Source organism: Cupressus sempervirens, chromosome 2 (genome assembly GCF_028749045.1).
Source record: "Cupressus sempervirens isolate cs-2001-9-10 chromosome 2, ASM2874904v1, whole genome shotgun sequence".
NCBI classification, from domain to species: domain Eukaryota; kingdom Viridiplantae; phylum Streptophyta; class Pinopsida; order Cupressales; family Cupressaceae; genus Cupressus; species Cupressus sempervirens.
This window is the reverse complement of record NC_143119.1, coordinates 654,541,254-654,613,342: the sequence shown is the minus strand read 5'-3', so window position 1 is coordinate 654,613,342 and position 72,089 is coordinate 654,541,254. Positions and strand designations below refer to the sequence as shown.

The window sequence follows — 72,089 nt, the reverse complement described above, 5'->3', positions numbered from 1 at the left end:
GCAAATTTTCTTCCCATCTACAGGTTCTATTGTGCGGAGAAAAGATGTTCCTATCCTTTATCAAATAAATGAGTTTATTGCAAAAATGGGTGTAAACCTTGACAACATTATTAATAATTACTTTGAAGATTTCAAGGAAAGGATGAAAAATAGGTTCAAAATTCCTCCTAATCTTGTTGAGGATTATAAAGATGATGTGTGCTTTGTGGATGATTGTGATAAAGTGTACATTTAGGCAGTCAGGCCCTGAGTTGCATGGGTAAAACCTCTCCCATATGAGGTAAATATTGATGAAACTAGGGATATTATTGAAGCCTTCATAAATGAACCTATAGATCCCAAGAAACCAAATTTTGGTACATATGATGAGCGAAAAGCAAGAATTGAGCTTGAAATCAAGCTACCCTAGGCAATTAGGAAAGGAAAGAGGAAGATAACTAAGCTGAAAACTACCACTGGTCCTCTAATGCTTACCAATGGTAAAGGAGAGGATGAAGAAGAAGAAGAATAAGAAGAAGAAGAAGAAGAAGAAGAAGAAGAAGAAGAAGTTGAGAAGGAGGCAGAGCTAGCAAAGAAGAAGGCCAAGATAATCATTACCAAGTCACCAATAGCCCCCACAACTATTTTCACTAGCATATGAAAAGGAAAAGGAAAAGGAAAAGGAAATGGTGAATTTGTGCTTAGCAAGCCCCCATTTACCTTCTAAGAATGATTGAAATAGATGGAAGGAGTAGGTATCACAAACATCAAGGCTCTCAAGTTTGAGACAAGGATTGATGCTGAAAAGATGAAAATTGAGGAATTGGAACTCACCAAAATGGGAAAATGGAAGTATTCCCCAGATCAGATTGCTCCTCAATTCTCAAAAGAAATGTTACTAAGATTGTAACCAAGGTGGGAATTTTCTCTATAGAAAGAAAAAGATATTTATGAATAATCTTTGAGGAGGTTACTGCCAAATCTTACAAATGTAGAAGTCAAGGTAGCCATGAAAGAAAATGAAGGTAAAATGATGATTAGATTCCACAAATGTTTGATTTTAATCAAAGATATTGATAATGTTGTTAGAGATAAAACAAACATGTGGAAGAACATCTATCATCTACATAAACTTAATGATGATCTAGTGGAAATCAAGGATGATGATGAAGAGGATAACGCACCATGTGTTACTTTTGATGTTCAAGATTATCAGGCATTAAGGGTTGATGATTAAAAGAAGGAGGAAGAAGTTGAAAAGGAAGACAAGGAAGAAGATGAAGAAGATGATCCTATGAAAATAACAGTAGAAGTCATTGCTTCCCTTCCTCATTCTCCACCTAAAATTGCTACATCATTAGGGTTGGAGATAGCTTTAGAAAGTATAATTGCCACCAGCTCAGATATATCATCTTCACTTGCTACTTCACAGGTCCAAGTATCTACAATGGAACTATCAGCCACTTCATCTACCAAGTTGTAGCCCTCTTCATCAGCTCCTGAGCAATCTACTTCAGTAGTACGCATAGTTGCCAATTCTCCAATTGTGTGAATTTCTTCAGCACCATGTATGGTAAGTTTTCTAGTATGTTCTATAGTTTTGTCAACTTCAGCTTTAACTGCACCAATTTTTGTTCCAACCAGTTCTTCAGTTGTAAGTATTTCAATGTCTATGCCACCTATTGGTACTTCATTTTTTAATAGTACATCATTTTTGGACACAATTAGTACTTCTTTTAGTTTTCCTTCAACTGGACTTATGCAAGTCTTTTCTGCAAGTCCAACTATTTCTATTATTGTTTCTATTTTTAAGTCCAAGGATGTAAGCTCAAAAGTAAAACCAAAGACTCCTCTAAAACTTATGCTTACTACAAAAGCTATTGATGAAGACATTGACTTGGACAAAGAAATTGTAATTCCTAAGTTGGATTTGGACAATGCCACAGTTGATGAAATGAGAATGCCACAATTAAGAGATGAGATAGATAGAGAGTTCACCATAATTGAAAATGCCAAAAATATAATAACTAAGGCTATAGGTGTTGATTTTGACTCATATCAACACATTTAGTTGCACTTGGAAGAAGCTATAAATAAGTTCAATGAGGATACCTATGGCCAAGAAAAGCTCATAGAGAAGGTAGAGAATAAGTTTGATAATAACATGCTCGAGCACATTTCCATAAACGAGGTAGAGCTATCTACAATTTTGAGCAATCTTGAACAAGCCTTCACCAATCTAACATCACTTCTTGGCAAGCTTTGTGATGTTACCGAGTATACTAAGGAGATAAATGATAAATTAAATAAGACTGATATGAAGGCAAGTGCTCAAATGCTACATCTTGACCCTAGTTCAAGCTCATCACATCACATGAAGGTGAAATTTTTTGTCAAAAATGTAGGTAGAATTACTAAGAGAGGAAGCCAAGATCAGATCCACACTGATTGATATACAAAATATGATCCTTCTAGTTATGGAATCAATGTAGAAACACATTTTATATTCAAAAAAATTGGTTTAGAATAACAATTTTTCCATAGCAGATCATATGATGGAACTTTCTGCAAAAGTTTTAGTGGCACTCTCCACCTACAAAATTTTCCAAGATAATTGGGATAAGGCATTGGCTCTTATTCTCAAGGTACACTCTAAATTTCTCTCACATTTTGTTACCTCTATTTGAATATATTGCATATACTCTTTGGCATTATTATCAGAAAGGGGGACTAAGAGATAGTAGGAGACATGGGAGTAAGAAATGATAAGAGACTTGTGGAGAAAATAAGGGAGAAAATAGATTGATATATGTACAATAATAAGCTATGTATGTACTATACAATATGTATGGGGGAGATATGTGAGATATGTAAGATATGTATATACAACAGCTTTACAAAGATCAATTTTGAAAAATCCAAAATCAGTATGTCAGTGTACATAAGGCTCATAAGTGTTTTTGTCACTAATGCCAAAGGGGGAGACTATTGGCATTATTTTGTATTTTTTTTTAGTGATAACACTTATTCAATTTTGAAAGGCTACCAAGCTCATCACTTAGTCTATAGTTTATATCGAGCATTCAATGGTTACCTTGTAAGTTCATCATCACTTAAGAAGTTCATACTGAGCATTCCTAAAGCTATCAAGTGAGTGTGCAGTTCAACAGTGTTTATCGAGCTTCATAGTGTCTACTGAGTTATCAATTTGTGTGATGTAAAGCAAGTTTCTACCAAATGATGGATGTGTAGTGTTTATCGAGTGATAGCAAGGTAATCAAAGGATTCAGTATCTACTGAGTGACACTATATCTACCAAGTCTCAAATGGTTACCGAGTTCCAAGCTATGATGTATGATTAGTATGGACCGAGCTTTCACTTCTACCAAGTGCATGATGATGTTGAGTAATGTAATGGACGTTGAGTATCAGAAGGTCACCAAGTCAGCATGAAGAGCCCGAGTTTTCTACCGATTGGCTGACTCAGTAATGTTTTGTTTACTTGTGATTTAGGTGACCTTTTAACAGTAATTGTTGGAATGGTATACATGTAATGTATTGTATCATTTGCAATATATGGATGAGAATATCAAGGAATGATATGTAATGTTTTGAGAAGAGTGAATGTGAATCAGTAGCAAAGAAGAGTTTATAGCAAGGTCATTAAGGAGCAACAAAGATATATCAGTCACAAAAGGTGATCTGTACTTCAAAGATCTAATCAGCAATCAAGTTGTAAGTTAGATATACTATTTCATCCTGATAGGTGAATCGATTTTCTGAATCCTTTAACAGGTTAGACTTAACAGTCTTTGTATAAATCTCTTAACAGAGTGCATACTTCATTCTATGTTTGTAAAACCTCTAACAAGGTGGATCTAGCAGTCCAAATTGCTCTTAATGGGGTAGATCATCAAAAGTGGTCAATGTAAGCCCTAACATGCCAACTTTATAGTGCAATAGTGAAGTTTTTTTGGGTATCATCCCCACCCCAGTTTTACTTTCTGTTTTGAAGGATTTTGGGTCACCAAAATACTATGTTCATGTGTTATGAATGTTTATATTTTCTCATGTATGTAGTAGATTAGATGAATGAATAAATGGTAAATGATTTATATGGTTAAGTATTGAATTGATTTAAACTTTTTGAGGTTACTGATTCATCCCTCCCCTCTTAGTAACCTAGCTAGTCTTGATTATTTCCAACAATTGGTATCAAAGCAAAGTGGTTCTTAGGATAAAGCTTGACAACTTGAGCAAAGATCAAGGACAATAGAGATATTGAGACTTGATAAAGCTATTGATAATGAGCAGCTAGATCTGGAAATGGCCATAGCTCATCTCAAGGAAGCAAAAGAACATCATTCCCAATCCCTGGAAAGAAAGAAGGAACTTGCAAGACAAATGAATGACCACCAGTATGTTGAAGAAAAGATTGATGAATTTTTCCCTTCAAGCAATTTAGATGAATCAAATGAAGCAATCAAAGAACTCCTAGAAAAGAATGGTTCTTTGCAAGAAGAGGTAAGAACAATGAAAAGAGAACAAGAAGTTCAGTCAGTAAGAATGTGTGTTATTTTGGAACAAAGGAATAAGGCTAGTGAAGACTTGGAGGCAAGGAACAATGCAAATCAAAGTCAATCCCTTCAAGAAGAAAGTCTTATCAATCAGCTCTCCAATGCAAATGAGGAAATCATGAATCTGAGATCTAAAAATGAAAGTTTAAGGAATGATCTAATCACTGAAAGACAAATCAATGAAAGATTGAACGCTGATCTAATCTCTCAAAAGAAAATCAATGAAAGGAATCAAACAAGGTGCCCAAAGGAATCAAAGACCTACTTGCAATCACTATGGTAAGTTAGATCATACATCAAACAAATTTTGGAGCAATGGAAAGGCAAAATTCAATAATTTTTTTTACAATTGCAGTAAATATGGTCATAAAGATAATGAATGCAAGGAGAAACCAAAATTTGAAGGTAAATGTCACAAATGCAAGAAACAAGGACACAAGGCATCTCAATGTAGATCTAAAACATTTAATCCAACTAAGAAAATAGTCAAGGCAATTTTTGGATGGGACTACAATACTTGGTGTAGATGTCACTATTGTGGAGAATACAGACACATTGGCATAGACTATACAAGGCATCACTTGAGAAAGAGAGATTCAACAGTAAGATGCTATACGTGCACTGGAATTGGTCATATAGCTAAAAACTACATGAATATAGGAAGAATTGAAGATGTCAAGAAACCTAAAATGGATAACATCAGGAAGCAGATGAGACAGTAGTGGATTCCCAAATCTACCTAGCAGAACAGTTCAAATGATGGCCATGTCACTCAAAAAGTGGGTGACTCCACCATTTCCAATTAGACTCATGAAGGAGGAACTAGAACTATATTTTCAAGCTATATCTCAAGTAGTTCCAAATGGACAAAAGCAGAAGATCCAAATCAGTATTTCACATACAAAGGAATCACATGAAATCAGGTTTTACCGAGTGAGGTCGGGAGTAATGAAAGTTTGTTTGATCACCAAATCATAAGTTTCTACTCAGCTAGTGAGTGGATGATAGTCTGTCATGCACTATGTCATTATGGTACCTAGCATTAATGGTGAATTTTCATCATAAAGGGAAAAATTTGACTTCATTTTTCACCACAATTTTAGAATTTCCAGTTAACAATTTGTTCAAAAAAAATCTTTCACTCACCATGTAATGATGGCATCTAGAAGCACTAGCATTAGCAAGGAAAAAAGAGGTTTAGAAATGTTGGTTAAGGGTGTGGAGTGGAAAGCACCAAACTTCAAGCTAGTTCCAGCAGCTACTAAAGCACTCAACCCTAATGGTGCACAATCTCAAATTCCACAAAAGGTACTATTAATTAAGAACATTCTTACTCATTTTAAGTGCTCTATTTAGGAAATTGGAACCCTAGAATTGGATAGTGCTTTAGGTGAGATGTGTGTTCATGGTTCATTAAAACTCGAGCATAAGCACCTAGAAGCAAAAGGGTTAACTCATATCACACACCTGCCAAGAAGTTTTCAAATTAAGTGGATTAGATACATTCTTAGTCGTGTGCACAATGGTCAATTATGGTTAGAGTAGCCTGTGTTAATAACCAAGAAGATGATTCATAAGAGTACTGGTCTCCCCATGCTGAACAAAGCAAAATCTACCAAAACCCCAAGTTGGGATGAACTCCAGAGGAAAACCCTTGCTGAGTGGGATGGTAGAGGTTTTAAAATTAGCATTGTTTCTAATGTGGAATTGAGATTTGGTATTTATTTAATTTCCCAAAAGATTTGTAGCTCTAGTCGATTGAACAATGTTCCATGTGAGGCAGCGGACTTAGCATTTAAGGTTGTAAAGAAAAACATGCAATTTGACTTGTCAGAGTTAAGTTGCTAAACTAATTGAACAAGAATATGGACAGTATTAGGACTTCAAAGAACAACCCTTGCAAATTTGGTTCTTTGTTGACATGTCTTTTCTTTTATGTGCAAAAGTTTTTCCCATCTAAAGGTTATGTTGTGTGGAGAAAAGATGTTCCTATCTTGTAACAGATAAATGAGTTCATTGCATAAATGGGTGTAAACTTTAATTGCATTATGGATAATTACTTTGAATATTTCAAGGAAAGGATGAACAACAGGTTCAGGATTCCTCCTAAACTTGTTGAACATTATAAAGATGATGTGTGCTTCATGATTGACTGTGATAAAGTGTACATTCAGGCAATCAAGTGCTGATTTGCATGGGTAAAACCTCTCCCATATGAGGTAAATATTGATGAAACCAAGGATAATACTGAAGCCTTCATAAATGAACCTATAGATCCCAAGCAACAAATTTTTGGTACATATGATGAGGCCAAAGCTAGAATTGAGCTTAAAATAAAGCTACCCCAAGTAATTAGCAAAGGAAAGAGGAAGATAGCTAAGATGAAAAATTTCCACTAGTCCTCTAATGTGAGGGCAAAGGAGAGGATGAAGAAGAAGAAGAAGGAGAAGAAGGAGAAGAACAAGAAGTTGAGAAGGAGGTAGAGCCAACAAAGAAAAAGGCTAGGGTAGACATTACCAAGCCACCAATGGCCTCCACAACTATTTTCACTAGGAGATCAAAAGGAAAAGGAAAAGGTGAAGTTGTGCTTAGCAAGCCCCCACTTACCTTCCAAGGAATATTGAAACAAATGGAAGAAATAGTAGGTATAACAAACTTCAAGGCTCTCAAGTTTGAGACAAAGGCCTAATGCTGAAAAGATGAAAATTGAGGAATTGGTGCTCACCAAAATGGGAAAATGGAAGTATTCCCTAGATCAAATTCCTCCTAAAATCTCAAAAGAATTGTTAGTAAGATTGCAACCAAGGTAGGAATTTTTTGTACAGATAGCAAAAGATATTTATGAACAATCTCTGAGGAGGTTACTGCCAAATCTTATAGATGCAAAAGTCAAGGAAGCCATGAAAGACAATGAAGGTAAAATAATGATTAGATTCCACAAATTTTTGATTTTAATCAAAGATATTGAGCATGTTGTTAGAGATGAAAAAAACATGTGGAAGAACATCGATCATCTACATAAGCCTAGTGATGATCCAGTGGAAATGAAGGATGATGATGGTGACAGTGATGATGATGAAGAGGATAACACAACATGGGTTACTTTTGATGTTCAAGTTTATCAGACATTAATGGTTGATGATGAAAAGAAGGAGGAAGAAGTGAAAGAGGAAGACAAGGAAGAAGATGAAGAAGATGATCCTATGAAAATAGCAATAGAAGTCATTACTTCCCTTCCTCATTCTCCACCTAAAACTGCTACATCATCGGGGTTGGAGATAGCTTTAGCAAGTATGATTGCCATCACCTCAAATATATCATCTGAAATTGCTAGCTCATAGCTCCAAGTATCTACAATGGAAGTGTCAGCCACCTTGTCTAATGAGATACAACCCTCTTCATCACCTCCTAAGCAATGTACTTCAGCAGCATGCATAGCTACCAGTTCTCTAATTGTATTGGTCAGTTAGCTTTTAGAGAAAAAGGCAAGGCAGAGATAATTAAGAAATGAGAGAGATAGAGAGTTCACCATAATTGAAAATGCCAAAAATATAATAACTGAGGCTATAGTTGTTGATGTTGACTCATCTAAACACATTTTGTTGTAATTGGAAGAAGTTTTAAATAAGTTCAATTAGGATACCTTTGGCCAAGAAAAGCTCATAGAGAAGGCAAAGAAGAAGTTTGATAATTAGGTGCTTGAGCACATTGCTCAGCACATTGCTATAAACCAGGTAGAGCTATCTACAATTTTGAGCAATTTTTAACAATCCTTCACCAATGTAACATCACTTTTTGGCAACCTTTATGATATTACCAAGGATATTAAGGAGATAAAGGATAAACTAAGTAAGATTGATATGAAGGAAGGTGCTCAAAGCCTACAGCTTGACCCTAGTTCAAGCTCATCACATCACATGAAGGTGAAATGTTTGTCAGAAATGCAAGCAGAATTACTATGAGTGGAAGCCAGGATCAGGTCCATATTGATTGATATATAAAATATGATCCTTCTAGTTATGGAATCAATGTAGAAACACATTGCATATTCAAAAACATTGGTTCAGGATAACAATTTTTCCATAGCAGATCATATGATTGAACTTTCTTCAGAAGTTCAAGTGGCACTCTCCACCTGCAAAATTTTGCAAGATAATTGGGATAAGACATTGGCTCTTATTCTCAAGCTACACTCCAAATTTCTCTCACATTTTGATGTCTGTATTTGAATATATTGCATATACTCTTTAGCATTGTTGTCAAAAAGGGGGAGTAAGAGATAGTAGGAGACATGGGAGTAAGAAATGATAAGAGACTTGTGGAGAAAATAAGGGAGAACATAGGTTGATATATGTACAGTGATAAGCTATGTATATACTATGCCATATGTGTGTGGGAGATATGTGAGATATGTATATAAAATAGCTTTACAAAGATAAATCTTTAAAAATCCAAAATCAGTATGTGAGTGTACATAAGGCTCATAAGTGTTTTTGTCACTAATGCCAAAGGGGGAGATTGTTGGCATTATGTTGAATTTGTCATTAGTGATAACACTTATTCAATTTGGAATGGCTATCAAGATCATCACTCAGTCTATAGTTTATACCGATCATTCAATGGTTACCTTGTAAGTTCATCACTTAAGCAATTCATACCGAGCATTCTTGAAGCTACCAAGTGAGTGTGCAGTTCAGCAATGTTTATCGAGATTACAGTGTTCATAAAATAGGTATTGGTTACCAAGCTTCATAGTGTCTACCAAGTTATCAATTTGTGTGATGTAAAGCCAGTTTCTACTAAGTGATGGATGCGTAGTGTTTACTGAGTGACAACAAGTTAATCAAAGGATTCAGTATCTACCAAGTGACACTATATCTACTAAGCCTCCAATGGTTACCGAGTTCCAAGCTACATTTTGTCATTAGTATGGACTAGGAGGCATCAAGAACGATGGATTAGCAAGGTATTGCTTTATCTATGTTAGATTCTGATCACAATCTTGGCTTCAATTATATTTGACACCTTTATGCAGAGTCTTGGTAAAAGGTTATGACCTGTCTGCTAGTTGTGAGATAAATTTGTGAATGGATTGAAGTAATCCTTGTAAGACCCTTATTAAACTAATATTTCAAGGCAAAGGCATGTCCATCATTTCTTGAGCTTTCTCTCGATCAACCTCTATTCCTTTTGTCGACATGATATATCCAAGTAATTTACTAGATGTTACACCAAACACACATTTTTTAGGATTAAGTCTTAGACTAAATTTGTCCATGTGATCTAGGATAGGTCCCAAATCTTGAAGGTGAGTGTTCTGTTTTGTGCTCTTAAACAGAGTATCATTGACATAGTCTTCCATTATTTTATGCATCATGTCATGAAAAATTGTAGTAACTACCCTCTAATACGTAGTACCATCATTTTTCAAGCAAAATAGTATCACATTCCAAAAGATAGTTCCCCACACAGAAGTGAAAGCAGTCTTTTCCTAATCTTTTGTTGTAGTTTTGATTTAATTATAACTAGAAAATATGTCCATGAGTGAGTACATCTCATATGATGTTGTCATGTCCACTATCATATCAATTTTAGGGAGTGGAAAATCATCCTTTGGACATGCTAAGTTTACATCTCAAAAATCTATATAGACTCTAATAGATTTGTCATGCTTGGAGACTAGAAAGATGTTTAATATCCATTCAATGTGATCAATAGCACAGATGAAACCAACTTTCAAAAGCTTCTCCAGTTCAGCTTTGACAAGCAATGCAACATGAGGATGCATTTTACTAAGAATCTATTTTACTAATTTAAATCTTGGTGCAATAGACAAGTGATGCATACTGAGATGAGGATCTAATCCTGCCATGTTTGAGTATGTCCATCTAAATTTTATCTTTTTCTCTTGGAAGAAAGCAATGAATTCCTCTTTTCTTCTAGAGATAGTGATTGTGCAAGATGTATCATGTGAGGTTGTTCCGCTATTCCCAAGTTGATCAACTATGTTGGTTCTATTAACACTGATGATCTTTCCTAAAAAAGACTAGGAAGTGCATCAAACATCTCATCCACGGGCACCTTAGAGAGGTTTTCGCACTTGGATATATCTTTTATTTTTACTTTTTTAGGTTTTGTTACTACCATAATGGTTTTCACAATCAGACCTTTTATTTCTTTTCTTATTGATTGTATAACTGAGATATTTGATGTTAGCTTTAGTCATGTTAATTCTTTTTTTGTTGGTGAAGGACGTTCTTGGTTCGATAACGTTTAAGTAGCAAGCAAGAGCATAGTCATTCTAGAATGTGAGAACTTCATAGATGCATTGGAATTCCAATCTATGAGCTTAGGATTGGTGAGTGAAAGAGATGTGGTGGTTCAATTACATTCACAATATAATCATTAAATGCTTGGATGAGAAATTTGAGACCTAGAGTGGCTTCATTCACAAGCATGTTCGAATGCCTTTGAGCACTAACATCATTAATCAAAGACTTAAGGACACTAGTTGGATAGGACTCACCCAACCTAATCCTAGATGATTCACCTACTTCAAGGATGTTTTCATAGACATGAATTGGATCTCTATCTTTATTTGTAGTTAATTCTGAGAGAGAGTCAAATTCATACTCTTGAGAATCCATACTAAATGGACATAGACTATAGAATTCCACAATAGTGATAAGAACAAATTCTCCTTCATCATCTAGATTTTTACAAAGGTACTCAATTTGTAAAGCATGACTAGACTCTCCCTATTCTTGTTGGGTATGATGTGAACTAGTAGTATCCTCAAAATAATCATTATCGCTATCCATGGCATTGACACATGGTACAAATTCATCTAGTTCTACATTGTCTTCATGTTCATCAGACTCAGCTTGTGATTCATTTTTAGATGAACTCTCAAGTTCTAGTATGAATTTGTTACTACCTAGATGGAAGGGAATCTTCTTAAAGCCTAGAAAAGATGTGTCTCAATTCCTTCTAGCTATGTCTTTGATAGGATCAATTAGAAAAAAATTATTGCATCCAATAGGTCTAGTCCCTTTGTAGCCAGAGTGTTTCATGAGTCTGATACCGTAACCATACTTCTTAGGAGTAATTTCACAAGACTATTCAATGAGGTCAAATGGAGTTTCCTCTTTGTAGATCCATGTAGCAATAACTCTATTTTTAGCTTCCTACTCGAGATGAATAGTAGCTTCAAAAAAAGTACCATCATACTTAGTTTCAAGTGTCAACACAAAAGGTCTCTTCACTTTAGAGGGTCTCCCATAATGACAAGGAGACTCGAGAAGAGATGTCAAAGATAGAACTGGTTTTATGTGATATTCACTCATTCCAATTTCTTTCATCTTCAGTGACTATTCAATTTGCTTCAGCTTGTTATTATGATGGTCTATAGATTCCTTGTTAGTAGGTACAAAATTTTCAGAAGTTTTTAGCATGTTACAATTATAGCTAGTAGTTGCAGGTATTATGACTTTAGAGCAATGAAATGAGAATTTTATGCATTGATGATAAGTAGATGGCACAACTAACATCTCATGTATCCATGATCTTCCTAGAAGAATATTGTAAGCTAAGGGAATGTCAAGGACCTAACAAGTGACATCCCTTTCTATAGGACCAACACAGAGAGGAAATAACACAAGATCTAAAGATTTATGCTCAACTGCATCATATGCTTTGATAGTTATCTTACAATGGGAATCACTAGATTCTTTAGAATAGTTCAATTGCCTAAGAAAAGTACTAGAAACAATGTTTAAACCAACTCCATTATCAATAAACACATCACAGACACATTTCTAGTGTAGCACGACCTCAATGTGTAGAGGTTGATTGTGTGGGTGACTCTGGAAATTGTCATCCTCCTCAGGGAAGGACATATAGTAAGGTGAGGTTAGATGACCTATCATAGATTGGAATCTCTCAAGATTAAGATCTTAAGGTACATTTTCCTTAGTGAGGGATTTGTCGAGAATATGCCTATGAGCATGTGATATTTTGAGCAGCTCAAAGATTGTGATTTGACCATCAGTTCATTATAATTGATCAAGGATACTATAGCTAGTAGCCAAAAAAGTTGTCGCAAGTGTTGTTCCTTTGCTAGAAGGACCAGCAAGAGGTTTGTCTTTATGTTGTTTGAGATTGAGAGCAGAAGGTGCAAGGTCTTTGAGTACCAAACTGGCATGAGAATGTGTAATAGTGTTGGCACAAGATTGCAATGGTTTGTTGTCAAATGTATTGTAAGAAGGGCCCCTTAAGACAAATGGTGTCTTAGTTTTAATTTTTTCTTGTTTTCTCTTGATGGTGATAACACTATATTAATCAACATCCATGGGTTAAACCATGTGGACTATCTCATCATCATCATTAGAGTATGTATAGTTGATCTTGTTATGAGATTTTTGTTTTGAGGTTTCTCCTTTTCATTAGACTAGAATGGCTCTTTGAAAGCCTTGTGATTTGTGTTCTTGTTATGTCTATCAAAAACAATATCACCATCATCAATTAAGTCTTGGACCTTATGATGCAAGTTGATGCAATTGATTGTTTTGTGACCTTTGTTCTGGTGATATTTGTAAAATGCAATTTTGTTCCACCATGGTGGTCATGGTTTTGGATCATAAGGATGAGAGTTATCTAATGGAGAAATGAGTTTTTTTGTAGCAAGGTCTTATAGACTACATCCAAAGGTTCACCAAGAGGTATATATTCTCATTTTGGGCTTAAGATCCAAGAGGTGGTCTTTGGTTTCTTTCTAGACATCTTATTGTTAGAAGGAGGTTTCTCAACATTCTTGGAGGCTTTGAGATTGTCTATAAGATTGAAGGTTGCCTTAGTAGGTTTAGGAGTAATGTTGTCAACAACTCCATCATGCACTACCTCTTAATTTTTGTTCACATGCTTGGTTTTGTCCTTGTTAGAGGTGGATCCTTGTTTTTTGTCCTTTTGAAGGGTTAGTTCACCCTTTTTTACCATGAATTCATCTAGATGGATAGCTTGTGTGACCATGTCTTTGAAGGTACATGGACCTTGATGTTGAACTCTGTACCCAAAATCAGGTAGGAGGTTATAAGTGAAGATAACAAGCTTTTCTACTTCAAGAATATTTCATGAATATTTGGTGTAAAGTTGTCTCCATCTCTGAAGGAATGTGAGGAATGGTTCCCCAACATTCTATCTAAGGTTACACAAGTCTTGAATGTTAATCAGGTGTTGGATGTTGTGAGAGTACTATTCAAAAAATAGGTTAGCAATATCATTGGACATTTTGATACTAGTTTGAAAGTGTGAGAACCACTCCATTGCCTGATCACCTAGACTTGTTGGGAATAGACACATGAGATATGTCTGATTATGCATAAATTTCATAGACAAGGCCCCAAATTCCCACAAATGATCTTGGGGATTGGTAGTTCCAAAGTATTTATCGTACTTAGGTAATTCAAATCCTCTTGGAAAAGCAAGCATGGCTATACTCGCGTCAAATGGGAATGGGCAAAGAGTGTCTAAGGTGTATGTTTTTGTATGTTTTACTTTATCACGCATCATTTGGGCTAGTTGGTCTTGCATAATCTTCAACTATTTTTGCAATTTGGATGATTTAGTTTCTTCTTTAGGTGTAATGATAGTTTCAACATTAAAGTGATGAGGTAGCTTAGCTCCCTCTTGGGAAAGTTTGAGAAATTATTTCTCTCTCTTCATTAAGCAGGATTTCCATAACTTTCTAGAAGTTGTTGTCCTTATGCACTTTTTGATGTGTTTAGGGAGTGTTTCTACCTCTTCCTCATTCTCATTAGAAAGAAGAAGTTCCTTATGTTTTTCATTTCTATTTTGATCTTGGTCTCTACTATGTTGTCCCTATTTAGGTCCTTGATTAGCCATTCTAGGAATATGAATGGTTTTAGTATGTTTTGATTGGAAAGGTCCTCTAAATAAGAATTTTGTTGTGTTGTTAGGAGATGTATAACATTTTCTAGTTTTGGGATCCTCTTGATACAAGGGGTTCCTAGTTTGTTGTAAGTTAATAGAGAACATTCTCTAAACATGAGGTGATCTAATAGGTGAAGGAGATAGTGAAGAATCCTCACTAGAGGAAATAGACATACCATGTATGAATTGGAAAGTGACCCCTAGCATGATTACAACCCCTAGCTCTACCTCATCTAAGTCTAAGGAGATAAAACACATTTCTACTTCTTGTTTCTATAGCCATAGACAAGGACAAGAAGTAAAAACCTAGACAAGGACCACACTAGAATGCAGTCTTAAAGAAACAAGATAAGAGTGTTGTATACTAAGGTATGAGTCATCTGAGTAATGGCTAGAATAGCCAAACATTATGACTATAATGACATAGAGTATGATAAGCACTAAAGAACAAGAAAAAGATAACCAAGAGAGAAGACTAGGTTTAGTATAGATCACAAGTTATTAGCTAAGCAAGATGCCACTATTTGGAACTTTTTGCAAACAGAAAAGTGGTAAAATATCGGAGGCAATAGACTAGATTTAAAGGGTAGATAGCTCTGACAGAATATTTTAATAGTTTTGAGACAAGATTTTGCACAAATATTCTCAAAGAGCCACGTAGAAAGGTGCAATAAAGCAAGAGAAGACTCAGAACAACAATCTCAGACCAAGTTTCTCATGCAAGGACTTATATAGGGTCACACAAGGATGTGCTAGAGTGACAAGAATATAGGATTCTGACAAAAATGACACAATTTTAATGATTTTTCATGGAGATTTGCGTAGGACCACGCAAAAACTTGGACAGGGTTGTGCAAAGAAGTGATGGCCAAAAAGGTACTTGCATGCAAAATTTTGCCAAATTGGGCATGAAAACAAAGACTACACTAATAACTGAGATTGAATTTTGAAGAGATTTAAAAGGTTTAGATAGTTCTGGATAGATTGTTGGTTGTTTTGATATATTTTAGATGGATAGCAAGATGGTTTTCAAAATAGCATTTTGGTTTTGAACAAGATAGTTATTTTTCAGAAAGACATAGGAAGCCAACAGTAGTTGCAAACAATCCAACTGAGAAAAGAACAACTTTGAGGTATGGGGGAGTTTTGAATTCCAATTTGTTTTGATAGGCTTAGACAATTTTAAGACTCAATAAAAAACATGCTTTTATCCCTAAAATGAAAAATGGTAGAGGAAGCAAAATCTTTGTCCCACAACTTATGTGCACACATTCACCTCGCACAGCTATGTCACCCCACTAAAGGGTGCCCATATTTTTGGTGTATTCTAATGAATCAATAACATATATGCTGAATGAACAGCCTCATGGAAAAGGTCAAGCACATATACCACCTTCCAACACCCAAGTACATGCCCATTCTAAGTTCTACAGGAGAGATTCTTCCCCCTCCCTGCACAAAATTTATGTCCCCTTTTGGAGGTGAAATGGGTAGCAACTAACTAAGAAGTTTTCACTTGGCTTCCATTCATATTCATCCCTTGTGGCTTCACAAGAAAAGTTAAGACTAGCAACCCACATCAACATCTTAAAGTGTATACACTTGACTAGCAAGACTAGGGCCAACACTGGCCAGTGCAACAAACAAAGCCTCCATTTGATATGCTATATCAAGAATCAAGAGGAAGAAATTAACATGGCTTTGGAGTCTTTCTCTCTACAAAGCTTATTTATTATAGTGAGCTGGAATCTTTGGCAAAAGGAATGTGCTCACTTGGATTATTCCCAGAGATTGGATTGCTCTGGTAGACCCTCTACGGGTTGACTTAGACTAGTGGTTCAGATCTAAGGGTCCAAGTTTCTAATTTCCCTCAAGGGGAAAGAGCATAGTCCTCTACCCCATCACCTTGCCAAAACACACAAGACATGTTAATCACCAAGTTAGCTTAATCAATCTACACTTGCCCTTTCTCAATATTTTGATTCCGTAAAAGTAAATCATCATCCCTTCATAGAATTGGACTCGTACTAGAGAACAACTAACTTGCTTTCCTCCCTTGGATGTCATCTTTTAGAGGCTTCTAGGTTTCTAATTTACCCTTATTCATGACTTCCAAGTGGTAAAGAGCATACTCCACTATTCTCGTCTCTTGCACCCTATGAAGTTCACAAGCCCTAATTATACTATGTGTGGAAAGCAAAAAGAAGACGTGACATTTAAAGTGGGTTTGAAAATGGTCTTCAACATGTGTTTCTTTGGCAATCACCCTACAATCACATAGTCAATATGTGTTTCAAGTTGTTTTGATAAAGGTATCTTTGTCAAGCATCCTGCAAACCACTATTATGCTGCAAAAAACTAGAAATCCGAAAGAAAATGCTTTAGATTAGTTGAACATAATAATAAACTAAATTTTGGAAAATTTTAATTTCCATGTTGTTGCAAAATTTTTCCCTAAATCCTACATAGGCCCATGTGAGAAAATGTTTTGCATCACGTGAGAAACTATGCAATTATGCACTTTTTTGCGCAAGAAAGTGCAATGAAAGGGGCAAAATCTTCAACATTTCTCATGCGGAAATCTAGAAATCTATAGGGACAAATGCGACATAGCCATTAAAAGAATTGAAAGTAGAGTACATGACACTAGAAAAATTACAATGGGCACCAAAAGTGTATATTTGAATTGTGGGTTAGATCAGACGAGCAACTTGCAGATATCTTCACCAAGGCTTTAGCATAGGAATAGTTTGAGATTTTAAGAGAAGCATTGGGAATTATAAATATTAATGATGTAGATTGTGGTAGAAATTAGGGGGGAGTGCTAGAAGATTCTAGACATGTTTTGTAATCTCTACCACAGAAATATAAAATTATAAATTATTGCTAGTATGTTTTAGAATGCTAGGTTACCATTAATATCTAGAGGATACTAGCAATAATTTATAATTTTATATTTTTGTGGTACAAATTACCACACATCTCTAGAATCCTCCAACAACCCTAGCCTTGATTGTCCATACACTTATATAAGGATGCAATTCAGCAATAGGAATGATTTTTGAAATAACTTTATTTTTTTAACATTTAGCTAATCATATGAATTGTTGGTAGGATCAATGCCTACAGCATCATCACATTAAAAAAAAAAATCATAATATAAACAAAATAATAATCAATGTAGCAACATTAAGAAACTTAAAATAAAATAAGATTTATTACAAAATAATTTTTTTAGTGATAGAAAATCATATTTGGAAAACATAGAAAAAAATTCTATAGATTAAAAATTATTTTTTAAAAAAATAAATAAAAATATTATTCACAAATAATTTTAAACAAAGTAATGATAAATTATATCATCAATATTTTTACTAAAATTAACTATATAAGTACAAAAAACAATTATTTTATTTTAAAAAGTTATTGTTTCATATTATAAATTAAAAGATACAAAAACATTTTATATAAGAATTATTTAAATAAAAATCCAAAGCAAATCTAAACTTTTCATATTTAAATAATGTAAATGATAAGTATAGCTATATTAAATCAACAAAATAAATCTAAAATATAAACTAAATCTAATATTTCTAAAAATAACTAGTTAATTTTGTAAAAAAGCAAATTATATATCTAAATGAAATTTTAAACTTCACTAAATATATAACTTTACATACAATTTATTTATTTAATAATTTATTTATTTTTATTATTGATATATTTTTTAAATTAGACAAATAAAAATATATATTTACCATGACTAAATCCATAAACAAAACAAGATTTTGAATTAAAATTTGTAAATGTAATATAATCAATATATAAAAATAGATTAAATTAACAAACAAAAATAAAATTTCAAATTAAAAATTAAAAATATAATACAATCAATATAAAAATTGATTTAAAAATAAATAAATCTATAAACACTAATATTGAGTTGAAAAGTTATAATAAAATCTATTCCTAAAATAGATTTAATTAAAGAAAAAGTGTTTAATATTTTGTTCACTTGATTTAATTAAACATAAAATATCATATACTGTTCAAGCCTTAAAATATTATTTATAACTAACAACTTTAAACTGATATGATAATGTGAAAAAAATGGCAAGTACACAAGTAGATAGAAAAAACAAGTGCCACGTAGTGGCTTGTATTTGCCTTAAATTATAATAGTTTATAGAGATATAATGACAAAGATTAAATATTTAATACTTATTAATTACTTGTCATGATAATATTTAACATTATTTAATTAATATATGATTAGTAGAAAGATATTTATGATCAGAAATAGTTTCTAATTTAATATGTAAATGTAATGTTTTTGATATATATATGTAATGTTAAATATTATATTTTCTTTAAAAAGTAAATTACTAAAAATTCATGTGTAGATATTTTTATTTTTATTCATTGGATATCTTCTTATTTCATTAATCATATCTTTCATATTCCATATTCTTATTATACCGAGAGGCATAACCTACAGTGGCAGAATGGGGGATCTAAAGTGGTGTGACTGTGTTAATGTTATATTTTTAATATTAAAATTTGAAAGCTGTCTAAGTAAAATTAATACATGAATATAACTTCTATATCCTGTAAAATTAAAAACTTTCATTTAATTTTAGTTTAATTCGTGACTTGAATTCTTCTTCCCTCAATGGTTTGGCTCAAAAAGCTGTTTTCTCTAATTATATTCACTTCATCACTATTGTAAGAAAAATTATCGATTTCACTTAGGCCATTTAGATTCAATAGCTTCATCATGAGTTCATTGAAGAATAAATATTTCTTTGTAAAGGGAAAAACCCAAAATCTTGATACTCATGTGTGTCTCCACAGTAACATTTAGTTTATTTCAGAGCTGATTTTTTGTATTTAGTATTTTTCATGCCAACAAAATCAGTTTTACATTGTTTCTTTTGCCAAAGTTATCTTTTGTGAATATGAAAGTTGATTAATGAAGAAACTTCACTTCAACTCTTTCAATCATGTACAGTAGTTTTTAGTCTCTCTCTATCTAGGGTGGATCCTTTCCCACTATAAGTTGGTGGAAACAAGACATGTTGACTCATAATCTGGGAAACTTTATTCCTTATAGAAGGTTTCTATATGTCATTGATAAACATTATTTTTCAGTTTTCCAAATAATTTTACCTTTCTCTTTGCTATACATCTATTTTAGATTTCTATCCAATCTTTTGACACCAGAATTGACAATATAACCTTGTAATATTAACTTTTAAACAAAATGTCAACTCAACTTTGAGATACCAACTCTTTCTACATCTTTTATTAACTGCTCTAATAAATTCCTACATCACTAATATAGGTCAAGCATTAAACAAAATGTTATTTAATGCAATTTTTATTTATCACTCAATGATACAACTCTATATACTCTCTCCACTCATATCTACAAGATTACTAAATCAGCAATAATTTCCTATTAGCTTCAAGTTTTGTTGAACAAAACACAATAGTTTGGGGACAACTTTAAATAAATAATATGAAGCATAATGTGGTTCATATCTGTAAATTATCAAATGTAGTTCAATGATTGTCAATATTAGTGGCCCATTGAGATCTACAATCCCTTTTTTCACTTTGTGGTAGGTACGACTCGACTAAAACTATTGTGCCAATGGTGACTACCACAGTTATTGAACCCTAGATCCACTTTTGTCCTTTCTTTTGTGTGCACCAGTGTCTATGTGCAATCTCTGCAAAACTGAAACTTTATTATTATTACAAAGCATATGCTTCAAATCCATGAGTAGAGAAACGATAGCTGTAATAGTCAAGTTTTCTCTTTGCCTTTTTTTAATTTTGGGATCACAATTGGACCTTTGTAGTTTCAATAATCTTCTCAAATGTTCCTATCATGGCACAGGTGCCTTGATGGATAGCTAAGAGTAGACTATGATGGACTAAAATGTGCTAAGATATAGTAGTTGCTCTTGCTAAGATGTGTATAATTACAAGCTAAAGAGTACGTTTCAAGTACTCTTTTAGGAATGATTAGGGTTTAATTAGTTTAGGGTTATGGGTGAGTAAGGTTAAATTATATCCCTAAGTATAATTATAGCTTATTTAAGTTGGGCTTTAGATCTTAGTTGAATTATTGTTAACATTAGTATTTTAGAATAAAATTAGAGTATAGTTTAGGGTTTTGTGTATATTAAATTTATTTATATCTTTCAAACAATGATAGACTTAGATTAAGATTTATATTAATCTCCATTTAGATTGTCTATAATTTTTATAAAAAGATAGGTTTTTTCAATAATTTAATATAAGAAAGTCATATTTATTTATGAGATATATTAATCTTTACTTCTCTAATTTATGCAGCAAAAGTAGAAATGAGTTCTAAGACATATCACAAAATGTTGGTAACATTTGCAAATATTGAAAATCCAAATGAAGTAGCATCAAAGGCATATAAGAGACTACTAGCTGAAACCCTAATTGAAAGAGACATTGGTGCACAAGAAATGTGTCATATGTTATTAAATTTTCCATTAGTAGAAAGTAGCAGAGTATTTGTTATATTAAATGTTTCAAGAGAGGTGTTCAAGCCAGTGATAAAGAATGAAGAAAATGATGATGAAGATCACCTAAAAAATTTTCATTCAAGGATATATGGATAGACCATATGCAATGGAAAGTGTCACACTGATAGATGCAGCTAGATCTTGGACTTATAACTCTAGAAGAAAATGAGATAATAAATGTCAAGGAAGGACAATGGTAGCTATTGTGAAAGTGTTTCCAAGATTTACAAATATTCCTTAACAAAACTCACAAAAATGGGTTTATCTTTATTGGTCAAAGTTATTATTGTACAAACCATTTTGTAATATACAAAGAGATATTGGAATAAATGATACTACAATTGTATCCAATTGGGAGTCCCTTTATTATAATCCATGGCATGTGGATAGGTAGACTATTGAAAATGAATCTAAAAACAATGTTGAAACTCATGATGATTCTAAAGATGAAAATGAAATACCAAATAATCAAAATATAATTGAACATGAGTGAGATAATATCAAGGCTACATCATGGACAAATGATGGATCTAATAGAAATAGATATGCATGGAAGAAGAGATATCGACAGACAGAATCTATGGAGTGCAAAATATCGATGAGAAGAATACACAAATAATGCAATAAATTTTATCAATGCTATGAAAAAAAATGATTTACTTATACCTAAAGATATGATTATGAGTATATCACATGAAAATTTAGGTGCTAAGAAAAAGAAAGAACTTGATATTATTATGACATAGTATCATCAAGGTGAACATGTCATGCCATTATGTATGATAATTCAAGGAACAAATCAAATAGGGAAATTATATCTAATTCAAGCAATTCGTCAAGCTCTTTATGATGCATCAATACCACAATGTTCTCCCCTATTATTATTACCACCAACAAGAATTGCAGCTTTTAACATTGGTGCATCAACAATTCATTCAACTCTAAGAATTCCTCTTATAGATTTTTCTGAGTTATAGGGCACAAGGCTCACAACATTACAAGAAGAAATTCAACATATTAGGTACATATTTATTGATTAAATGAGTTCTATTGGTCAAAAGTTGTTACAAAATAAAGATTCAATATTATGTCAAGCTTTTCCAAAAAAATTGAACATGAATTTTGGAGGAAGATTGATTATTTTAGTAGGAGATTTGGGACAACTAGCTCCTATTTGTGACAAACCACCTTATGATAGTAATGTTCATGCAAAGTTATTATGGGAAGAGTTCAAGATTTATGTTACTTTGGATAAAGTGTTCAAACAAAAAGGTGAAAGTGAAGACCAAAAAAGATTTCTCCAATTACTCATTAATATACGAGATGCAACTCCAACTATAGATGATTGGAAATTACTAATGATAAGGACAGATGTTTCATTGCCCCAAAATGTTAAGGAGGAATTTGATAATAATATTCATCTCTTTTCAACAAATGATAATGTTCATAACCATAATAGAAAGAAATTGCATTCATTGAAAAAACCAGTTGCCCGTAGCATTGCATCAAAAGAAGGAAGTACTAATCTAGGGGGAGGTGAAAATGATGAACTAGATATTGAATTATTACTTGCTAAGGATCGAAGGGTCATGTTAACATCTAATTTATGGATTGAAGAAGAACTTGTCGATGGAGATTTGGGATACATTCGAAATATCATATACAAACCTAGAAATGCCCCACCAGATCCACCAACATATGTTATGGTTGAATTTGAAAATTATGCTAGAATGCCATTTGAAGATGTAGCTCCAAATTTAATTACCATTTCTCCAATACAAAGAGGCCACACATGCCAATTGCCTTTACATTTGGCTTGGAAATTAACTATCCATAAATAATAGGGATTAACACTTTCTAAGGCAACAGTTGACATTAAACCAAGAGAAAGGATAGGACTAATATTTTTTGCTATATCATGAGTTAAGTCTTTGGATGGACTTCAAATATCACCACCATTTTCTTATGATTTTTATGACAAGATGAAGACGGGGAAGCAAGTTGTGAAAGGGAAAGCACAAGAGGAATGACTAAAATCTCTAGAAAGAGATTAATTGTATGCATTGTATATACTATATTTCAATATCCATAAAACATAATTGATATGATAAGAATCATGCTTTAAAAAGAATAATTATAATTAATAATTTAATAAATTTCAGTTCTAGATGTTCCATTGCAGATGCTACTAGCTTAGATATCTTTATACATCTATCTAAAACACACCAAGAGATATCAAGCTCGAGGGACCTATTTCAATAAAAATATTATTGAAAATAGATAGGTTCCTCAAGCTCGATATCTCGTGGTGTGTTTTAGATAGATATATAAAGATATCTAAGCTAGTATATAAATATCGAGTAGTGCTCCTTGATACAATAGTATTAACATAGAGAAAGTATTTAAAAATGTTAGTTTTGTATAATATAGAAATTATATTAGACATTGTTGTGGACAACCTATGTAGTTTATAATATTCAATTGAGGAGATTGCATGTTCTATAATTATAGTTTGTTTTATATACTATTTTATAGTCATGAAGTTTATATTTATTTAGTTTACAATTTTTAGTTTGATTAGCTTTATTTTATTAATATTTTTATGTTAATGCTATGATATTTTCTTATAACTTTGATTTAATTAATGCAACATATTAGTAATATTAGGTTTTATTGATTTTTTTTTTTTTAAATGTTCTTAGTTAAATTTTGTAACTCACTATAAATTTTATTATCTTATGTCATTATGTCCATATATTCTTGCCCTAATCTAGTTAGATAATATCAAACACTAAATATAAGTTGTTTATTTGATTATTTTTATACCTTTTTTGGATAATATCCCAATCAACAAAAAAATAAAGAAGGCCAATTTTTTTTTCTCAAATTATTTGTAACTGTTATGAATTAAAACTGCATTTATACATAGTTAAATCATATGATTTGAGCTAGGCACTAATAATATAGTTGTGATGCAAGTTGATGCAATTGATGGTTTTGTGACCTTTGTTCTCATGATATTTACAAATTGTAGTTTTGTTCCACCATGGTGGTCATGGTTTTGGATCATAAGGATGAGAGTTATCCAATGGAGAAATGAGGTTTTTTTGTAGCAAGGTCTTACAAACCACATCCAAAGGTTCACCAAGAGTTGTATATTCTCATTTTGGGCATGATATCCAAGAGGTGTTCTTCGATTTTTTTCCAAACATCTTATTGTCAGAAGGAGGTTTCTCAACATTCTTGGAGGCTTTGAGATTGTTTGTAAGATTGAAGGTTGCCTTAGCAAGTTTAGGAGTAATATTGTCAACAACTCCATCATGCACTACCTCTCAGTTTTTGTTCACATGCTTGGGTTTGTCCTTGTTAGAGGTGGATCCTTGTTTTTTTTCCTTTTGAATGGTTAGTTCATCCTTTCTTACCATGAATTCCTCTATATGGATAGCTTGTGTGACCATGTCTTCGAAGGTCCATGGACCTTGAAGTTGAAATCTATATACAAAATCAAGTAGGACGTTATCAATCAAGATATCAAGTGTTTTTCGCTTCAAGAATATTTGGTGTAAATTTGTCTTCATATCTAAAGGAGGCATGCCTATACTCTTGTCAAATGGGAATGAACAAAGAGTGTGTAAGGTGTATATGACGCTAGAAAAATTACAGTGGGCACCAAAAGTGTATATGTGAATTGTGGGCCAGATCAGACGAGCAACTTGCAAAAATTTTCACCGAAGCTTTAGCATAGGAACAGTTTGAGATTTTAAGAGAAGCATTGGGAATTATAAATATTAATGATGTAGATTGTGGTAGAAATCAGGGGGGAGTGCTAGAAGATTCTAGACATGTGTGGTAATCTCTACCACATAAGTATAAAATTATAAATTATTGCTAATATGTTTTAGAATGTTAGGTTACCAATAATATGTAGAGGATACTAGCAATAATTTATAATTTTATATTTTTGTGGTATAAATTACCACACATCTCTAGAATCTTCCAACAACCCTAGGCTTGATTGTCCATACACTTCTATAAGGATGCAATTCTACAATAGGAATGATTTTTGAAACACCTTTATTTTTTGCAACATTTAGCAAATCATATGAATTATTTGTAGAATCAATGCCTAAAGCATCATAACATAAACAAAATAATCATAATATAAACAAAATAATAATCAATGTAGCAACATTAAGGAGCACAAAATAAAATAAGATTTATAACAAAATAATTTTTTTAGTGATAGAAAATAATATTTGGAAAACATAGAAAAAAGTTCTTAGATTAAAAATTATTTTTTATTAAAATAAATAAAAATATTATTCACAAATAATTTTAAAACAAAGTAATAATAAATTATATCATCAATATTTTTACTAAAATTAACTATATAAGTAAAAAAATTAAGTATTTTATTTTAAAAAACAAATATTAGACAAATAAAAATATATATTTACCATGACTAAATCCATAAACTAAACAAGATTTTGATTTAAATTTTTTAAGTGTAATATAGTCAATATATAAAAATAGAATAAATTAACAAACAAAAATAAGATTTCAAATTAAGAGTTAAAAATATAATACAATCAATATAAAAATTGATTTAAAAATAAATAAATCTATAAACACTAATATTGAGTTGAAAAGTTATAATAAAATCTATTCCTGCAATAGATTTAATTAAAGAAAAAGTGTTTACTATTTTGTTCACTTCATTTAATTAAACATAGAATATCATATACTATTCAAGCCTTAAAATATTATTTAGAACAAACAACCTTAAATTGATATGATAATGTGAAAAAAATTGCAAGTATACAAGTTCATAGAAAAAACAAGTGCCACATAGTGGCTTGTATTTGCCTTAAGTTATAATAGTTTATAGAGATATAATGACAAAGATTAAATATTTAATACTTATTAATTACTTGTCATGATAATATTTAACATAATTTAATTAATATATGATTAGTAGAAAGATATTTATGATAAAAAATAGTTTCTAATTTAATATGTAAATGTAATGTTTTTGATATATAAATATAATGTTAAATATTATATTTTCTTTAAAAAGTAAATTACTAAAAATTCATGTGTAGCTATTTTTTATTTTTATTCATTGGATATCTTCTTATTTCGTTAATCATATCTTTCATATTTCATATTCTTATTGTACTGAGAGGCATAACCTACAGTGGTAGAATGGGGGATCTAAAGTGGTGTGACTGTGTTAATGTTATATTTTTAATGTTAAAAATTGAAAGCTGACTAAGTAAAATTAATACATAAATATACCTTCTATATCTTGTACAATTACCAACTTTCATTCAATTTTACTTTAATTTGTGAGTTGAATTCTTCTTCCTTCAAAGGCTTGGCTCAAAAAGTTGCTTCTTGTGATTATATTCACTTCATCACTATTGTAAGAAAAATTATCGATTTTACTTAGGCCATTTAGATTCCATAGCTTCATCATGAGTTCATTGAAGAATAAATATTTCTTTGTAAAGGGAACAACCCAAAATCTTGATGCTCATGTGTGTCTCCACTGTAATATTTTGTTGTATTTCAGAGCTAATTTTTTATTTGTAGTATTTTTCATGCCAACAAGATCGGGTTTACATTGTTTCTTTTGCCAAAGTTATCTTTTGTGAATATGAAGGTTGATTAATGAAGAAACTTCACTTCAACTTTTTTAGTCATGTACAATAGTTTTTAGTCTCTCTCTATCTAGGGTGGATCCTTTCCCACTTTGAGTAGGTGGAAACAAGACATGTTGACTCATAATCTGGAAAACTTTATTACTTATAGAAGGTTTCTATATGAATATGCTAGACACTATTTTTCAGTTTTCCAAATAATTTTACTTTTCTCTTTGCTATACATCTATTTTAGATTTCTGCCCAATCTTTTGACACCATAATTGACAATATAACCTTGTAATCTTAACTTTTCAACAAAATTTCAACTCAACTTTGAGATACTAACTCTTTATACATCTTTTACTAAATGCTCTAATAAATACCTAAATCATTAATATAGGTCAAGAATTAAACAAAAATGTTATTTAATGCAATTCTTATTTATCACTCAATGATACAACTCTATATACTCTCTCCGCTCAAATCTAAAAGATTACTGAATCACTAATAACTTCCTGTTAGCATCAAGTTTTGTTGAACAAAAAAAAATAGTTTGGGGACAATTTTAAATAAATAATATGAAGCAAAATGTGGTTCAGATCTCTAAATTATCAAATGTAGTTCCATGATTGTCAGTATTGGTGGCCCATTGAGATCTATAATCCCCGTTTTCAATTTGTGATAGGTACGACTAGAGTAAAACTATTGTGCCAATGGTGACTACCATAGTTATTGAACCCCAGATCCACTTCTATCTTTTCTTTTGTGTGCACCAGTGTCTACATGCAATCTCTACAAAACTAAAACATTATTATTATTACAAAGCATATGTTTCAAATCCATGAGTAGAGAAATGATACCTGTAATAGTCAAGTTTTCTCTTTGCCTTTTTTAAATTTTGGGATCACAATTGGACCTTTGTAGTTTCAAAAATCTTCTCAGATGTTCCTATCATGGCATAGGTGCCTTGATGGATAGCTAAGAGTAGACTGTGATGGAATAAAATGTGCTAAGATAGAGTAGTTGCTCTTGCTAAGATGTGTATAATTAAAGGCTAAAGAGTACGTTTCAAGTACTCTTTCAGGAATGATTAGGGTTTAATTAGTTTAGGATTATGGGTGAGAAAGCTTAAATTTACTACCCCAAGTATAATTATAGCTTATTTAAGTTAAGCATTATTTTTTAGTTGAATTAGTGTTAATGTTAGTATTTTAGAATAAAATTAGAGTATAGTTTAGGGTTTTGTGTATTAAAATTATTTATGTCTTTCAAACAATGATAGATTTAGATTAAGATTTATATTAATCTCCATTTCAGTTGTCTATAATTATAATACAAAGATAGGTTTTGTCCATAATTTAATATGAGAAAATTATATTTATTTATGAAATATATTAATCTTTACTGCCATAATTTTTAATAATATATGGCTCAATATATTTTATGCTTTATTTGTTTGTGAAATATTACTAATTTAAGCAATATTACTTTTAATGTTATCACATTTAGCTTTTCTAGAATGCCTCATCCAAAAAAAATTTTTAAGAATGAAGAGAAACGAAGATAGTATCAAAGAGAATATGCTCGGAATTATATGAGACGACAATGCAAACAAATGAATAATGCTCAAAGAGAGGAAGCTAAAAGTATTAGAAATGATAAGGACAAAATACAACACAAAGAATATGCATGAAATTATATGAGACAATGATGTGAAAAAATGCCTAATGCAAAAAGAGAAGAAGAAAGGAATCATCAAAACCAACTTTATAGAGAAAGACATATCAAGTGTAGGGCAACTATGACACTTGAAGAGATTGAAGAAGAAATGAGACAACATGTAGATAAGTTGAGAGCACATCATATAAAAACATCTCAAGATAACAAAAATATAGTGAGAAGACGAACAAAAAGGTCTATGAGCCTAGACGAGTTGAATGAAAGAGAAATAAAACAAATACAACAATGTAAATGTGACTCAAATCAAGGACAAGCTCAATCTCATGAAAATGGTAGGTTTAGTTCTGATGGGATGAGTTCTATGACAATAGATTGTGTTCTGCAAACACAGACTGATTGAGTAGAGGATCTTATGAATGTTGATTTGGCTAATTATAATTTACAACATGAGTTCACATCACAAATAAGAAGACAAAGACAATTGAAAATAACACAAAAAAGAATGGACAGGGGGACAACCAATACTATTCAAAATAATGGGATTGACTTGAGGAAATTAAAAATAATATTTTGAAATGGACTAGATAAACTTGCTATGCCCAGTATGTGCTACATTTTTCAAGAAAGTTATCTTTCGGTTAACGTTGCACGGGTTACTAAAGGCCCTATTTGTCATTGATGTCAACAAGAAATTTATGAACATTGATTTTCAGCATCAAATATCATAGATCCCGATCTACAACCATTACAACTTTCTAATCTAACATAAATAGAAGAAATATTGATAGCACGTATCAACCCCATTCTTCAAGTTACACACAGAACTGGAGGTCAATTTAAATATAAAGGGCATACCATAATTTTTCCACAAGAAATAAGAGAAATATCAAAAATCTTACCATGTCACATAAAATATTTACCTATTATCATTGTTCATAAGAAGGATCAACGTGGAACAAGTTATAATTTTACAGTCAATATAGAGACGGTTTACAGAGCACTTCAATTTAAAATAAATCATGATAAGTTCTATAGAGATGTTCAAATTGATGAAAAGGCACTTAGTGAGCTTACATCCAATTTAGATGATAACATCTTTGATAAGATAAACTCAGTTTATATGGAATTTGATTTGGATGCAAATGAATATGTATTAGTGGGTCCAATAATGGAGATGGATCAAGGAAATATTATTAATCATACTACATCAATGGCCTCTAAACTACCAAATGCATGAAGAGAAATGGAACTAATTCATGTATGGATAAATAACCCAAATGTAGGTCCTAGATCACTAATTGATTGGCTAGGAATTGGAACATCTCTAGTGAATGAGTATGTCATAGAAGGATTACTTGATATGGCTTTTCCAACACTATTTTTGGATGAACAATTTGATTGGATCAAACCAAGATTGAGAAGAGTTTATCTTCATGAATTTGTTAAGAATTTACTTCTATATACAGATCATCTCTTTGCACGATGCCCACGATTTAGGTATTATATGATGGATATGATCATGTGACATCGTGCACAAAAATCGTCTATAGTATTTGCCAAAAAGAGCTTGCAAGATTTTCCAATCACAATCAATGAGTTACAAGAGTATATACAAAATGTCCCTCACTCACATCTAGTGGATCGCTTCATGCATTTTGGTACAACTCTAAGCGGTACAAGGTCTTATTGGGCGAAATGTCAAGCTGAATTAAGTGATCTCTTGCATCAAATTAGAACACCAACAATTTTCTTTACTTTGAGTGCAACAGACATGTATTGGCCCGACTTACAAGCATTAATGCTTGGATCAAAATCATCTAATCCATAAGAAGCATAAAAATGACAAGAACAAAATATTATTGACTAGCCACATATTGTTGCATATTATAGGCATCTAAGATATACAATGTTTTAAAAGGAAGTACTAAAAGATTTTTGGTCAAGATATGAATAACAACATAGGATATCACCACATGTGCATGTATTCATATGGTTAGAGGGATCGCCTAACATAGACAGCCTTAATTGGAGAAATTATGATGAAATCAAGATAGTTAAAAAATATTTTAATTCTGTTATATATGCATGGAATCCAAGGGGAGATCCACGTAAACAAAACATATAGGTATGGTACCAATTCTTCTATAGTTATTCAACAGAAATTATACTTATTTATTTATTTTACTTAATAAAATATGTTATATCTTAAATAATAGGTCCTACAAAATTTTACACAACATCCATGTCTTTGAAATACACAACAACTAAACCAAGTAGACTTCGAACATGATTATGAAGAGTTTCTCAATTGTGTTCAACACCATAGAATATGCAAAGAGGGTGCTTGCCTTCATTAAAAAAAGAGGGAAAATGGTTTGTAGGTGAGACAATTATATAGATTCATACGTTTTTTTTACTAAGAAATGAAAAAATAGTGTACAAGCTAATAGTTTTCTTTATTTTTTAGGTACAATGCACCATGGCCATTACATCTGGATGGATCAAGATTATTTGAAGATCCAACAACAAGAGATGAAATATATGAACCAGCAAGAAATGATGATCTAGTAAACACACATAATCATACCATACTTAAATTATGGAGAGAAAATATAGATTGGCAACTTGTTCTCTCAAGACATGTTGTAATGAATTATATTGCAAAGTATGTAGCAAAAGAAAAAAAGAGTTTTGAGACATATCATCAAATGTTAATAAGAATTGCAAATATTGAAAATCCAAATGAAGTAGCATCAAAGGCATATAAGAGACTACTAGATGAAACCCTAATTGAAAGAGACATTGGTGCACAAGAAATGAGTCATATGTTATTAAAGTTTCCATTAGTAGGAACTAGCAGAGTATTTGTTATATTAAATGTTTCAAGAGAGGTGTTCAAACCAGTGATAAAGAATGAAGAAAATGATGATGAAGCTCACCTAAAACATTTCATTGAAGGATATATGGATAGACCATATGCAATGGAAAGTTTCACACTAATAGACACAACTAGATCTTGGACTTATAACTCTAGAAGAAAATGAGATAATAAATGGCAAGGAAGGACAATGGTAGCTATTGTGAAAGTCTTTCCAAGATTTACAAATATTCCTTCACAAAACTCACAAAAATGGGTTGATTGTTGTTAGTCAAAGTTATTATTGTACAAACCATTTTTTAATATACAAAGAGATATTGGAATAAATGATACTAAAATTGTATCCAATTGAGAGTCCCTTAATTATAATCCATGGCATGTGGATAGGTAGACTATTGAAAATGAATCTAAAAACAATGTTGAAGCTCATGATGATTCTGAAGATGAAAATGAATTACCAAATAATCAAAATATAATTGAACATGAGTGAGAGATAATATCAAGACTACATCATGGAAAAATGATGGATCTAATAGAAATAGATATGCTGGGAAGAAGAGATATCAACAGACAAAATCTATGGAGTTCAAAATATCGATGAGAAGAATACACAATTAATGCAATACATTTTATCAATGCTATGAAACAAAATTATTTACTTATACCTAAAGATATGATGATGAGTATATCATATGAAACTTTAGGTGCTAAGCAAAAGAAAGAACTTGATATTATTATGACATAGTATAATCAAGGTGAACATGTCATGCCATTATGTATGATAATTCAAGGAACAACTCAAAGAGGGAAATCATATCTAATTCAAGCAATCCGTCAAGCTCTTTATGATGCATCAACACCACAATGTTCTCCCCTATTATTATTAGCACCAACTAGAATTGAAGCTTTTAACATTGGTGCACCAACAATTCATTCGACTCTAAGAATTGCTCTTATAGATTTTTCTGACTTATAGGGCACAAGGCTCACAACATTACAAGAATAAATTCAACATATTAGGTACATATTAATTGATGAAATGAGTTCTATTGGTCAAAATTTGTTACAAAATATAGATTCGAGATTATGTCAAGCTTTTCCAAAAAATTCAAACATGAATTTTGGAGGAAGATTGATTGTTTTAGCAGGAGATTTGGGACAACTACCTCCTATTAGTGACAAAAAACCTTATGATAGTAATGTTCATAAAAAGTTATCATGGGAAGAGTTCAAGATTATTGTTACTTTGGATAAAGTGTTCAAACGAAAAGGTGAAAGTGAAGACCAACAAAGGTTTCTCCAATTACTCACTAATATACGAGATGCAACTCCAACTATAGATGATTGGAAATTACTAATGACAAGGACATATGTTTCATTGCCCCAAAATGTTAAGGAGGAATTTGATAATAATATTCATCTATTTTCAACAAATGATAATGTTCATAACCATAATAGAAAGAAATTGCATTCAGTGAAAAAACTAGTTGCCCGCAACATTGCATCAAAAGAAGGAAGTACTAATCTAGGGGGAGGTGAAAATGATGAACTAGATATTGAATTATTACTTCCTAAGGATGGAAGGGTCATGTTAACATCTAATTTATGGATTGAAGAAGGACTTGTCAATGGAGCTTTGGGATACATTCGAAATATCATATACAAACCTAAAAATGCCCCACCAGATCCACTAACATATGTTATGGTTGAATTTGAAAATTACTCTGGAATGCCATTTGAAGATGTAGCTCCAAAAGTAATTACTATTTCTCCAATACAAAGAGGCCACACATGTCAATTGCCTTTACATTTGGCTTGGGAATTAACTATCCATAAATAATAGGGATTAACACTTTCTAAGGCAACAGTTGACATTAGACCAAGAGAAAGGATAGGACTAATATTTTTTTCTATATCACAAGTTAAGTCTTTGGATGGACTTCAAATTTGACCACCATTTTCTTATGATTGTTATGAAAAGATGAAGAGAGGGAAGCAAGTTGTGAAAAGGAAAGCACAAGAGGAATGACTAAAATCTCTAGAAAGAGATTAATTGTATGCATTGTATATACTATGTTTCAATATCCATAAAATATAATTTATATAATAAGCATCATGCTTTAAAAAGAATAATTATAATTAATAATTCAATAGATTTCAGTTTTACATGTTGCATTGCAGATGCTACTAGCTTAGGTATCTTTATACATCTATCTAAAACATACCAAGAGATATCAAGCTTGAGGCACCTATTTCAATAAAAATATTATTGAAAATAGATAGGTGCCTCAAGCTCGATATCTCTCGGTGTGTTTTAGATAGACATATAAAGATATCTAAGCTAGTATATCGATATCGAGTAGTGCTCCATGATACAATAGTATTAACATGGAGCAAGTATTTAAAAATGTTAGTTTTGTATAATATAGAAATTATATTAGACATTTTTGTGGACAACCTATGTAGTTTATAATATTCAATTGAGGAGATTGCATGTTCTATAATTATAGTTTGTTTTATATATTATTTTATAGTCATGAAGTTTATATTTATTTAGTTTACAATTTTTAGTTTGATTAGCTTTATTTTATTAATATTTTTATGTTAATGCTATGAAATTTTCTTATCACTTTGATTTAATTAATGCAACATATTAGTAATATTAGGATTTATTGATTATTGTTTTTTTTTAAAATGTTCTTCGTTAAATTTTGTAACTCACTATAAATTTTATTATCTTATGTCATTATGTCCATATATTTTTTTCCTAATGTAGTTAGAAAATATATTTTTGGTAAAAGAAAAGAAAAGAAATTATTAGAAAATTTTGATTTGTTAAAAATTTAAACTTACCATAATTTTATCATCTTACATATCATTGTTGAGATTGATAGAACAACCATTTTGAAAAATTATGAGATATTTTGATATGCTTTGTATTTTATATGTAGTCATCTTCAAAAATCGGGTAACGCTTCCTTGTAATCCACTCCTATAACACCAAAACTGTATGAGCCAATCAAGTTAGAGTAAAATGATTTAAATGATTTAAGAAATTATAAATCTCACATGTAAACATTAGAAAGATCAAAACATAAAATAAAAAATAAAAATTCTTACATCTAATTAGTTAGAATTGAAAAAATTAATCATTAGATACGAAAAACTAGTTGCAATATTATATTGCCTATAACAAATACAATAAGATAAAATATACAGTTACCACAACTTTCAAATATGGTTTTAATATTATTTGTAACTAAAATCTATGAGAAATTTTTCTGTAAAACATCTTTAAAATATTTTTCATTTATTTATTTTTATTGAAGATAAAATAGAAAATAGTTCATTATTTTATTATTTTATTTGTTAATAGAAAATCTTATTCTATTTTAACACAATTTAAAATAATAAAATATTCTCCTAGCTATCCAAATATATGACTCTTGACATAGCAACAAAGAAAGTGATACACTAATTCTTTGATCTTTTTTTAAAAGTATTTTGTTAAAAATTTAAAATATTAAACTATGAATAAGCTATAAACTTGAAATAAGAAACAAACAAAATTGCTGGAGTTTTCTGGTGGAGATGCTCTTTAGTGTTCTGTATGGCACTTCCCATGACAAGCAATTCAATGGTTGCTAGTAGATTTCAACCAGCTAGCAAGAACATTGAGAAAATATCAAACACTTAGTCAAAAGAAAAATACTATTAACCAGAATGTATTAAGAGTTGACAATAGAAATGAAGACACAATGTGTGAAGATATGAATGATGAAGAGTTTTTGACTCAGACACACACTTTAAGCATATACATGATATATTTATACAAAGCATGGAGATAGCCTATAGAAATAATATATCTCTTTATTCGTTGCAATAGCAAATTTCAATCATTTTGAGCTCTTATTACAAATTGTATTGGTATAATATATTTGTTAATCTACCAACACTAAATATAAGTTGTTTATTTGATTTATTTTAAACCTTTCTTGGATAATATCTCAATCAACAAAAAATTGAGGAAGGCCAAATTTGTTTTCTCAAATTATTTGTAACTGTTATGAATTAAAACTACATTTATACACAGTTAAAAAATATGATTTGAGCTAGGCACTAAGAATATAGTTGTGATTTGTACATGACGAACCTAGCATCTAACAAATGTTATGCGAATATGAACTCTATACTGCAAAGTTAATTTTTTTGCACTGGTGGAATGGAATAATCATGTCCATTTCATATTCAGAAGCCTTAAATGCAAACAAAAATCAAATCTAAATTATCTAAAAGAAGGATACCTTCTAATTTGATGATGGCCATAGAAAATATGTGACCTTCTTTCCTTTCTATCTTATATAAAATATGTAATGAATGAAAATGCTATTGATAGGGAAAAGGTAAAAATATAATATAAATAATTATATCTTTCTTAAAATACGTTGTTATTAGACTAAAATCTACTACAATTATTTGATGATTATCTAGGGCCAAAATCTCTAATCTTAATACTATTCATTTTATAAATGTTTAGTTATCTATAGTAAAAAATAATATTAATGTATTAATATATAGATATACTAAAATACAATTAAGTAGTTATAATAGTATCGTTGCATTTATGTGAAACTTACATTTTTTATATTAAAGTTTTATCTAAAATATATATCAAATATTAATCAATTAGTAATAAAATTATATTTAATATTTTTAATTTTTTAAATTATTATTCTAATTAACTAAAACTATTATAATCTACGGAAAATAGAAGCCACTACGTGGCACTTCTTATTAATTTTCACTTCATTTGTTGCAGCAGATGATGAGTGTGAAGAAGTTTCCTCTTGAATATGTGGGGACAGAGGTGAATAAATGGAGTAACACTTGGTAACTATGGTGCTCCATTTTATTATGTTGTAATAAAATGTATAAAACATTTCTAAGTGTATCGATTTATTTTTCAAAACGTTACAAACATTTCTCAAATGACACTCATTTTAAAATTTTGAAACAACAATCTATTTTTTACATAAGTGACAAATGTTTAAATTGTTGAAACAACTGTCATTTTTTACATAAGTGAAAAATGTTTAAATTGAAGACAATTGTAGACACTATAGAAAGCCTCTCAACTTAAAAATGTTTTTAATGTTGATTCTTTTTTATGAATCTAAACTAAGAAATTTAAGAATCAATAAAATCTAACTTTCTCAATGAACTTATTTAGATTGTGCATCTTACTAATTCTTTATTCATATATAATATTTTACAATACCATCTTGTTGAGAAAGTTTCCCAAGTCAGTCAGAACTTAAAGAGTTCTACAACAGCTTGAACAAAGGGCAATTTAATAATATTATAACGTTTAAATCTAGCAGCTTGAGATAAAATCTTATACTCATGTTCAGATCTTTCCTTCCCACCATGAGTGTGAGCCATCATGAACAGATCAAAAGCCAACCCCAAACATCCATTCTCTTCCACAACTGCATCCACAATTATCACCTTCCCCTTCTCCGAAATCGCCTGGTAACAATTCTTCAACAATCTCACAAACTCCTCATCACTCCAATCATGTAAAACCCACTGCATTTCACCATAAACCAAAGAAACCATAATTAATCAATTAAATTCATTATATTAGCTATAGATAATCTTTTCACACACATTATTTTACCTTGAGAAGAATCACATCAGCAGAAGGCACACTCTCAAACATGTCACCAGCAACATGTTCAACCCCTACAACAATTTCATGATTGATCACTTATATGGAAACTAAAATGTCTGTAGATTGTTGAAAATTTAAAAAGTTTGGATTTTTCATACCAGGAATGTCTTTTGGAGCGGAAGCAATGACATGCGGCAAATTGAAATTAATGGCATGAATGTGAGGAAATTTGTGAACAATCATGGAACCCGTCGATCCAATGCCTCCCCTGACGTCCACCAGAGATTTGACACCCTCAAATCTGTCATAATTTGCAAAGAAGACATTCATTATCAGTGGGGAGTTGCTGGCCATGGCGTCGTTGATGATGGCACTGAAATCAGGGTTTGAATTGGCAAAATCCCAAATATGAGATCCGTGAGCCCTCTCGAATGGACATCCACCATGGACAGTGCAGTCGTACAAATGATGCCACGCTTCCAGGAAATCGCGGTTCGTCTCCATCATCAGAAGCGCCGCAGAATATTTTGATTTTGATTTTCCTTAATTTCCCCCTTTCTCTTTTACCAATAATTTTGAGATTCCCGTCGATCCGTATTTGTATGCATTTTCCACATCTTGTCCGCTCTTGGAGAGGATTGGAGTTTGGGAGAAGACTACATGAGAGGAGAGGAATCTGAGAATTCTGGCAAGGTAGTCGGAGTTAATGGGAGATTTTCCAGTGGAGGAAGAAATGAGGGAGGCAATTTGGGGAACGGAGAAAGGCTCGTCGGAATTGGAAAGAATGGCCGGAATTTTTTCTCCCTAATTTTGAAGTTAATGGAGACTTGCAAAAATATATGATGAATAATGAGTCTCCATAGAGACCCAGTAAGAACCTTATTTCCACTCTTAAAGATATCCTCATCTCTATGAATCTAAAGTTTCCATACTAGTAAAGAAGAGAAAATGTCCCAGATAGTATTAAAACCTTTGGATACATGAGGTATGTGGCTAGTAATAACATGAAATAGGAGATACAATGTCCAATTTTAATGTCGAGAAGCATCCAAAACCCCTTGATAAAGGGATAGTCAAAAAGGATGTGATCAATTGACTAAGGAAGGTAGCAGACAATACATGAATGTGGATTACTAGTAGGCATGATGATTAGGATTTTATGCAGTAAGGCTTACTAAATAAAGGAGATGATCTTCGGTTCAATGGGTCTATGCTCGAGAGCGTGTGGGCATTTAATCAAATAGGTTGGTCAAGGTCAATACTCCATTTATAGTTAAGATGGTCAAAGATAGAATCTGAATAAAAAAGGAGGTTGTATATGTATTTGGCTATGATTTCCAAAATGGGGGACCTATTAGGCCATCTTATATTAGAGAGTCTATTTGTGATTTCCCCATAGCTAAAGGGTTGTTTGGCTTGTAACCAGGCTTCTCTTAAGATAGAATAGGTTCTCTTATGTGAGTGTGGTAGGGGATAGTTTCTTGCCAGTTCCTCCAATTGAAAAAATATCTCATCTATAATGAGGTTGCCAAATTTTGAAATACCAATTTTGCACCAATATTTGGCCAAACAACCTTGCAATAGGGCTAGAGGTTTGTTATTTCTCTCCAAGCTCCACCATGGTGATTTTTCACCACATAGCTTGTTTGACTTGTCAATAAACTTTGCTCCTCCTATCTAGTGTTTGACCCACTCCCATCCTTTCCATATAGTCTTGAATACATTTGACCCTAATTTTCCATTTACCACATAGGAGGATCCCAAGTTGAAGGACCCCTCTAGAAATATTATTCCTTATTAGGAATTTCAAAGGTTCCTCTCCTTGTAATGCCTTAGCTACCCACTTGATTGCTAGTGCACATCCTTGCCATCTAAAATCCTTCAACCGTAACCCTCCAATTTATTTCCTTTTGATACACCAGACCCATTTTACTGCATGTTTTTTTTACTAAACTCTTCCATGTGACCACAAAAAATTCATAATCACTTTCTAAATGTGGTTGATGTGTGCTTGATTGAACAACTAGGATGAGGAGTAGTGAATAGTGTATGCAGTTGGGACCATCTGACAAACTTGTATTCTATTAGCTAAGGATAGGTAATTTATGTTCCACTTCTTCTTTTCAATTTTGCATTTTACCCAGTTCCACATGTTATTGATATTAGGGGATACTAAGAATGGTATGCCAAGATATTTAACAGTGTGGTTTGGCCCTCTCCATGAGAACCCAAAATTTGTCATACCAGTCTTGTGGGGTATCTTGCCATCCTAGCATTATTGATTTACTGATGGAAATTTGACTACTTGAAGCTTTAAAAAATATATCGAACTTCTTTACAATATTTTCAACATTATTTTATGAAAGATCAATTAGGAAAGCAATATCATCAACAAATTGCACATTTTAGATTTTCTCCAGGTTTCAGAGTAAGACACCCTTAACTCTAGGTGATAGAGACCCATCTATAAGGATGTAGTGAAGGTAGTCTATAGCTAGAAAAAAGAAGGAAGATGGAAGAGGACATCCTTGTTGTACATACCTCAATATGTGGAATTCATTGGATCTTGAACCATTAACCTCAACCAAAGTTGTAGCATCTCTCATGAGTATGAAGACTATTCTTATAAATAATTCTAGGAACCCAAGGCATTCCATCATCATTTTGATAAATTTCCACTCTATTCTATCATAGCCTATATCGTAGTCAATTAGGAACATTACTAGGTTTTGTTTTGATAATTTGGCCCAGTACATGGCTTCCTAGTAGGTGATTAGGTTTTCCCGTATGTATCTCCCTTTCACATACCCTATTTGAGTATGATAGATAATCTTGGGTATGTTGGAAACTTATAATTGGATCAATTTTTATTTTGGCATTGATGTCAAACATATGGATGAGACATATTACTACCTAATCTAAACATGGTATCTATTTGATCGATGAAGAGGATTTGAGAGTTATTCATAACTATAGCACCTAGAGGAAAGGTTGAGGTTATGAAAAGGAAGTTACAATGGACAAATGATTAGATAGACTTTGACAAAGTAAAGTAATTATTTATGTCAAGAAGGCTAAGCCTAGCTGAACAAAAAAGTAAAATACTAAGGGGTGCTAAGTAATGCTAGTGTCAACTGAGCCACAATTAGTGCCGATCAAATCTAGTGTTGTCTGAGCATTAGTATCAACCGAGAAAGTTAGTTGATACTGAGCCAAAAAGCTTAAACAATGCTCGAGTATTTCATTATTGACTTAGTAACAAAATTAAGTGATTGTCGAGTGATAGTAAAAGATCAAATCCAAAGAAATTGTAAGATCAAGCCAACATAGTTGATTTCTTAGGAGATATAAAATGTGTTGATGATAAGATTATTGAGTTGGATCATTAAATTCAAGGTGATGATTAGGTATCGACCTAACAGAAGAACTCTAGAGAAGTTTCTAGAGGATGATCAAGAATATGTTCATATACATTAAATCAAGAGATCACTAATTTCTTCATCAAAATTGATACCCACAGAAGATAATTGACTAGTAATAGTATTATACTCATTTAAATGATTTGCAATAGATCCACCTTATGGAATTTTCATATTAAATAAATGCTTCATGAGAAATATCTTGTTATTAATGAATTTGGTTATAGGCTTTGGGATTTTAAAAATTATAAAATTCTAAGAAGAAGGGATGTCATATTCAATGAGAAATTGTTATACAAAGATCTGTTGTAGCAACATGAGACGAAAGAAGATGATTTTGTACTATTGGATGATATTCGAAGCAAACACCAAGGCATACACTAGGAGATCAATGCTACAACATATTCCCATGGACCTGAAAGAAGTGGGTGATTACACTAAGAAGGTCGACAAGATGATGCCACTGAAAAAATTCAAGAATTATTTTGTTAAAATTGTAAATGGTGTTCATAAGATGGTGGGTAAGGATGGGATCGATATGGTTTATGGGCAGAATTCATAATTGCAAGAGATGTACAAGATGCTTACCATAGTGGGGAATATGATTATGTCAATAATATTCTAGAATTAAAGCAAAAGAATATTGCCAAGGCTCGGAGTGGGGAATTAAAGGATTTCACCTTCCTTAACTATTCACTACTGATGCATCTAACTCTATACAAGAATATAGGGTACATAAGTTATGATTTCATCGATCAAACTTCTAATATAAATGGAAGTCTACCAATGCATTTATGAACATGGTTATGGGATAGAACATATCATTTTTATAATTTTGTATCATTTTTCCATAATTTTAGTGTTACAATTATGAAAATGTTAGATCTAGGATATTTTAGGGCTCCTGATATATTGAAGGGCCTTTTGAGACCAGCCCTACTTCCTGAGGGAAAGAGACTTGACCATAATTGGAGAGATATTTTCCTATTTCCCACATTTTCTATCATGAGAGTTTATGGTTTTCCCCGGCCACACCATATATTGCCTAAATTTATCCCTCTTAGGCTAAGAATAATTTAATTTATATGGCAACTATTCTTGGTCAACAGGGAGTATTTAGGTCCCAAGGTGCATAGAGGAACCTTTTGTTGGCATTAAGTTGTATTTGTCATTAGTGATAACACTTATTCGATTCTGAATGGCTACCAAGTGCATCACTCAGTCTATAGTTTATACAAAGCATTCATTGGTTACCTTGTAAGTTCATCACTAAAGCGGTCCATACCAAGCATTCTTGAAGCTACTGAGTGAGTGTGTAGTTTAGCAGTGTTTACCGAGCATATAGTGTTCATTGAACAAGTAGTGGTTAGCGAGCTTCATAGTGTCTACCGAGTTATCATTTTGTGTCATGTAAAGCTAGTTTCTACTGAGTGATAGCAAGGTAATCAAAGCATTTAGTATCTACCAAGTGACACTATATCTACCGAGTCTCCAGTGGTTACCGAGTTCCAAGCTATGGTTTGTGATTAGTATGGATCGAGCTTCTACTTCTATCGAGGGCATGATGATGCTAAGTAATGCAGTGGACGTCGAGTATCCGAAGGTCACCAAGTCAGCTTGAAGAACCCATGTTTTCTACTGATTGGCTGACTCATAATGTTTTGTTTACTTGTGTTTTAGCTGACCTTGTAATTGTAATTGTTGGAATGGTATATATGTAATGTATTGTATCATTTGCAATATATGGATGAGAATATAAAGGAATGATATGTAATATTTTGATAATATTGAATGTGAATTAGCAGTAGAGCAGAGTTTATAGCAAGGTCATTAAGGAGCAACAAATATATATAAGTCACAAAAGGTGATATGTACTTCAAAGATCTAATCAGCTATCAAGTTTTAAGTTAGATCTATTGTTTCATCCTGATAGGTGAATTAGTTTTCTAAATCCTTTAACAACTCATAGACTTAACAATCTTTGTATAAATCTCTTAATAGAGTACATACTTCATTGAATGTTTGTAAAACCTCTAACAAGGCTGATCTAGTAGTCCAAATTGCTCTTAATGGGGGGAATCATCAAAAGTGGTCAATGTAAGCCCTAACAGGCCAACTTTATAGTGCAGTAGTGAAGTTTTGTGGGTATCATCCCCACCCTAGTTTTACTTTCTATTTGGAAGGTTTCTAGGTCACCAAAATACTGTGTTCATGTGTTATGAATGTTTATGTTTTCTCATGCATGCAGTAGATTAGATGAATGAATGAATGGTGGATGATTTATATGGTTAAGTGCTGAATTGATATAAAGATTTTGAGGTTGTTGATTCACCCCTCCCCTCTTAGTAACCTAGCTAGTCTTGATTATTTCCAACAATTGTTATCAGAGCAAAGTGGTTCTCAGGATAAACCTTGAAAACTTGAGCAAAGATCAAGGATAATGGAGATATTTAGACTTGATAAAGCTATTGACAATGAGAAGCTAGATCTAGAAATGGCCATAGCTCAACTCAAGGAAGCAAAAGAGCATCTTTCCCAATCCCTAAAAAGAAGGAAGGAACTTGCAAGATAATTGAATGACCACCAATATGTTGAAGAAAAGATTAAAGACTTTTTCCTTTCAAGTAGTTCAGATGAAGCAAATGAAGCAATCAAATAACTCCTAGTAAAGAATGGCTCTTTGCAAGAAGAGGTAAGAAAATTGAAAAGAGAACAAGAAGTTCAATCAATAAGAATGTGTGAAATTTTGGAACAAAGGAATAAAGCCAGTGATGACTTGGAGTCAAGGAAAAATGAAAATCAAAGTCAATCCCTTCAGCAAGAAAGTCTTATCAATCAACTCTCCAATGCAAATGAGGAAATCATTAATTTGAGATTTGAAAATGAAAGTCTAAGGAATGATTTGATCACTGAAAGACAAATCAATGAAAGATTGAAAGCTGATCTAATCTCAGAAAAGAAACTCAATGAAAGGATGATGAAATCTCAAGCAAACATGGATCAATTGAGTTAGCAAAGTGAGCAGAACCTTCATAGGCAAAAAGGTAAAGCAGGACTTGGTTACAAAGAAGAAGGTGAATCCTTCAAACAAGGTGCCCAAAGGAATCAAAGACCTACTTGCAATCACTATGGTAAGTTAGGTCATACATCAAACAAATGTTTGAGCAATGGAAAGGAAAAATTCAACAGAAAATGTTACAATTGCAATAAACATGGTCATAAAGCTAATGAATGCAAGGAGAAACCAAAATTTGAAGTTAAATGTCACAAATGCAAGAAACAAGGTCACAAGGCATCTGAATGTAGATCCAAATCATTCAATCTAGCTGAACAAATAATCAAGGAAATATTTGTATGGGACTACAATACTTGGTGTAGATGTCACTATTGTGGATAATATGGACATATTGGCATAGACTATATAGGGCATCACTTGAGAAAGGGAAATTCAATAGTAAGAAACTATACGTGTAGTAAAATTGGTCATATAGTTAAAAACTACATGAATATAGGAAGAATTGAAGATGAGAAGAAAGCTAAAGATGATAACATTAGGAAGTAGATGAGACAACAGTGGATTCCCAAATCTACCGTGCAGAACAATTCAAATGATAGCCATGTCACTCAAAATGTGGGTGACTCCACCATTTCCAATTAGACTCATGAAGGAGGAACTGGAACTATATTTTCAAGCTATATCTCGAGCAGTTCTAGATGGAAGAAAGCAGAAGATCCAAATTAGTATTTCAGATATAAAGGTATCACATGAGATCAGGTTTTACCGAGAAAGGTCAGGAGTAATGAAAGTTTGTTTGATCACTGAATCACAAGTTTCAACCGAGCTAGTGAGTGGATGACAGTCTATCATGCACTATGTCATTATTGTACCTAGCATTAATGGTGAATTTTCATCATAAAGGGTAGAATTTGACTTCATTTTTCATGGCAATTTCAGAATTCACAGAGCTAAGAGATTTCCAGGTGCATCTAGGTGATTTCGAGCGAATTTCCAGTGAAGAATTTGTTCAAAAAATTTATTTCACTTACTGAGAAATGATGGCATCTGAAAGCACTAGCAGTAGCAAGGAAAAAAGAGGTTCAAAAATGTTGGTTAAGGGTGTGGAGTGGAAACCCTCAAAATTAAAGCTAGTTCTAGCAGTTGCAGAAGCACTCGACCCTAATGGTGCACAATCTCAAATTTCACCAAAAGTACTATTAATTAACAAAATTTGTACTCATTTTAAGTGTTCTATTTAGGACATTAGAACCCTAGAAAAGGATAGTGCTTTAGGGGAGATGTGTGTTGATGGTTCATTAAAACACGAGCATAAGCACCTAGAAACACAAGGGTTAACTCATAGCACACACCTGCAAAAAAGTTTTTAAATTAAGTGGATTAGATACATTCTTAGTCATGTGAACAATGGTCAATTATGGTTAGAGCAGCCCGTGTTAATAATGAGGAAGATGATTCATAAGATTACTAGTCTCCTGATGCTAAACAAAGAAACATCTACAAAAAACCTAGGTCGGGATGAACTGCAGAAGAAAACCCTAGCCGAGTTGGGACCGTAAAGGTTTGAAAATTAGCATTATTTTTGATGTGGAATTGAGATTTGGTATTCATGTAATTGCCCACAAGATTTACAGCTCTAGTCATTTGAGCAGCATGCCATGTGAGGCAGTGGACTTAGCATTTAAGGTTGTAAAGAAAAACATGGAACTTGACTTGTCGGAGTTACTGCTAAAACAATTGAACAAGAATATGGATAGTATTAGGACTTCAAAGAACAACCCTTCCAAATTTGGTTCTTTGTTGACATGTGTTTTCTTTTATGTGCAAATTTTCTTCCCATCTACAGGTTCTATTGTGCGGAGAAAAGATGTTCCTATCCTTTATCAAATAAATGAGTTTATTGCAAAAATGGGTGTAAACCTTGACAACATTATTAATAATTACTTTGAAGATTTCAAGGAAAGGATGAAAAATAGGTTCAAAATTCCTCCTAATCTTGTTGAGGATTATAAAGATGATGTGTTCTTTGTGGATGATTGTGATAAAGTGTACATTTAGGCAGTCAGGCCCTGAGTTGCATGGGTAAAACATCTCCCATATGAGGTAAATATTGATGAAACTAGGGATATTATTGAAGCCTTCATAAATGAACCTATAGACCCCAAGAAACCAAATTTTGGTACATATGATGAGCGAAAAGCAAGAATTGAGCTTGAAATCAAGCTACCCTAGGCAATTAGGAAAGGAAAGAGGAAGATAACTAAGCTGAAAACTACCACTGGTCCTCTAATGCTTACCAAGGGTAAAGGAGAGGATGAAGAAGAAGAAGAATAAGAAGAAGAAGAAGAAGAAGAAGAAGAAGAAGAAGAAGTTGAGAAGGAGGCAGAGCTAGCAAAGAAGAAGGCCAAGATAATCATTACCAAGTCACCAATAGCCCCCACAACTATTTTCACTAGCATATGAAAAGGAAAAGGAAAAGGAAAAGGAAATGGTGAATTTGTGCTTAGCAAGCCCCCATTTACCTTCTAAGAATGATTGAAATAGATGGAAGGAGTAGGTATCACAAACATCAAGGCTCTCAAGTTTGAGACAAGGATTGATGCTGAAAAGATGAAAATTGAGGAATTGGAACTCACCAAAATGGGAAAATGGAAGTATTCCCCAGATCAGATTGCTCCTCAATTCTCAAAAGAAATGTTACTAAGATTGCAACCAAGGTGGGAATGTTCTCTATAGAAAGAAAAAGATATTTATGAATAATCTTTGAGGAGGTTACTGCCAAATCTTACAAATGTAGAAGTCAAGGTAGTCATGAAAGAAAATGAAGGTAAAATGATGATTAGATTCCACAAATGTTTGATTTTAATCAAAGATATTGATAATGTTGTTAGAGATAAAACAAACATGTGGAAGAACATCTATCATCTACATAAACTTAATGATGATCCAGTGGAAATCAAGGATGATGATGAACAGGATAACGCACCATGTGTTACTTTTGATGTTCAAGATTATCAGGCATTAAGGGTTGATGATTAAAAGAAGGAGGAAGAAGTTGAAAAGGAAGACAAGGAAGAAGATGAAGAAGATGATCCTATGAAAATAACAGTAGAAGTAAAGGAAAAGGAAAAGGAAATGGTGAATTTGTGCTTAGCAAGCCCCCATTTACCTTCTAAGAATGATTGAAATAGATGGAAGGAGTAGGTATCACAAACATCAAGGATCTCAAGTTTGAGACAAGGATTGATGCTGAAAAGATGAAAATTGAGGAATTGGAACTCACCAAAATGGGAAAATGGAAGTATTCCCCAGATCAGATTGCTCCTCAATTCTCAAAAGAAATGTTAGTAAGATTGCAACCAAGGTGGGAATTTTCTCTATAGAAAGAAAAAGATATTTATGAATAATCTTTGAGGAGGTTACTGCCAAATCTTACAAATGTAGAAGTCAAGGTAGCCATGAAAGAAAATGAAGGTAAAATGATGATTAGATTCCACAAATGTTTGATTTTAATCAAAGATATTGATAATGTTGTTAGAGATAAAACAAACATGTGGAAGAACATCTATCATCTACATAAACTTAATGATGATCCAGTGGAAATCAAGGATGATGATGAAGAGGATAACGCACCATGTGTTACTTTTGATGTTAAAGATTATCAGGCATTAAGGGTTGATGATTAAAAGAAGGAGGAAGAAGTTGAAAAGGAAGACAAGGAAGAAGATGAAGAAGATGATCCTATGAAAATAACAGTTGAAGTCATTGATTCCCTTCCTCATTCTCCACCTAAAATTGCTACATCATTAGGGTTGGAGATAGCTTTAGCAAGTATAATTGCCACCAGCTCAGATATATCATCTTCACTTGCTACTTCACAGGTCCAAGTATCTATAATGGAAGTATCAGCCACTTCATCTACCAAGTTGTAGCCCTCTTCATCAGCTCCTGAGCAATCTACTTCAGTAGTACGCATAGTTGCCAATTCTCCAATTGTGTGAATTTCTTCAGCACCATGTATGGTAAGTTTTCTAGTATGTTCTATAGTTTTGTCAACTTCAGCTTTAACTGCACCAATTTTTGTTCCAACCAGTTCTTCAGTTGTAAGTATTTCAATGTCTATGCCACCTATTGGTACTTCATTTTTTAATAGTACATCATTTTTGGACACAATTAGTACTTCTTTTAGTTTTCCTTCAACTGGACTTATGCAAGTCTTTTCTGCAAGTCCAACTATTTCTATTATTGTTTCTATTTTTAAGTCCAAGGATGTAAGCTCAAAAGTAAAACCAAAGACTCCTCTAAAACTTATGCTTACTACAAAAGCTATTGATGAAGACATTGACTTGGACAAAGAAATTGTAATTCCTAAGTTGGATTTGGACAATGCCACAGTTGATGAAATGAGAATGCCACAATTAAGAGATGAGATAGATAGAGAGTTCACCATAATTGAAAATGCCAAAAATATAATAACTAAGGCTATAGGTGTTGATTTTGACTCATATCAACACATTTAGTTGCACTTGGAAGAAGCTATAAATAAGTTCAATGAGGATACCTATGGCCAAGAAAAGCTCATAGAAAAGGTAGAGAATAAGTTTGATAATAACATGCTCGAGCACATTTCCATAAACGAGGTAGAGCTATCTACAATTTTGAGCAATCTTGAACAAGCCTTCACCAATCTAACATCACTTCTTGGCAAGCTTTGTGATGTTACCGAGTATACTAAGGAGATAAATGATAAATTAAATAAGACTAATATGAAGGCAAGTGCTCAAATGCTACATCTTGACCCTAGTTCAAGCTCATCACATCACATGAAGGTGAAATTTTTTGTCAAAAATGTAGGTAGAATTACTAAGAGAGGAAGCCAAGATCAGATCCACACTGATTGATATACAAAATATGATCCTTCTAGTTATGGAATCAATGTAGAAACACATTTTATATTCAAAAAAATTGGTTTAGAATAACAATTTTTCCATAGCAGATCATATGATGGAACTTTCTGCAAAAGTTTTAGTGGCACTCTCCACCTACAAAATTTTCCAAGATAATTGGGATAAGGCATTGGCTCTTATTCTCAAGGTACACTCTAAATTTCTCTCACATTTTGTTACCTCTATTTGAATATATTGCATATACTCTTTGGTATTATTATCAGAAAGGGGGAGTAAGAGATAGTAGGAGACATGGGAGTAAGAAATGATAAGAGACTTGTGGAGAAAATAAGGGAGAAAATAGATTGATATATGTACAATAATAAGCTATGTATGTACTATACAATATGTATGGGGGAGATATGTGAGATATGTAAGATATGTATATACAACAGCTTTACAAAGATCAATTTTGAAAAATCCAAAATCAGTATGTCAGTGTACATAAGGCTCATAAGTGTTTTTGTCACTAATGCCAAAGGGGGAGACTATTGGCATTATTTTGTATTTTTTTTTAGTGATAACACTTATTCAATTTTGAATGGCTACCGAGCTCATCACTTAGTCTATAGTTTATATCGAGCATTCAATGGTTACCTTGTAAGTTCATCATCACTTAAGAAGTTCATACTGAGCATTCCTAAAGCTATCAAGTGAGTGTGCAGTTCAACAGTGTTTATCGAGCTTCATAGTGTCTACTGAGTTATCAATTTGTGTGATGTAAAGCAAGTTTCTACCAAATGATGGATGTGTAGTGTTTATCGAGTGATAGCAAGGTAATCGAAGGATTCAGTATCTACTGAGTGACACTATATCTACCAAGTCTCAAATGGTTACCGAGTTCCAAGCTATGATGTATGATTAGTATGGACCGAACTTTCACTTCTACCAAGTGCATGATGATGCTGAGTACTGTAATGGATGTTGAGTATCAGAAGGTCACCAAGTCAGCATGAAGAGCCCGAGTTTTCTACCGATTGGCTGACTCAGTAATGTTTTGTTTACTTGTGATTTAGGTGACCTTGTAACAGTAATTGTTGGAATGGTATATATGTAATGTATTGTATCATTTGCAATATATGGATGAGAATATCAAGGAATGATATGTAATGTTTTGAGAAGAGTGAATGTGAATCAGCAGCAAAGAAGAGTTTATAGCAAGGTCATTAAGGAGCAACAAAGATATATCAGTCACAAAAGGTGATCTGTACTTCAAAGATCTAATCAGCAATCAAGTTGTAAGTTAGATATACTATTTCATCCTGATAGGTGAATCGATTTTCTGAATCCTTTAACAGGTTAGACTTAACAGTCTTTGTATAAATCTCTTAACAGAGTGCATACTTAATTCTATGTTTGTAAAACCTCTAACAAGGTGGATCTAGCAGTCCAAATTGCTCTTAATGGGGTAGATCATCAAAAGTGGTCAATGTAAGCCCTAACATGCCAACTTTATAGTGCAATAGTGAAGTTTTTTGGGTATCATCCCCACCCCAGTTTTACTTTCTGTTTTGAAGGATTTTGGGTCACCAAAATACTATGTTCATGTGTTATGAATGTTTATATTTTCTCATGTATGTAGTAGATTAGATGAATGAATAAATGGTAAATGATTTATATGGTAAAGTATTGAATTGATTTAAACTTTTTGAGGTTACTGATTCATCCCTCCCCTCTTAGTAACCTAGCTAGTCTTGATTATTTCCAACAATTGGTATCAAAGCAAAGTGGTTCTTAGGATAAAGCTTGACAACTTGAGCAAAGATCAAGGACAATAGAGATATTGAGACTTGATAAAGCTATTGATAATGAGCAGCTAGATCTGGAAATGGCCATAGCTCATCTCAAGGAAGCAAAAGAACATCATTCCCAATCCCTGGAAAGAAGGAAGGAACTTGCAAGACAAATGAATGACCACCAGTATGTTGAAGAAAAGATTGATGAATTTTTCCCTTCAAGCAATTTAGATGAATCAAATGAAGCAATCAAAGAAATCCTAGAAAAGAATGGTTCTTTGCAAGAAGAGGTAAGCACAATGAAAAGAGAACAAGAAGTTCAGTCAGTAAGAATGTGTGTTATTTTGGAACAAAGGAATAAGGCTAGTGAAGACTTGGAGGCAAGGAACAATGCAAATCAAAGTCAATCCCTTCAAGAAGAAAGTCTTATCAATCAGCTCTCCAATGCAAATGAGGAAATCATGAATCTGAGATCTAAAAATGAAAGTTTAAGGAATGATCTAATCACTGAAAGACAAATCAATGAAAGATTGAACGCTGATCTAATCTCTCAAAAGAAAATCAATGAAAGGAATCAAACAAGGTGCCCAAAGGAATCAAAGACCTACTTACAATCACTATGGTAAGTTAGATCATACATCAAACAAATTTTGGAGCAATGGAAAGGCAAAATTCAATAATTTTTTTTACAATTGCAGTAAATATGGTCATAAAGATAATGAATGCAAGGAGAAACCAAAATTTGAAGGTAAATGTCACAAATGCAAGAAACAAGGACACAAGGCATCTCAATGTAGATCTAAAACATTTAATCCAACTAAGCAAATAGTCAAGGCAATTTTTGGATGGGACTACAATACTTGGTGTAGATGTCACCATTGTGGAGAATACAGACACATTGGCATAGACTATACAAGGCATCACTTGAGAAAGAGAGATTCAACAGTAAGATGCTATACGTGCACTGGAATTGGTCATATAGCTAAAAACTACATGAATATAGGAAGAATTGAAGATGTCAAGAAACCTAAAATGGATAACATCAGGAAGCAGATGAGACAGTAGTGGATTCCCAAATCTACCTAGCAGAACAGTTCAAATGATGGCCATGTCACTCAAAAAGTGGGTGACTCCACCATTTCCAATTAGACTCATGAAGGAGGAACTAGAACTATATTTTCAAGCTATATCTCAAGTAGTTCCAAATGGACAAAAGCAGAAGATCCAAATCAGTATTTCACATACAAAGGAATCACATGAAATCAGGTTTTACCGAGTGAGGTCGGGAGTAATGAAAGTTTGTTTGATCACCAAATCATAAGTTTCTACTTAGCTAGTGAGTGGATGATAGTCTGTCATGCACTATGTCATTATGGTACCTAGCATTAATGGTGAATTTTCATCATAAAGGGAAAAATTTGACTTCATTTTTCACCACAATTTTAGAATTTCCAGTTAACAATTTGTTCAAAAAAAATCTTTCACTCACCATGTAATGATGGCATCTAGAAGCACTAGCATTAGCAAGGAAAAAAGAGGTTTAGAAATGTTGGTTAAGGGTGTGGAGTGGAAAGCACCAAACTTCAAGCTAGTTCCAGCAGCTACTAAAGCACTCAACCCTAATGGTGCACAATCTCAAATTCCACAAAAGGTACTATTAATTAAGAACATTCTTACTCATTTTAAGTGCTCTATTTAGGAAATTGGAACCCTAGAAATGGATAGTGCTTTAGGTGAGATGTGTGTTCATGGTTCATTAAAACTCGAGCATAAGCACCTAGAAGCAAAAGGGTTAACTCATATCACACACCTGCCAAGAAGTTTTCAAATTAAGTGGATTAGATACATTCTTAGTCGTGTGCACAATGGTCAATTATGGTTAGAGTAGCCTGTGTTAATAACCAAGAAGATGATTCATAAGAGTACTGGTCTCCCCATGCTGAACAAAGCAAAATCTACCAAAACCCCAAGTTGGGATGAACTCCAGAGGAAAACCCTTGCTGAGTGGGATGGTAGAGGTTTTAAAATTAGCATTGTTTCTAATGTGGAATTGAGATTTGGTATTTATGTAATTTCCCAAAAGATTTGTAGCTCTAGTCGATTAAACAATGTTCCATGTGAGGCAGCGGACTTAGCATTTAAGGTTGTAAAGAAAAACATGCAATTTGACTTGTCAGAGTTAAGTTGCTAAACTAATTGAACAAGAATATGGACAGTATTAGGACTTCAAAGAACAACCCTTGCAAATTTGGTTCTTTGTTGACATGTCTTTCTTTTATGTGCAAATTTTTTTCCCATCTAAAGGTTATGTTGTGTGGAGAAAAGATGTTCCTATCTTGTAACAGATAAATGAGTTCATTGCATAAATGGGTGTAAACTTTAATTGCATTATGGATAATTACTTTGAAGATTTCAAGGAAAGGATGAACAACAGGTTCAGGATTCCTCCTAAACTTGTTGAACATTATAAAGATGATGTGTGCTTCATGATTGACTGTGATAAAGTGTACATTCAGGCAATCAAGTGCTGATTTACATGGGTAAAACCTCTCCCATATGAGGTAAATATTGATGAAACCAAGGATAATACTGAAGCCTTCATAAATGAACCTATAGATCCCAAGCAACCAATTATTGGTACATATGATGAGGCCAAAGCTAGAATTGAGCTTAAAATAAAGCTACCCCAAGTAATTAGCAAAGGAAAGAGGAAGATAGCTAAGATGAAAAATTTCCACTAGTCCTCTAATGTGAGGGCAAAGGAGAGGATGAAGAAGAAGAAGAAGGAGAAGAAGGAGAAGAACAAGAAGTTGAGAAGGAGGTAGAGCCAACAAAGAAAAAGGCTAGGGTAATCATTACCAAGCCACCAATGGCCTCCACAACTATTTTCACTAGGAGATCAAAAGGAAAAGGAAAAGGTGAAGTTGTGCTTAGCAAGCCCCCACTTACCTTCCAAGGAATATTGAAACAAATGGAAGAAATAGTAGGCATAACAAACTTCAAGGCTCTCAAGTTTGAGACAAAGGCCTAATGCTGAAAAGATGAAAATTGAGGAATTGGTGCTCACCAAAATGGGAAAATGGAAGTATTCCCTGGATCAAATTGCTCCTAAAATCTCAAAAGAATTGTTAGTAAGATTGCAACCAAGGTACGAATTTTTTGTACAGATAGCAAAAGATATTTATGAACAATCTCTGAGGAGGTTACTGCCAAATCTTATAGATGCAAAAGTCAAGGCAGCCATGAAAGACAATGAAGGTAAAATAATGATTAGATTCCACAAATTTTTGATTTTAATCAAAGATATTGAGCATGTTGTTAGAGATGAAAAAAACATGTGGAAGAACATCTATCATCTACATAAGCCTAGTGATGATCCAGTGGAAATGAAGGATGATGATGGTGACAGTGATGATGATGAAGAGGATAACACAACATGGGTTACTTTTGATGTTCAAGTTTATCAGACATTAATGGTTGATGATGAAAAGAAGGAGGAAGAAGTGAAAGAGGAAGACAAGGAAGAAGATGAAGAAGATGATCCTATGAAAATAGCAATAGAAGTCATTACTTCCCTTCCTCATTCTCCACCTAAAACTGCTACATCATCGGGGTTGGAGATAGCTTTAGCAAGTATGATTGCGATCACCTCAAATATATCATCTGAAATTGCTAGCTCATAGCTCCAAGTATCTACAATGGAAGTGTCAGCCACCTTGTCTAATGAGATACAACCCTCTTCATCACCTCCTAAGCAATGTACTTCAGCAGCATGCATAGCTGCCAGTTCTCTAATTGTATTGGTCAGTTAGCTTTTAGAGAAAAAGGCAAGGCAGAGATAATTAAGAAATGAGAGATAGAGAGTTCACCATAATTGAAAATGCCAAAAATATAATAACTGAGGCTATAGTTGTTGATGTTGACTCATCTAAACACATTTTGTTGTAATTGGAAGAAGTTTTAAATAAGTTCAATTAGGATACCTTTGGCCAAGAAAAGCTCATAGAGAAGGCAAAGAAGAAGTTTGATAATTAGGTGCTTGAGCACATTGCTCAGCACATTGCTATAAACCAGGTAGAGCTATCTACAATTTTGAGCAATTTTTAACAATCCTTCACCAATGTAACATCACTTTTTGGCAACCTTTTTGATATTACCAAGGATACTAAGGAGATAAAGGATAAACTAAGTAAGATTGATATGAAGGAAGGTGCTCAAAGCCTACAGCTTGACCCTAGTTCAAGCTCATCACATCACATGAAGGTGAAATGTTTGTCAGAAATGCAAGCAAAATTACTATGAGTGGAAGCCAGGATCAGGTCCATATTGATTGATATATAAAATATGATCCTTCTAGTTATGGAATCAATGTAGAAACACATTGCATATTCAAAAACATTGGTTCAGGATAACAATTTTTCCATAGCAGATCATATGATTGAACTTTCTTCAGAAGTTCAAGTGGCACTCTCCACCTGCAAAATTTTGCAAGATAATTGGGATAAGACATTGGCTCTTATTCTCAAGCTACACTCCAAATTTCTCTCACATTTTGATGTCTGTATTTGAATATATTGCATATACTCTTTAGCATTGTTGTCAAAAAGGGGGAGTAAGAGATAGTAGGAGACATGGGAGTAAGAAATGATAAGAGACTTGTGGAGAAAATAAGGGAGAACATAGGTTGATATATGTACAGTGATAAGCTATGTATATACTATGCCATATGTGTGTGGGAGATATGTGAGATATGTATATAAAATAGCTTTACAAAGATAAATCTTTAAAAATCCAAAATCAGTATGTGAGTGTACATAAGGCTCATAAGTGTTTTTGTCACTAATGCCAAAGGGGGAGATTGTTGGCATTATGTTGAATTTGTCATTAGTGATAACACTTATTCAATTTGGAATGGCTATCAAGATCATCACTCAGTCTATAGTTTATACCGATCATTCAATGGTTACCTTGTAAGTTCATCACTTAAGCAATTCATACCGAGCATTCTTGAAGCTACCAAGTGAGTGTGCAGTTCAGCAATGTTTATCGAGATTACAGTGTTCATAAAATAGGTATTGGTTACCAAGCTTCATAGTGTCTACCAAGTTATCAATTTGTGTGATGTAAAGCCAGTTTCTACTAAGTGATGGATGCGTAGTGTTTACTGAGTGACAACAAGTTAATCAAAGGATTCAGTATCTACCAAGTGACACTATATCTACTAAGCCTCCAATGGTTACCGAGTTCCAAGCTACATTTTGTCATTAGTATGGACTAGGAGGCATCAAGAACGATGGATTAGCAAGGTATTGCTTTATCTATGTTAGATTCTGATCACAATCTTGGCTTCAATTATATTTGACACCTTTATGCAGAGTCTTGGTAAAAGGTTATGACCTGTCTGCTAGTTGTGAGATAAATTTGTGAATGGATTGAAGTAATCCTTGTAAGACCCTTATTAAACTAATATTTCAAGGCAAAGGCATGTCCATCATTTCTTGAGCTTTCTCTCGATCAACCTCTATTCCTTTTGTCGACATGATATATCCAAGTAATTTACTAGATGTTACACCAAACACACATTTTTTAGGATTAAGTCTTAGACTAAATTTGTCCATGTGATCTAGGATAGGTCCCAAATCTTGAAGGTGAGTGTTCTGTTTTGTGCTCTTAAACAGAGTATCATTGACATAGTCTTCCATTATTTTATGCATCATGTCATGAAAAATTGTAGTAACTACCCTCTAATACGTAGTACCATCATTTTTCAAGCAAAATAGTATCACATTCCAAAAGATAGTTCCCCACACAGAAGTGAAAGCAGTCTTTTCCTAATCTTTTGTTGTAGTTTTGATCTAATTATAACTAGAAAATATGTCCATGAGTGAGTACATCTCATATGATGTTGTCATGTCCACTATCATATCAATTTTAGGGAGTGGAAAATCATCCTTTGGACATGCTAAGTTTACATCTCAAAAATCTATATAGACTCTAATAGATTTGTCATGCTTGGAGACTAGAAAGATGTTTAATATCCATTCAATGTGATCAATAGCACAGATGAAACCAACTTTCAAAAGCTTCTCCAGTTCAGCTTTGACAAGCAATGCAACATGAGGATGCATTTTACTAAGAATCTATTTTACTAATTTAAATCTTGGTGCAATAGACAAGTGATGCATACTGAGATGAGGATCTAATCCTGCCATGTTTGAGTATGTCCATCTAAATTTTATCTTTTTCTCTTGGAAGAAAGCAATGAATTCCTCTTTTCTTCTAGAGATAGTGATTCTGCAAGATGTATCATGTGAGGTTGTTCCGCTATTCCCAAGTTGATCAACTATGTTGGTTCTATTAACACTGATGATCTTTCCTAAAAAAGACTAGGAAGTGCATCAAACATCTCATCCACGGGCACCTTAGAGAGGTTTTCGCACTTGGATATATCTTTTATTTTTACTTTTTTAGGTTTTGTTACTACCATAATGGTTTTCACAATCAGACCTTTTATTTCTTTTCTTATTGATTGTATAACTGAGATATTTGATGTTAGCTTTAGTCATGTTAATGCTTTTTTTGTTGGTGAAGGACGTTCTTGGTTCGATAACGTTTAAGTAGCAAGCAAGAGCATAGTCATTCTAGAATGTGAGAACTTCATAGATGCATTGGAATTCCAATCTATGAGCTTAGGATTGGTGAGTGAAAGAGATGTGGTGGTTCAATTACATTCACAATATAATCATTAAATGCTTGGATGAGAAATTTGAGACCTAGAGTGGCTTCATTCACAAGCATGTTCGAATGCCTTTGAGCACTAACATCATTAATCAAAGACTTAAGGACACTAGTTGGATAGGACTCACCCAACCTAATCCTAGATGATTCACCTACTTCAAGGATGTTTTCATAGACATGAATTGGATCTCTATCTTTATTTGTAGTTACTTCTGAGAGAGAGTCAAATTCATACTCTTGAGAATCCATACTAAATGGACATAGACTATAGAATTCCACAATAGTGATAAGAACAAATTCTCCTTCATCATCTAGATTTTTACAAAGGTACTCAATTTGTAAAGCATGACTAGACTCTCCCTATTCTTGTTGGGTATGATGTGAACTAGTAGTATCCTCAAAATAATCAGTATCGCTATCCATGGCATTGACACATGGTACAAATTCATCTAGTTCTACATTGTCTTCATGTTCATCAGACTCAGCTTGTGATTCATTTTTAGATGAACTCTCAAGTTCTAGTATGAATTTGTTACTACCTAGATGGAAGGGAATCTTCTTAAAGCCTAGAAAAGATGTGTCTCAATTCCTTCTAGCTATGTCTTTGATAGGATCAATTAGAAAAAAATTATTGCATCCAATAGGTCTAGTCCCTTTGTAGCCAGAGTGTTTCATGAGTCTGATACCGTAACCATACTTCTTAGGAGTAATTTCACAAGACTATTCAATGAGGTCAAATGGAGTTTCCTCTTTGTAGATCAATGTAGCAATAACTCTATTTTTAGCTTCCTACTCGAGATGAATAGTAGCTTCAAAAAAAGTACCATCATACTTAGTTTCAAGTGTCAACACAAAAGGTCTCTTCACTTTAGAGGGTCTCCCATAATGACAAGGAGACTCGAGAAGAGATGTCAAAGATAGAACTAGTTTTATGTGATATTCACTCATTCCAATTTCTTTCATCTTCAGTGACTATTCAATTTGCTTCAGCTTGTTATTATGATGGTCTATAGATTCCTTGTTAGTAGGTACAAAATTTTCAGAAGTTTTTAGCATGTTACAATTATAGCTAGTAGTTGCAGGTATTATGACTTTAGAGCAATGAAATGAGAATTTTATGCATTGATGATAAGTAGATGGCACAACTGACATCTCATGTATCCATGATCTTCCTAGAAGAATATTGTAAGCTAAGGGAATGTCAAGGACCTAACAAGTGACATCCCTTTCTATAGGACCAACACAGAGAGGAAATAACACAAGATCTAAAGATTTATGCTCAACTGCATCATATGCTTTGATAGTTATCTTACAATGGGAATCACTGGATTCTTTAGAATAGTTCAATTGCCTAAGAAAAGTACTAGAAACAATGTTTAAACCAACTCCATTATCAATAAACACATCACAGACACATTTCTAGTGTAGCACGACCTCAATGTGTAGAGGTTGATTGTGTGGGTGACTCTGCAAATTGTCATCCTCCTCAGGGAAGGACATATAGTAAGGTGAGGTTAGATGACCTATCATAGATTGGAATCTCTCAAGATTAAGATCTTAAGGTACATTTTCCTTAGTGAGGGATTTGTCGAGAATATGCCTATGAGCATGTGATATTTTGAGCAGCTCAAAGATTGTGATTTGACCATCAGTTCATTATAATTGATCAAGGATACTATAGCTAGTAGCCAAAAAAGTTGTCGCAAGTGTTGTTCCTTTGCTAGAAGGACCAGCAAGAGGTTTGTCTTTATGTTGTTTGAGATTGAGAGCAGAAGGTGCAAGGTCTTTGAGTACCAAACTGGCATGAGAATGTGTAATAGTGTTGGCACAAGATTGCAATGGTTTGTTGTCAAATGTATTGTAAGAAGGGCCCCTTAAGAAAAATGGTGTCTTAGTTTTAATTTTTTCTTGTTTTCTCTTGATGGTGATAACACTATATTAATCAACATCCATGGGTTAAACCATGTGGACTATCTCATCATCATCATTAGAGTATGTATAGTTGATCTTGTTATGAGATTTTTGTTTTGAGGTTTCTCCTTTTCATTAGACTAGAATGGCTCTTTGAAAGCCTTGTGATTTGTGTTCTTGTTATGTCTATCAAAAACAATATCACCATCATCAATTAAGTCTTGGACCTTATGATGCAAGTTGATGCAATTGATTGTTTTGTGACCTTTGTTCTGGTGATATTTGTAAAATGCAATTTTGTTCCACCATGGTGGTCATGGTTTTGGATCATAAGGATGAGAGTTATCTAATGGAGAAATGAGTTTTTTTGTAGCAAGGTCTTATAGACTACATCCAAAGGTTCACCAAGAGGTATATATTCTCATTTTGGGCTTAAGATCCAAGAGGTGGTCTTTGGTTTCTTTCTAGACATCTTATTGTTAGAAGGAGGTTTCTCAACATTCTTGGAGGCTTTGAGATTGTCTATAAGATTGAAGGTTGCCTTAGTAGGTTTAGGAGTAATGTTGTCAACAACTCCATCATGCACTACCTCTTAATTTTTGTTCACATGCTTGGTTTTGTCCTTGTTAGAGGTGGATCCTTGTTTTTTGTCCTTTTGAAGGGTTAGTTCACCCTTTTTTACCATGAATTCCTCTATATGGATAGCTTGTGTGACCATGTCTTTGAAGGTACATGGACCTTGATGTTGAACTCTGTACCCAAAATCAGGTAGGAGGTTATAAGTGAAGATAACAAGCTTTTCTACTTCAAGAATATTTCATGAATATTTGGTGTAAAGTTGTCTCCATCTCTGAAGGAATGTGAGGAATGGTTCCCCAACATTCTATCTAAGGTTACACAAGTCTTGAATGTTAATCAGGTGTTGGATGTTGTGAGAGTACTATTCAAAAAATAGGTTAGCAATATCATTGGACATTTTGATACTAGTTTGAAAGTGTGAGAACCACTCCATTGCCTGATCACCTAGACTTGTTGGGAATAGACACATGAGATATGTCTGATTATGCATAAATTTCATAGACAAGGCCCCAAATTCCCACAAATGATCTTGGGGATTGGTAGTTCCAAAGTATTTATCGTACTTAGGTAATTCAAATCCTCTTGGAAAAGCAAGCATGGCTATACTCGCGTCAAATGGGAATGGGCAAAGAGTGTCTAAGGTGTATGTTTTTGTATGTTTTACTTTATCACGCATCATTTGGGCTAGTTGGTCTTGCATAATCTTCAACTATTTTTGCAATTTGGATGATTTAGTTTCTTCTTTAGGTGTAATGATAGTTTCAACATTAAAGTGATGAGGTAGCTTAGCTCCCTCTTGGGAAAGTTTGAGAAATTATTTCTCTCTCTTCATTAAGCAGGATTTCCATAACTTTCTAGAATTTTTTGTCCTTATGCACTTTTTGATGTGTTTAGGGAGTGTTTCTACCTCTTCCTCATTCTCATTAGAAAGAAGAAGTGCCTTATGTTTTTCATTTCTATTTTGATCTTGGTCTCTACTATGTTGTCCCTATTTAGGTCCTTGATTAGCCATTCTAGGAATATGAATGGTTTTAGTATGTTTTGATTGGAAAGGTCCTCTAAATAAGAATTTTGTTGTGTTGTTAGGAGATGTATAACATTTTCTAGTTTTGGGATCCTCTTGATACAAGGGGTTCCTAGTTTGTTGTAAGTTAATAGAGAACATTCTCTAAACATGAGGTGATCTAATAGGTGAAGGAGATAGTGAAGAATCCTCACTAGAGGAAATAGACATACCATGTATGAATTGGAAAGTGACCCCTAGCATGATTAAAACCCCTAGCTCTACCTCATCTAAGTCTAAGGAGATAAAACACATTTCTACTTCTTGTTTCTATAGCCATAGACAAGGACAAGAAGTAAAAACCTAGACAAGGACCACACTAGAATGCAGTCTTAAAGAAACAAGATAAGAGTGTTGTATACTAAGGTATGAGTCATCTGAGTAATGGCTAGAATAGCCAAACATTATGACTATAATGACATAGAGTATGATAAGCACTAAAGAACAAGAAAAAGATAACCAAGAGAGAAGACTAGGTTTAGTATAGATCACAAGTTATTAGCTAAGCAAGATGCCACTATTTGGAACTTTTTGCAAACAGAAAAGTGGTAAAATATCGGAGGCAATAGACTAGATTTAAAGGGTAGATAGCTCTGACAGAATATTTTAATAGTTTTGGGACAAGATTTTGCACAAATATTCTCAAAGAGCCACGTAGAAAGGTGCAATAAAGCAAGAGAAGACTCAGAACAACAATCTCAGACCAAGTTTCTCATGCAAGGACTTATATAGGGTCACACAAGGATGTGCTAGAGTGACAAGAATATAGGATTCTGACAAAAATGACACAATTTTAATGATTTTGCATGGAGATTTGCGTAGGACCACGCAAAAACTTGGACAGGGTTGTGCAAAGAAGTGATGGCCAAAAAGGTACTTGCATGCAAAATTTTGCCAAATTGGGCATGAAAACAAAGACTACACTAATAACTGAGATTGAATTTTGAAGAGATTTAGAAGGTTTAGATAGTTCTGGATAGATTTTTGGTTGTTTTGATATATTTTAGATGGATAGCAAGATGGTTTTCAAAATAGCATTTTTGTTTTGAACAAGATAGTTATTTTTCAGAAAGACATAGGAAGCCAACAGTAGTTGCAAACAATCCAACTGAGAAAAGAACAACTTTGAGGTATGGGGGAGTTTTGAATTCCAATTTGTTTTGATAGGCTTAGACAATTTTAAGACTCAATAAAAAACATGCTTTTATCCCTAAAATGAAAAATGGTAGAGGAAGCAAAATCTTTGTCCCACAACTTATGTGCACACATTCACCTCGCACAGCTATGTCACCCCACTAAAGGGTGCCCATATTTTTGGTGTATTCTAATGAATCAATAACATATATGCTGAATGAACAGCCTCATGGCAAAGGTCAAGCACATATACCACCTTCCAACACCCAAGTACATGCCCATTCTAAGTTCTACAGGAGAGATTCTTCCCCCTCCCTGCACAAAATTTATGTCCCCTTTTGGAGGTGAACTGGGTAGCAACTAACTAAGAAGTTTTCACTTGGCTTCCATTCATATTCATCCCTTGTGGCTTCACAAGAAAAGTTAAGACTAGCAACCCACATCAACATCTTAAAGTGTATACACTTGACTAGCAAGACTAGGGCCAACACTGGCCAGTGCAACAAACAAAGCCTCCATTTGATATGCTATATCAAGAATCAAGAGGAAGAAATTAACATGGCTTTGGAGTCTTTCTCTCTACAAAGCTTATTTATTATAGTGAGCTGGAATCTTTGGCAAAAGGAATGTGCTCACTTGGATTATTCCCAGAGATTGGATTGCTCTGGTAGACCCTCTACGGGTTGACTTAGACTAGTGGTTCAGATCTAAGGGTCCAAGTTTCTAATTTCCCTCAAGGGGAAAGAGCATAGTCCTCTACCCCATCACCTTGCCAAAACACACAAGACATGTTAATCACCAAGTTAGCTTAATCAATCTATACTTGTCCTTTCTCAATATTTTGATTCCGTAAAAGGAAATCATCATCCCTTCATAGAATTGGACTTGTACTAGAGAACAACTAACTTGCTTTCCTCCCTTGGATGTCATCTTTTAGAGGCTTCTAGGTTTCTAATTTACCCTTAGTCATGACTTCCAAGTGGTAAAGAGCATACTCCCCTATTCTCGTCTCTTGCACCCTATGAAGTTCACAAGCCCTAATTATACTATGTGTGGAAAGCAAAAAGAAGACGTGACATTTAAAGTGGGTTTGAAAATGGTCTTCAACATGTGTTTCTTTGGCAATCACCCTACAATCACATAGTCAATATGTGTTTCAAGTTGTTTTGATAAAGGTATCTTTGTCAAGCATCCTGCAAACCACTATTATGCTACAAAAAACTAGAAATCCGAAAGAAAATGCTTTAGATTAGTTGAACATAATAATAAACTAAATTTTGGAAAATTTTAATTTCCATGTTGTTGCAAAATTTTTCCCTAAATCCTACATAGGCCCATGTGAGAAAATGTTTTGCATCACGTGAGAAACTATGCAATTATGCACTTTTTTGCGCAAGAAAGTGCAATGAAAGGGGCAAAATCTTCAACATTTTTCATGCGGAAATCTAGAAATCTGTAGGGACAAATGCGACATAACCATTAAAAGAATTGAAAGTAGAGTACATGACACTAGAAAAATTACAATGGGCACCAAAAGTGTATATTTGAATTGTGGGTTAGATCAGACGAGCAACTTGCAGATATCTTCACCAAGGCTTTAGCATAGGAATAGTTTGAGATTTTAAGAGAAGCATTGGGAATTATAAATATTAATGATGTAGATTGTGGTAGAAATTAGGGGGGAGTGCTAGAAGATTCTAGACATGTTTTGTAATCTCTACCACAGAAATATAAAATTATAAATTATTGCTAGTATGTTTTAGAATGTTAGGTTACCATTAATATCTAGAGGATACTAGCAATAATTTATAATTTTATATTTTTGTGGTACAAATTACCACACATCTCTAGAATCCTCCAACAACCCTAGCCTTGATTGTCCATACACTTATATAAGGATGCAATTCAGCAATAGGAATGATTTTTGAAATAACTTTATTTTTTTAACATTTAGCTAATCATATGAATTGTTGGTAGGATCAATGCCTACAGCATCATCACATTAAAAAAAAAAATCATAATATAAACAAAATAATAATCAATGTAGCAACATTAAGAAACTTAAAATAAAATAAGATTTATTACAAAATAATTTTTTTAGTGATAGAAAATCATATTTGGAAAACATAGAAAAAAATTCTATAGATTAAAATTTATTTTTTAAAAAAATAAAAAAAAATATTATTCACAAATAATTTTAAACAAAGTAATGATAAATTATATCATCAATATTTTTACTAAAATTAACTATATAAGTACAAAAAACAATTATTTTATTTTAAAAAGTTATTGTTTCATATTATAAATTAAAAGATACAAAAACATTTTATATAAGAATTATTTAAATAAAAATCCAAAGCAAATCTAAACTTTTCATATTTAAATAATGTAAATGATAAGTATAGCTATATTAAATCAACAAAATAAATCTAAAATATAAACTAAATCTAATATTTCTAAAAATAACTAGTTAATTTTGTAAAAAATCAAATTATATATCTAAATGAAATTTTAAACTTCACTAAATTTATAACTTTACATACAATTTATTTATTTAATAATTTATTTATTTTTATTATTGATATATTTTTTAAATTAGACAAATAAAAATATATATTTACCATGACTAAATCCATAAACAAAACAAGATTTTGAATTAAAATTTGTAAATGTAATATAATCAATATATAAAAATAGATTAAATTAACAAACAAAAATAAAATTTCAAATTAAAAATTAAAAATATAATACAATCAATATAAAAATTGATTTAAAAATAAATAAATCTATAAACACTAATATTGAGTTGAAAAGTTATAATAAAATCTATTCCTCCAATAGATTTAATTAAAGAAAAAGTGTTTAATATTTTGTTCACTTGATTTAATTAAACATAAAATATCATATACTGTTCAAGCCTTAAAATATTATTTATAACTAACAACTTTAAACTGATATGATAATGTGAAAAAAATGGCAAGTACACAAGTAGATAGAAAAAACAAGTGCCACGTAGTGGCTTGTATTTGCCTTAAATTATAATAGTTTATAGAGATATAATGACAAAGATTAAATATTTAATACTTATTAATTACTTGTCATGATAATATTTAACATTATTTAATTAATATATGATTAGTAGAAAGATATTTATGATCAGAAATAGTTTCTAATTTAATATGTAAATGTAATGTTTTTGATATATATATGTAATGTTAAATATTATATTTTCTTTAAAAAGTAAATTACTAAAAATTCATGTGTAGATATTTTTATTTTTATTCATTGGATATCTTCTTATTTCATTAATCATATCTTTCATATTCCATATTCTTATTATACCGAGAGGCATAACCTACAGTGGCAGAATGGGGGATCTAAAGTGGTGTGACTGTGTTAATGTTATATTTTTAATATTAAAGTTTGAAAGCTGTCTAAGTAAAATTAATACATAAATATAACTTCTATATCCTGTAAAATTAAAAACTTTCATTTAATTTTAGTTTAATTCGTGACTTGAATTCTTCTTCCCTCAATGGTTTGGCTCAAAAAGCTGTTTTCTCTAATTATATTCACTTCATCACTATTGTAAGAAAAATTATCGATTTCACTTAGGCCATTTAGATTCAATAGCTTCATCATGAGTTCATTGAAGAATAAATATTTCTTTGTAAAGGGAAAAACCCAAAATCTTGATACTCATGTGTGTCTCCACAGTAACATTTAGTTTATTTCAGAGCTGATTTTTTGTATTTAGTATTTTTCATGCCAACAAAATCAGTTTTACATTGTTTCTTTTGCCAAAGTTATCTTTTGTGAATATGAAAGTTGATTAATGAAGAAACTTCACTTCAACTCTTTCAATCATGTATAGTAGTTTTTAGTCTCTCTCTATCTAGGGTGGATCCTTTCCCACTATAAGTTGGTGGAAACAAGACATGTTGACTCATAATCTGGGAAACTTTATTCCTTATAGAAGGTTTCTATATGTCATTGATAAACATTATTTTTCAGTTTTCCAAATAATTTTACCTTTCTCTTTGCTATACATCTATTTTAGATTTCTATCCAATCTTTTGACACCAGAATTGACAATATAACCTTGTAATATTAACTTTTAAACAAAATGTCAACTCAACTTTGAGATACCAACTCTTTCTACATCTTTTATTAACTGCTCTAATAAATTCCTACATCACTAATATAGGTCAAGCATTAAACAAAATGTTATTTAATGCAATTTTTATTTATCACTCAATGATACAACTCTATATACTCTCTCCACTCATATCTACAAGATTACTGAATCAGTAATAATTTCCTATTAGCTTCAAGTTTTGTTGAACAAAACACAATAGTTTGGGGACAATTTTAAATAAATAATATGAAGCATAATGTGGTTCATATCTGTAAATTATCAAATGTAGTTCAATGATTGTCAATATTAGTGGCCCATTGAGATCTAAAATCCCTTTTTTCACTTTGTGGTAGGTACGACTCGACTAAAACTATTGTGCCAATGGTGACTACCACAGTTATTGAACCCTAGATCCACTTTTGTCCTTTCTTTTGTGTGCACCAGTGTCTATGTGCAATCTCTGCAAAACTAAAACTTTATTATTATTACAAAGCATATGCTTCAAATCCATGAGTAGAGAAACAATAGCTGTAATAGTCAAGTTTTCTCTTTGCCTTTTTTTAATTTTGGGATCACAATTGGACCTTTGTAGTTTCAATAATCTTCTCAAATGTTCCTATCATGGCACAGGTGCCTTGATGGATAGCTAAGAGTAGACTATGATGGACTAAAATGTGCTAAGATATAGTAGTTGCTCTTGCTAAGATGTGTATAATTACAAGCTAAAGAGTACGTTTCAAGTACTCTTTTAGGAATGATTAGGGTTTAATTAGTTTAGGGTTATGGGTGAGTAAGGTTAAATTATATCCCTAAGTATAATTATAGCTTATTTAAGTTGGGCTTTAGATCTTAGTTGAATTATTGTTAACATTAGTATTTTAGAATAAAATTAGAGTATAGTTTAGGGTTTTTTGTATATTAAATTTATTTATATCTTTCAAACAATGATAGACTTAGATTAAGATTTATATTAATCTCCATTTAGATTGTTTATAATTTTTATAAAAAGATAGGTTTTTTCAATAATTTAATATAAGAAAGTCATATTTATTTATGAGATATATTAATCTTTACTTCTCTAATTTATGCAGCAAAAGCATAAATGAGTTCTAAGACATATCATAAAATGTTGGTAAGATTTGCAAATATTGAAAATCCAAATGAAGCAGCATCAAAGGCATATAAGAGACTACTAGCTGAAACCCTAATTGAAAGAGACATTGGTGCACAAGAAATGTGTCATATGTTATTAAATTTGCCATTAGTAGAAAGTAGCAGAGTATTTGTTATATTAAATGTTTCAAGAGAGGTGTTCAAGCCAGTGATAAAGAATGAAGAAAATGATGATGAAGATCACCTAAAAATTTTCATTCAAGGATATATGGATAGACCATATGCAATGGAAAGTGTCACACTGATAGATGCAGCTAGATCTTGGACTTATAACTCTAGAAGAAAATGAGATAATAATTGTCAAGGAAGGACAATGGTAGCTATTGTGAAAGTGTTTCCAAGATTTACAAATATTCCTTAACAAAACTCACAAAAATGGGTTTATTTTTATTGGTCAAAGTTATTATTGTACAAACCATTTTGTAATATACAAAGAGATATTGGAATAAATGATACTACAATTGTATCCAATTGGGAGTCCCTTTATTATAATCCATGGCATGTGGATAGGTAGACTATTGAAAATGAATCTAAAAACAATGTTGAAACTCATGATGATTCTAAAGATGAAAATGAAATACCAAATAATCAAAATATAATTGAACATGAGTGAGATAATATCAAGACTACATCATGGACAAATGATGGATCTAATAGAAATAGATAAGCATGGAAGAAGAGATATCGACAGACAGAATCTATGGAGTGCAAAATATCGATGAGAAGAATACACAAATAATGCAATAAATTTTATCAATGCTATGAAAAAAAATGATTTACTTATACCTAAAGATATGATTATGAGTATATCACATGAAAATTTAGGTGCTAAGAAAAAGAAAGAACTTGATATTATTATGACATAGTATCATCAAGGTGAACATGTCATGCCATTATGTATGATAATTCAAGGAACAACTCAAATAGGCAAATTATATCTAATTCAGGCAATTTGTCAAGCTCTTTATGATGCATCAATACCACAATGTTCTCCCCTATTATTATTACCACCAACAAGAATTTCAGCTTTTAACATTGGTGCATCAACAATTCATTCAACTCTAAGAATTCCTCTTATAGATTTTTCTTTTAACATTGGTGCATCAACAATTCATTCAACTCTAAGAACTCCTCTTATAGATTTTTCTGAGTTATAGGGCACAAGGCTCACAACATTACAAGAAGAAATTCAACATATTAGGTACATATTAATTGATGAAATGAGTTCTATTGGTCAAAAGTTGTTACAAAATAAAGATTCAATATTATGTCAAGCTTTTCCAAAAAAATCAAACACGAATTTTGGAGGAAGATTGATTATTTTAGTAGGAGATTTGGGACAACTAGCTCCTATTTGTGACAAACCACCTTATGATAGTAATTTTCATGCAAAGTTATTATGGGAAGAGTTCAAGATTTATGTTACTTTGGATAAAGTGTTCAAACAAAAAGGTGAAAGTGAAGACCAAAAAAGATTTCTCCAATTACTCATTAATATACGAGATGCAACTCCAACTATAGATGATTGGAAATTACTAATGATAAGGACAGATGTTTCATTGCCCCAAAATTTTAAGGAGGAATTTGATAATAATATTCATCTCTTTTCAACAAATGATAATATTCATAACCATAATAGAAAGAAATTGCATTCATTGAAAAAACCAATTGCCTGTAGCATTGCATCAAAAGAAGGAAGTACTAATCTAGGGGGAGGTGAAAATGATGAACTAGATATTGAATTATTACTTGCTAAGGATGGAAGGGTCATGTTAACATATAATTTATGGATTGAATAAGGACTTGTCAATGGAGATTTGGGATACATTCGAAATATCATATACAAACCTAGAAATGCCCCACCAGATCCACCAACATATGTTATGGTTGAATTTGAAAATTACTCTAGAATGCCATTTGAAGATGTAGCTCCAAAATTAATTACCATTTCTCCAATACAAAGAGGCCACACATGCCAATTGCCTTTACATTTGGCTTGGAAATTAACTATCCATAAATAATAGGGATTAACACTTTCTAAGGCAACAGTTGACATTAGACCAAGAGAAAGGATAGGACTAATATTTTTTGCTATATCATGAGTTAAGTCTTTGGATGGACTTCAAATTTCACCACCATTTTCTTATGATTTTTATGACAAGATGAAGACAGGGAAGCAAGTTGTGAAAAGGAAAGCACAAGAGGAATGACTAAAATCTCTAGAAAGAGATTAATTGTATGCATTGTATATACTATATTTCAATATCCATAAAACATAATTGATATGATAAGAATCATGCTTTAAAAAGAATAATTATAATTAATAATTTAATAAATTTCAGTTCTAGATGTTCCATTGCAGATGCTACTAGCTTAGATATCTTTATACATCGATCTAAAACACACCAAGAGATATCAAGCTCGAGGGACCTATTTCAATAAAAATATTATTGAAAATAGATAGGTTCCTCAAGCTTGATATCTCGTGGTGTGTTTTAGATAGATATATAAAGATATCTAAGCTAGTATATAGATATCGAGTAGTGCTCCTTGATACAATAGTATTAACATAGAGAAAGTATTTAAAAATGTTAGTTTTGTATAATATAGAAATTATATTAGACATTTTTGTGGACAACCTATGTAGTTTATAATATTCAATTGAGGAGATTGCATGTTCTATAATTATAGTTTGTTTTATATACTATTTTATAGTCATGAAGTTTATATTTATTTAGTTTACAATTTTTAGTTTGATTAGCTTTATTTTATTAATATTTTTATGTTAATGCTATGATATTTTCTTATCACTTTGATTTAATTAATGCAACATATTAGTAATATTAGGTTTTATTGATTTTTTTTTTTTTAAATGTTCTTAGTAAAATTTTGTAACTCACTATAAATTTTATTATCTTATGCCATTATGTCCATATATTCTTGCCCTAATCTAGTTAGATAATAGCAAACACTAAATATAAGTTGTTTATTTGATTATTTTTATACCTTTTTTGGATAATATCCCAATCAACAAAAAAATAAAGAAGGCGAATTTTTTTTTCTCAAATTATTTGTAACTATTATGAATTAAAATTGCATTTATACATAGTTAAATCATATTATTTGAGCCAGGCACTAAGAATATAGTTGTGATGCAAGTTGATGCAATTGATGGTTTTGTGACCTTTGTTCTCGTGATATTTGCAAATTTTAGTTTTGTTCCACCATGGTGGTCATGGTTTTGGATCATAAGGATGAGAGTTATCCAATGGAGAAATGAGGTTTTTTTGTAGTAAGGTCTTACAGACCACATCCAAAGGTTCACCAAGAGTTGTATATTCTCATTTTGGGCATGAGATCCAAGAGGTGTTCTTTGATTTTTTTCCAAACATCTTATTGTCAGAAGGAGGTTTCTCAACATTCTTGGAGGCTTTAAGATTGTTTGTAAGATTGAAGGTTGCCTTAGCAAGTTTAGGAGTAATATTGTCAACAACTCCATCATGCACTACCTCTCAGTTTTTGTTCACATGCTTGGGTTTGTCCTTGTTAGAGGTGGATCCTTTTTTTTTTTTCCTTTAAAAGGGTTAGTTCATCCTTTCTTACCATGAATTCCTCTATATGGATAGCTTGTGTGACCATGTCTTCGAAGGTGCATGGACCTTGAAGTTGAACTCTATATCCAAAATCAGGTAGGACGTTATCAATCAAGATATCAAGTGTTTTTCGCTTCAAGAATATTTGGTGTAAAGTTGTCTTCATCTCTAAAGGAGGCATGCCTATACTCTTGTCAAATGGGAATGAACAAAGAGTTTCTAAGGTGTATATGACGCTAGAAAAATTACAGTGGGCACCAAAAGTGTATGTGTGAATTGTGGGCCAGATCAGACGAGCAACTTGCAAAAATTTTCACCGAAGCTTTAGCATAGGAACAGTTTGAGATTTTAAGAGAAGCATTGGGAATTATAAATATTAATGATGTAGATTGTGGTAGAAATCAGGGGGGAGTGCTAGAAGATTCTAGACATGTGTGGTAATCTCTACCACATAAGTATAAAATTATAAATTATTGCTAATATGTTTTAGAATGTTAGGTTACCAATAATATGTAGAGGATACTAGCAATAATTTATAATTTTATATTTTTGTGGTATAAATTACCACACATCTCTAGAATCTTCCAACAACCCTAGGCTTGATTGTCCATACACTTCTATAAGGATGCAATTCTACAATAGGAATGATTTTTGAAACACCTTTATTTTTTGCAACATTTAGCAAATACTATGAATTATTTGTAGAATCAATGCCTAAAGCATCATAACATAAACAAAATAATCATAATATAAACAAAATAATAATCAATGTAGCAACATTAAGGAGCACAAAATAAAATAAGATTTATAACAAAATAATTTTTTTAGTGATAGAAAATAATATTTGGAAAACATAGAAAAAAGTTCTTAGATTAAAAATTATTTTTTATTAAAATAAATAAAAATATTATTCACAAATATTTTAAAACAAAGTAATAATAAATTATATCATCAATATTTTTACTAAAATTAACTATATAAGTAAAAAAAACAAGTATTTTATTTTAAAAAACAAATATTAGACAAATAAAAATATATATTTACCATGACTAAATCCATAAACTAAACAAGATTTTGATTTAAATTTTTTAAGTGTAATATAGTCAATACATAAAAATAGAATAAATTAACAAACAAAAATAAGATTTCAAATTAAGATTTAAAAATATAATACAATCAATATAAAAATTGATTTAAAAATAAATAAATCTATAAACACTAATATTGAGTTGAAAAGTTATAATAAAATCTATTCCTCCAATAGATTTAATTAAAGAAAAAGTGTTTAATATTTTGTTCACTAAATTTAATTAAACATAGAATATCATATACTATTCAAGCCTTAAAATATTATTTAGAAAAATCAACCTTAAATTGATATGATAATGTGAAAAAAATTGCAAGTATACAAGTTGATAGAAAAAACAAGTGCCACATAGTGGCTTGTATTTGCCTTAAGTTATAATAGTTTATAGAGATATAATGACAAAGACTAAATATTTAATACTTATTAATTACTTGTCATGATAATATTTAACATAATTTAATTAATATATGATTAGTAGAAAGATATTTATGATAAAAAATAGTTTCTAATTTAATATGTAAATGTAATGTTTTTGATATATAAATATAATGTTAAATATTATATTTTCTTTAAAAAGTAAATTACTAAAAATTCATGTGTAGCTAT

The 72,089-nt window shown here is 32.2% G+C and overlaps 2 pseudogenes across 1 annotated transcript in view; both read right to left on the bottom strand.

Moving 5' to 3' along the window:
* The window catches only part of LOC149575077 ((R,S)-reticuline 7-O-methyltransferase-like), a 10,131-nt pseudogene extending 8,625 nt beyond the window's left edge, over positions 1 to 1,506 (bottom strand). The window contains exon 1 of the transcript XR_016360275.1: positions 1,375 to 1,506. The product of XR_016360275.1 is annotated as a (R,S)-reticuline 7-O-methyltransferase-like (transcript). The remainder of the gene's footprint in view (positions 1 to 1,374) is intronic.
* A 34,987-nt stretch (positions 1,507 to 36,493) lies between these two features.
* On the bottom strand, positions 36,494 to 47,361 carry LOC149575076 ((R,S)-reticuline 7-O-methyltransferase-like; annotated as a pseudogene).
* Positions 47,362 to 72,089: the final 24,728 nt, after the last annotated feature.